This window comes from Ruditapes philippinarum, unplaced genomic scaffold (genome assembly GCF_026571515.1).
Source record: "Ruditapes philippinarum isolate M1 unplaced genomic scaffold, ASM2657151v2 ctg3534_1_1_1_1, whole genome shotgun sequence".
NCBI classification, from domain to species: domain Eukaryota; kingdom Metazoa; phylum Mollusca; class Bivalvia; order Venerida; family Veneridae; genus Ruditapes; species Ruditapes philippinarum.
Genome location: NW_026852240.1, coordinates 106,042 through 178,130, shown reverse-complemented (window position 1 = coordinate 178,130; position 72,089 = coordinate 106,042). Strand labels below are relative to the sequence as shown.

Here is a 72,089-nt window from a genome sequence, read left to right as displayed (position 1 = left end):
AAGAGTGGGAACCCTGCTCATAATAAAGGTTTGTTTTCACAGGCTACATGTAGACATATACAATTTATATTTCAGTCTCCAAAGCCAGGAAGAAATCAAAAAAGAAGGTGAGACATAGTTCTAATATTGTAAATTTCTGTAACTCTGTATTCGAAATGTATATACAGTACAACCTGTGCAGTGCAACATCTTGTAGGCAGACAAATAGTTTGATTGTTGCTGAAAGATGTTGCTATATAGAGGTTAGATCATTATAGTGTCTTACTTTGGTACTTTGGGAATAATTGCCAGACTGTTGTTGTATATTAGTTATTGCTCTACTGAAGGCCAAACTGCACAGGTTACACTGTATAGTGTATACCAAGTGACCTTCCAGTTAGCTCAGTAGTGATAACATGAGATTTGTTATCCATGGCTGGCTGGTTCTCTGACCTCGGTTGATAAATTTTTACATGAATATCATTCTCAGACACAGAGTCTATTATGGTCATTAGTCTGTCACAGCTAATTCAGAAATTATGTGGGATAAGTTGTTGATCACTTGCGGAGAAATTATTTATTACTGGTTAGTTATCCAAGATAGCCAGTTAGGTTGGATTGACCAATGAGATATGTCCAGAAAATTTATTAAAATGGACTTTAAAACAGTGAAACAAACAAGTTTAATACTGGCATCAAGCATAGCATGCTGCTCCATAGATTGTGTGTATTTGTTTCTTTATAATCTAATATAAATCATTTCCCTATGTTTTTGAAAATGATTTGTAAACTTTGGGTAAATTCAAGATGTATATGTATTTCAATACACAAATTCTAAATTATGCAATATTTTTATGAGTCAGATACACTGTATATAGCTGCAAGTGAAAAATATGACACATAGTATTCAAAACAGCAAATGATGATTTGGTCTTATATGAAAAACAAAAATAATATTCCTTTTCTATATTGTATAGTTTTAATAATATTTTATCATATTTATCATTATTTTTCTTGCATAGTACAGTAATATTAAATGTGCAAATCTATGTGTATATGCCTGCATTTATCATGTACATTTTAAGACATGATTATTATTCTTGCTGAAATTTCTCTTCAATGTAATTTTAAATTCTGTACTTTTGCTTTGCACTCAAATGCACACAGTTTAATGATTGAAAATTCATATGAAATTTTGATAATTTCATTGTGAAACTTATGATCAGAATTTAATTTAATATGCTATTTTAGTTTAAACTGAAAAGTAGATAATTTAATTGTAAAAGAAAATCTTAAATTGTGGTTACATCTAAATGTTCTTTCCCCATCTTAACAAATTTGTAAGTTAAATATTCCAACTCTTCTTTTGAAAATGTCTGAAAATTTCCAGAAAAACTTCTGCTTGATTTTGGATGCTTGTAATAAATTTATTAAAACTTGCATTGTTTCGAAATGTATTTGCATGCTCTTTTCATAGGTCAATAAGTGATGAAATTGTACACAATGCATTGGGGTATGCAGAAGTTAAACTTACTCCTGGTCAAAATGGAACTGGGTGAGGAAAAGTGTGACAGTTGCTTGTAGCTTTTTTAGCTTACCTGACACAGAGTGCCAGAGTAAGCTTTTGTGATAGCCTTTTGTCCAGTTTCTGATTGTCAGTCCACTCTTAAGGGATTACTTAAATGACTATGTAGACAGAGGGTAATTAATCTGAAATCTTCTTTCATGTCCTTTATTCTGTTTCTCCTATGTGGCTTGAAAATTCTATAACTTGGTTAAAAGACCATGGGGAGCACAATAGGGTAGTGGTCGTGCTCCCTGCATGAACCTGTACAAAATATGTTCAAATGGTTACAGTACATTGCATATCAAGGTCACAGAAGCTAAAGATAGATTTTCATGATGAAAACTTTAAATATTGTCTCCTAGGAAATAGTTAGACTTAAAATTAGTCATTTGGTATGAGACATCATTTAGTAGACATTTCAAACAAAATTGTTCATATTGTCACCCTAAGGTCAAAATTGCTCTACTATTAAAGTTACATTTTCAAGGCTTATAAGCTAAAAAAAATTGAACCATTACAGGGCTGGCAAATCATTTGCCAGCATTGCCCAGGTTTTCCCACAGCCTGTACAGACAAGTGGAAGTTTTCAGGAATTAACTATGTAAATAGCGTAAGGACATGTTAAGTAAGTGAAAGTCAGATTTGCCGGCACTGATCAATATATATCCGAGATATTAAGCTTTATTCTTAAGTTTGAACAAGTGGTGCGCTGTTAATCATTTGATAATTTCAAATTCTAATCAAGTTTTACCTACAATTTGACCCAGTGACCTACTCCTACATGAAAGAAATTATGGTATTATCTAGCAGTGGTTCTCAGGTGAGCTATTTTAGGATCATCGGGGCTCTCTTGTGGCACTAGTACTAATGGCATTTCATGATTTGTTAACATATCCAAGAACTGTCTTTAATAAAGAGGGGAGACAACTCATGTGTCATTTTGGTATGGTAATCAACATGAATATCTCTCTCAAGTAACAAATCAGTCATCCTTAGTGATACCTTGTTGATTTAGTATGGTTCATGCCTTTCTCTGCTTAAACCATTTTTTACTTAAAAAGTCTTCACAAAGAAATTACTTGTTACAATAAAAGCAAAATAATAAAGAGTGCAAAAAGAACATAATTTACTTTATTAATCACTTTTTATTTCTATAAAAGTGACCTGAATTGTGACTGACTTTCTTTGTTAATATGATACCAATAAGACACAACCTACCACATGGCATTTTCTTTCAATAGGAAATTATAAATGCAAGCTAGTAAATCAAAAACCTTATCATATCCGTGTGTGCTACTGTATAATAGAAATAAGTATCTTTATACCCCCTTTAATTTCTCTTCAAACTTTTCAGTGGGGTTGGGAGGCGGGGTGGGGGTTGGGGGATTCCAATTCCATCCAGTCCTGATCATTTTTCTTCCGTAGCAATTTAACCTGTGCAGGTATTAATTAAAATATAAAAAATACACTTAAAGAGTCATAAGTAAGTTCAGTATTTCCAAGTGACAAAGTTTGGCCTCTGGCTTTATTTGCTGAACAAAATGTCTAGAATTCTTCTGAAAAAAAAAGAGTAGGTATTAACATGAGACATAAAATATATTTATGAAAGATTACTTTAAAGTTCAGAGGACCAAGTTTTATAACTCCATATTGCATTATTAGAAAATGTCCTCAAATTTACATTTACTTGAAAATCTCTGAAACTAGCTAACGGGTTACAATTTACTGTGAAACTTTAGATATAAATGTATATATAATTTCTGCCTTTCGTAATTGACTATTCCCTTTTTCACTAACTAAAATCGGTCAAATACACTATAAGTGGGAGTTTAATGATTAATATCCAGTCAAAATCTAGTTGAAAGTTATGTTATGGTAAATTTTAAGCATTTATTAGTTTGTATAGATGAAAAAAGGATAGAAAAAAACTTTCTTCTTTGTATTGTTAACCGGATCTCAAATATCAAATAAACATCCATTCAAAGTTTGATTCATTGCTTATCCCTTTGCCTGTACAAACATTGTGTTGGCGAAGTTCGAAATGTTTAGATGAATAGTTTTGGTGTTAAAACTATTTGTTATGAGATATTTTGAAAATTTTTATTGAATTTTGTTGAAAATTAAGGTCTTTTAAGTCAACTAAAAAATTTGTAGGATGATTATCTAAATAGTTAATAACTGACAAGTTTCTCCTATGTAATCATATAAAATTCTCCACTCGGTGTATTCTATTAAACCATACAAAATGTATTAACTTACCGGTATTAATGAAAAACTTGGTTTCAATTCTAAAAAGATGTATTACTAACATTTAATACTTACTAAAATGGTTTTTTTATATAGCACTAAATTTTGTGGACTTGTAACGGGTTTTTTTTTTATAGATAATTTCTGGTTTTGGCAGAAAAAAAGTGCAAATTGTTACACACATATAGTTGCTGATTACCCTGTGTGTATTTTTATGCCAAGCCATTGTATAGCTGTATTATAAACAGGGGTGGCAAAATTAATTGTCCATATTGCCCAGGTTGTCCCACAGCCAGTACAGACATGTGGAAATTATCAAGAATTTACTAAGTATATAAATATTATTGGGACAAGTTTAATTAACAGAGGATATTGAATGAGTGTAAGTTCAATACTAAATTTATTGCATGAGTTGAATAAAATACATTATGAAAAGTGATATTTATACCCCCAAAAACAAAGTTTGGGGGGGTATATAGGAGTCACCCGGTGGTCGGTTGGTCGGTCGGTCGGTCCAGACGTCCGTTGCATTTTCCTTGTCCGGAGCATAACTTGAAAACTAATGGTTGGAATTCAATATAACTACATACAATGGTCAAGCACATTGAGAGGAAGTGCAGTGCACAAGAACCATAACCCTATCTTGACTAATTACAGAGTTATTGCCCTTTGTTACTTTTCCTTGTCCGTGGCATAACTTGAAAACTACTGGTTGGAATTCAAAACAACTTCATACAATTGTCAAACACAATAAGGGGAAGTGCAGTGCACAAGAACCATAACTCTATCTAAAGTAATTACAGAGTTATTGCCCTTTGTTGCTTCTCCATTGCTTTTTTTTTGTCCATTGCATTTTCCTTGTCCGGAGCATAACTTGAAGACTAATGGTTGGAATTCAATATAACTACATACAATGGTCAAGCACATTGAGAGGAAGTGCAGTGCGTAAGAAACATAACTCTATCTTGACTAATTACAGAGTTATTGCCCTTTGTTACTTTTCCTTGTCCGTGGCATAACTTGAAAACTACTGGTTGGAATTCAAAACAACTTCATACAATTGTCAAACACAATAAGGGGAAGTTCAGTGCACAAGAACCATAACTCTATCTAAAGTAATTACAGAGTTATTGCCCTTTGTTGCTTTTCCATTGCTTTTTTTTTTTGTCCGTTGCATTTTCCTTGTCCGGAGCATAACTTGAAGACTAATGGTTGGAATTCAATATAACTACATACAATGGTCAAGCACATTGAGAGGAAGTGCAGTGCATAAGAACCATAACTCTATCTAAAGTAATTACAGAGTTATTGCCCTTTATTACTTTTCCATTGCTTTCTTTTGTCCGGACCATAACTTGAAGACTAATTGTTGCAATTCATTATAACTTCATACAATGGTCCAGCACATTGAGAGGAAGTGCAGTGCACAAGAACCATAACTCCATTTTGACTTATTACAGAGTTACTGCCCTTTGTTTCTTTTCCTTGTCCAGAGCATGACTTTAAAACTACTGGTTGGAATTCAAAACAACTTCATACAATGGCCAAGCACAATAAGGGGAAGTACAGTGCACAAGAACCATAACTCCATCTTGACTAATTACAGAGTTATTGCCCTTTGTTACTTTTCCATTGCTTTCTTTTGTCCAGACCATAAACTTGAAGACTTATTGTTGGAATTCATTATAACTTCATACAATGGTCAAGCACATTGAGAGGAAGTGCAGTGCAATAAGAACCATAACTCCATCTTGACTAATTACAGAGTTACTGCCCTTTGTTACTTTTCCTTGTCCAGAGCATGACTTGAAAACTACTGGTTGGAATTCAAAACAACTTCATACAATGGTCAAGCACAATAAGGGGAAGTGCAGTGCACAAGAACCATAACTCCATCTTGACTAATTACAGAGTTATTGCCCTTTGTTACTTTTCCTTGTCCAGAGCATAACTTGAAAACTACTGTTTGGATTTCAGTACAACTTCATACAGTTGTCAAGGACATTAAAAGGAAGTGCAGTGCACAAGAGCCATAACTCCATTTTGACAAAAATACAGAGTTACTGCCCTTTGATACTTTTCCTTGTCCGGAGCATAACTTAAAACGTACTGGTTTGGAATTCAAAACAACTTCAATACAATGGTCAAGCACAATAAGAGGAAGTGCAGTGCACAAGAACTATAACTCTATCTTCAGTATTTATAGAGTTTATTGCCCTTTGTTCTTTTTCTTTGTCTTTCTGGACTTATTACAGAGTAATTCAATTAAACTTTCATCAATGCCAACCACAATTGAAAGGAAATGCAACATAAACATGAACCACAATTATCTTTAATTGCCCACAACCCATAACTCTAATGTTTCAATTCTATTACAAGGTATTCTGTTACTAATTATTTATTATATTTCTGTTTAAAAATAATTAAATGACTATTAATACTGTATTATCTTTTCAGGACTTTACAACCGGAACATATATATATATTGTAAAATATTACTTTGTAAACCCCTTATGTATTTTATTAATACCTGGGTGAATAAAGATATTTGAATTGAATTGAGTAACATCCTCATTTCCGAAGCAGACTTGTGGGGGTATTAATCACATTTAGTGATAGTTCTAGTTTTTTCCAGAATCTTACTTTATAAATATAATACAAACAAAGAAGTTTTATGCTTTTGGTAAAATGGACAAGTTAAGGCAAAAGTTTGATTTTACTGGCCCTGCCCTCTACATTGATGTTTCGAGCCTTGCCAAGGACTTTGGATTCTTTCATGTTAAGAAGTTATACAGTTAGCATGTGGATGGTTAGTGGTTCTACTCAGATGTATGCTTGTGCCTTAAATAGTGCAGAGTTGGACTTGAGGTTCCCTCCTCATTTAAAGCGAATGAAAGATGCTATATGACCCTGAGCACTGTCAGTGTGACTTATATACCTACCAAAAAATATATATATAAGTAAATAGCAAGATGATAAAAATAGGATAAACAGAGAAAAATAAAGTATTTACAAGGGGAACAGTGATAGTGAAATCTGTATATATCGATCTGGCAGCTGTTGAAAATTTAACAAATTTAGAAAGTAGGCAAGGTATGAAGAAATGATGGTATAAACAAAATTGATTAATATACCTACATTTATTCTGACACATGGCTTATATTACATTAAGTCCTTTAACCTTTTACACGCTAAATATAATTATTAAATGGACTTGTTCATTTTTCAATCTGGACATAACCATTTGTCATCTATAGCGAAAATTTTTCAAAATATATACTGACTTAATTTCAATAGCAAACAGTGCAGACAGAGATCAGTTGACATTCTTGGTCAATGCTGGTCACATGTGTAGAATTTTTAAAAGGTTATATGGCCATATATAAATGGTTGTTTGCAATATATGCAAAGAACCATTTATATATTAGGCCATATAACCTGTGAAAAATATTTATAACAAATAATATAAGAAAAATATGAGGAAGTATAATGTAATAAGCATTGTTTGTAAGGGAACTTTGATTTTGGATTAGTATAAGAATGATTTAGAGGGGTGGGGGACCGTGGTTGAATGGTGAAGGTCATTAACCTTAAACCACATGCCTCTCACCGCTGTAGGTTTGAGGGGACTCAGTGTTTTCAGATTCTTTGATGTGAGAAAGCTGTGTTTCTAACTCAGGTGCCCAGTTGTGCTTAAAATAATGCATAGACAAGCACCCCAGGGGTCTTTCTCAACCAAAACAGTTGAAAAGTTGCCATATGATCCATGGCTGTGTTAGTGCATCTTAAAACAAACAAACAAATATATATATATAAATAGATGCTTGTGAATTGTAGTAGCCCAGATCACATTCAAGCTTTTTATTGCTTTGTGCTACACTGGTACAGCCAAATTCATGCATGCAGAAGATGTAAATACCCTCACACCCTCATTATATAATGCAGCTGTTACTCTATTTGACAAAAAAAATTGAAATCTAAAAATCTTGTATAAAGTTAACAGTTTTTGTATGTTTTCAGAAATTCTACATACTTATTTACAGTGCTTGTAAGTTTTCAAATGTTATATTTAAATGTTCATTTACAGAGCTTGTATGTTTTCAGATGTATAAATGTTTATTAACAGTGTTTATGTTTTTCAAAGTTTTTTTTTATATGTTAAATGTTTATAGTGCTTGTATGTTTTCAGATGTTTAAATGTTCATTTACAGAGCTAATGTATGTTTTCAGATGTTTTAATGTTTATTAACAGTGTTTATATGATTTCAATGTTTCAAATTAAAAATTTATAGTGCTTGTGTGTTTTCAGATGTTTGAAATGTTTTTCTGATGGTTTATATATCACAGTGTTTGTATATGTTCAGATGGTTTAAATAAAAATCTTTTTGTGTTTTTTTTGTTTTTTTTTTCAGATTGTTTATTTACAGTGCTTGTATGTTTTCAAATGGTTTAAAAGCTTATTTACAGTGCTTGTATGTTTTCAAATGGTTTAATGTTTATTTACAGTGCTTGTATGTCACAAATTGCAGATGGTTTGAATGTTCATTAATAGTGCTTGTACGTTTTCAGATGGTTAAAATAAATACCTTTGTGCTTGTATGGTTTCAGATGGTTTAAATGTTTATTAATAGTTCTTTCTCTGCTTTTTTGATGTCATAGATTTTGAATGATTATTTCCAGAGCTTTTATAATTTATGATTGTTTTATGGATTCAGGGGCTCATACGAGAAGACAGACGGACCTGGGAACAAATCTCCAGTGGTAGGAAGAAGGGGCATGTTTTCTATAGTGCCTGAAGGTTCTGGTGGGGGCTCCACTGGTAGTGTGAGTATTTTCTTACTTAATTAACTATCAAACTTTTAAGTACTTTTAATTATCAGACTTATACGGTTTTAGCTATTGTGTGTTGCACATTGTCCGTTGTTATCTTCTGTCTTTTAAATATCATCTAGAGCCTGAACTGCATTATAAAGTAACTTGATGTTTTATCAACTGAAATGAACTTTAGGTGAACATTTAAACACTTTTCGGGTGTCAGATGTGCAATTAGGTCGTACGGAGCTAAAAATGGACTTAAAAATATTTTCTGGAAACAACAATGCCAAGAGGTTAGGTTATTATTGCTAATGGATAAATATTGTCTCCTCAAATGTATCAATAATTTGTTAAAAATTACTGGTGCAATAATATATCTGTATATATGTGATGCAGTGTTGGCAATAAAGCATGTATGTCTGTACAGAACACTTGATGTTTATTTTTCTTTTCTTTTTTTTTCAAAATATGAACTCATGTATTTTGACAATATCAAGTGTTGCAAACTTAGTAAATGTTCAAATTATACAAGTTGAAGATACATTTGTTAATACAGTATTCTTTTTTTTGCAATATTTTATTTTTGCAATACTGGTTGAGTGTAATGAATTTATTTTTTTATTTGTAAAAAAGGTTTTGACCATATTCTTACTATTCATGTTTCTTATTTCGTCTTTTTTGATACATACTGCAGATTTAATAGTATTATATTCATTATGATTCATTATTTTTTATTTATTTATAACTTTATAAATTTACAGGATGACCAGCATTCTGATATGGAAGAAGAATGGGCAGATATTTATTTCAATGATGACAAACAGAAAGCTAATGAGTAAGATTTTATTTCTTGTTGTCACACATATCTATCCAATTGGAACTGAACTAAATACCTATCCAATTGTTTTTATACCTCCAAAATTTATAGATTTACAAGTAAGCTTATGGGATGTTGGTTGTTCTACAAAGATTTCTAGCTTGTGCCTGAAATAAAGCACAGAGGGTCACCTATGGTCTTGAACTCCACCAGTTAAGCTTGAAAGTTGTCATATTACCTTAATAGTGTTGATGTGACTTGACTGAGGTTTTTTGACATGACAGGACTGGAAATATATGAGCCGTGTCGTGGCAAAACCAACATAATGGGTTGGCGACCAGCATGGATCCAGACCAGCCTGCGCATCCGCACAGTCTGATCAGGATCCATGCTGTTCACTATCAGTTTCTCTACTTATAATAGAGTTTGTAAGCGAACAGCATGGATCCTGATCAGACTGGTCTGGATCCATGCTGGTCGCAAACGCACTATGTTAGTTTTGTCGTGATAGGCTCATGTGTTTATGAGATTAATGTTTCATTTGATGTAGGTCTTGTACATGTACTAAAAAGTTGTATGCAAAATTTCAAATCATTCACTTACTCTGTTTTTCTAGAATGATTATTCCAAATGTAGAAAATGACCCAAAATTGAAAAGCATTGCAACCCTTTTCACTCAAATGAGGCTGAGAAAAGCGCAGAAGAACAATATTCAATTGGTTTCTAAGTTTATCTTTTAGTTATCTTTTGCATATCTTTCTGTTTCAATTGTTCCAGCTTAATTTTGTGAGAAACTCAAATATATTATTTTTAGGCTTTAGGACCTCAGTGCCAGGAATTCCTTTAAATCCAGTCAAAACAATAAAATAAATAAAATATATCTCATTATTGTTTCAGGATATTACAAAGTATTGGTGAGAGTGGGGTATATCTAGTACGACCAGAAAACAATGGCTTCGGAATGGTATGTTGTTAAAATTGTCTACTTTATAAAGATTGTTAGACTTTAACTTGGTTATATAGAAGAACTTGTCTGGGCCATGACATTTTTTATGCATTTTCTGAGGTTTCTCATCACCAATATAATTATAAGGATTTGTAAGCTATTTTAGTGTCACAATTCAGAACTGTTAACTATTAAGGGGTGATAGATTGTAAGCAGTCGCATAGCTTAGTCGGTAGAGCCATGGTACGGTATTTCAAGGGTCCCGGGCTCGAGCCCTGGTCAGGCTGCACATTTTTCCCACCCTGTTACATTAGTAAGATTGGTAAACTAAAGTAAAACCAATAGCTTAAATGAATCTTTTTCTCAGTTTTGTAGTCAAAACATAAGTAAGTACATACATTGAAGCACTTTATTTCAGTATTTGTATGCTATAAATATAATACAAGTAAATTTTGTAAGTAGTTTTTAGCTCGACTATTCGATAAGAATAAGTAGAGCTATTGGAGTCGTCCGAACGTCTGCGTAACCACTTATGTTAAAGTTTTTGTAATACCTCAAATATTTTTAAACTCCATTGACATATGGCTTTGAAACTTTGCACACTTGTTCACCATCATGACCCCAACCTGTAAACAGGAGGAGGTAACTGTATCAAGCATTTTGACAGAATTATGCCCCTTTTTCGACTTACAATTTACGTTTAAGTTTTTGTAATACCTCAAATATTTTCAAAGTCCATTGACATATGGCTTTGAAGCTTTGCATGCTTGTTCACCATCATGACCCCAATCTGTAGACAGGAGGATGTAACTGTATCAAGCATTTGGCAGAATAATGCCCCTTTTTTACTAAGAATTTACATTTAAGTTTGCATACCAACTCAGATATTTTCATATTCTATTGACATCTGGCTTTGAAACAAGTTGTAATTTTATACTCTTCTTTGAAAGCATAATAGGACTCTTCAAGGCCTATAACTGTAACATGGATTTAAAGAAAAAAATTGCCCTTTTGTTAACTTAGAAAATATTACATTATCAGGGCTTTTCTTACTATCAAGCACTAAGAAAAATTAGTCAAGCGTTGCTGGCTCCTACGACAGCTCTTGTTTTTTTTTATAGTCTTATGTAGGCAGAGTCACTCAGAAGTTTCATGAATAAAGATGGTGTTAAATATGTATAAATGTACTTAAAATTGAATTTATTTTACATTACAGGTTTTGGTTGTCTATGTAACTGATCATTGCAGGAAATATAGAATCATGGAAGAGGTAAATCAATCATAACTTAACCTGTTAGATGAGCCTTTGCCACCAGTTTAGAGCCAGGCCGGCCTGCAATTACCTGCAGACTGACCACACTCTTTACTAGGGGTGTCACAGTTGTTTTTCTTTTAATATTGTAAACCCTTGAACTTTAAATGGACTGCTCAAAATTCGAAGCAGGGCAAATCCATTACATAAATTCTGTAGGTTAAGACCTAAATCTTCAGTAATTGTTTTGCCATGTTCTGCCCTTGTTAAACAAAGATAAAATCTAGCCATGGATTCTGTAATGTGAGGAAGTTATCCAGCTAGCTCATCATTAAAAAAAAAACATCAGTGGTTTTACTCGGGTACCTGCTCATTAAATAGAATATGGCATGGAGGGGCACCTTAGGTCTTCCTGAACCAGTAAAACTGGAAATGCCCAATATGACCTGTATAGGTGTCATTCACTCACTGTGACTTAATAACTAAGTACAAAATTAACAGGCATTTTTTTCATTGTTCTGATTTATATTTCAGAATGGGGAATATTTCATTCATAGAGAGGACTTTAGAGACAAATCAGTGGAATGTCTTATAAAGCATTACTATCAGAACAGCTTACCAACTATGAGTCTTATGCTGAAAATGCCTTATAAACATCATCGTGTATATAAAAGTATGAATTCGTGATGAGGATAATTCAACATTATACATGTAACGTGTGCTTAAAAACATGAAAGTCCAGCTGACATAGAGGAATTAACAGTATATAATATATACTGTGTGTAAATACATGAGAATCCTGAGATTCATCCATCAACATGACACTCCATGTGTATAAAAACATGATTTCCTAACAGATAATCAACTTTATACTGCCGTGTAAAAAACATAAATATCTCATATTGATTAATCAACATGACACTCCATAAATCCTAATTCTAATAATAACACATAAACAAATAAATTAAGAGAAATTAACTGCGGCCACTCTAATAGGATACTTTTAGCCTTTTAGCGTTCTGCTTAGTCATCTGATAAGATCATATGTTCATCACATTAACCCTAGGTGGTCTAGTGCAGTAGAATCAACTTTATACTGTGTGTAAAAACATAAATATCTCATATTGATAAATCAACATGACACTCCATGTGTGTATAAAAACATGAATTCCTGACTTAAGCTTTGTATGAAAATATGAACACCTGATTGAAAAATCAACATTAAATTAAAAAGTGTATATATAAACATAAATTAAAATCGCCATTATGTACATTAAACTGTAAATAATAGCATAAATTCCTGACATGAATCTACATTTGATTGTAAAAAAAAATGCAAATTTCTGAAATGTACATAATGAATAATCAATATAAAACATCACAAAACATTTTAACCATTTTTTCAAACAGGAAACAGTGATAATATTGGAAATTGTTGGCAGACATTTTAACACTGCCTTCTGTGTGCATCTCCTGCATCTATCTTAATTTACATGTATAGAGGAGAGTACTTTAAGGAATTTCTCCTTTAATTTCAAACTATCTCTTAGAGAACTTTTCAGTATTGTTATCAAGTGCTCTGTTGCTTTTTGTTAGAGTCTGTCATTTGATTATTTTTTTAGCAGTTTTTGTTCACATGCATGTATGTAATATATTAAGTTATACGCTTCAGTCTTCAAAGTAGCATTTTCTACAGATTTTATCCATTTGGCGGTCATTTGCAAATTTATAAGAATTTATGATTGGATATTATTTTCTAGCACAATTAATTACCCCATTGATTTTTATTCACATACTGAAGTGTGCTGAACTTTTTTTACACTGTCATATAATTAGCCCTGAGGCATGTTGATTTAATCATTTTCAGAGAAATAAGTAAAACTGGTTCTGTGACAATTTCCCATCTCTTGTTGATATCATGAATGTCTGATAGTGTTATAACAAAGTTTATTGCATAACTTGAATTCTGTAAGAGTTTTAAACATAATAAGCCGGTATAAAAGGGAACAAATTCCTATTTAAAACTGTTGAATATACATTATCTTGTACATAAACTTGAATGTTTGATATTAATAATTCTTTTGAATAAAATTAGAATTCCTGAGGTGTTCAGATTTTAAATCACTAACCTGGAATTTATGACAGTGTGAAACCATTATTCTATACAGCATATAGTATTGAATGTTTTTTAAAGCAGATTTTCACTTACTTAAAAGTCGAAGTTTGCTGTACAACTGGTTTGTGAAAGTTTAATACCATGTAGGGTTTTTAGCTCACCTGTCACAAAGTGACAGGGTGAGCTTTTGTGATCGCTTTTCATCCGTCCGGTGTCCGTCCGTAAACTTTTACTTTAAATGACATCTCCTCATAAACAACTAAGCAAATTTCATCCAAACTTCCCAGGAATGTTCCTTTGGTGGTCACCTTTAAATTGTTCAAAGAATTTAATTCCATGCAGAACTCTGGTTGCCATGGCAACCGAAAGAAAAAACTTTACATATCTTCTTTTAAAGAAGCCAAAGAGCTAGAGCTAAGATATTTAGCATGAAACATCTTCTAATAAGTGTCTACCAAGTTTGTACAAGTAAAAGCCCTGGGGTCAAAATTGGCCCTGCCCAGGGGGTCATTGATTTTCCTTATATGTGTATAGCAAAAACTTTAAAATCTTCTTTGAAAAAAACCAAATAGCTAAAGTTTAGATATTAACCCATTACTTCATGAGCATTTTGTGAAAAATGGCTGTTTTCATTGAAAAGTCTCCCGTTACAAGTTCAAATTGCTATAATACTATAAAAACTGCTTCAACACTAATCAAACTTGGCACAAATGTTGACTGGACCATTGTCCCTGCAACAACATGCTCAGGCTTAAATTTTCTGTTACCATGGCAACGAGGGGACATCTCAAAATTGCCAAAAATCACTATTTTGCGTTGATTTTTTCCATCAAAATTGATTTCAAAGTGCTGCAACTTCTCAATGGATTGATATAGAGTCAAATGCTTTTCAGCGTTGGTTACACGTTACCTTATGATCAATCTGGGGTCATTTACAGTCTCTCACAAGTCCATAATTTTCTTGGCGATGAGGGGGACTCCACCCCCCTTCAAACGCCCCCAAACAGAAGGGGGCACATCCCCCTTCTGGCAACCCCCTGATGTATCTTTTGGTTGGGGGGCCGCGCCGAAAAAGAGGTCACTTTTTTTAACAACATTTCTCAACAAAAACAAGTGTTTGGGGCCTAAATAAGGCATTTTTTCATCATTTGAGACAACAAAAAAGGGGGGGGGGTGAAAAAGGCGTTAAAAGGCGTGTATATGAAGTAATGGGTTAAGCATGAAACATCTTTAAGTAAATATCTACAAAGTTTGTTCAAATAAAAGCCCAGGGGTCAAAACTGGCCCTGCCCGAGGGGTGTCATTGTTTTTAACTATATGTGTATAGTAAAAACTTAAAAGATCGTTAAGCATGAAACATCTTCTTATGGGTATTTACCAAGTTTGTTCAAATAAAAGCCCTTGGGTTAAAATTGGCCCTGCCGGTGGGGGGCGGGGAGGGGGGCAGGTCATTGTTTTTCATTATATGTGAAGTAAAACCATAACATCATGAAACATCTTCTAATGGGTGTCTTCCAAGTTTGTTCAAATAAAAGCGCTGGGGTTTAAACTTGCCCTGCTCCGGGGGCCCTATATACAAATGAGCGACCTCAGGGCCATCATGACCCTCTTGTTAACTTTTCATTCTATTTTCATGTGCAATATTAATCAATTTAATGTGTGTTATTTAATAGCAGAGATATTCCATCTTAAAACTGCTTCAAGAATGCACCATTTTATGATAATTAAAACATCATAATTTTACTGTTTAAAGATTTTATGAAAATATTTCATAAGATTTAGCTTTATTCCTGTTTGTTTTATTTAATGTACAGAACAACATAATGTGGTGTAAGCCTAATGCACTTACCATCTGTCACGCAGAGATGTCATTATTATTGTATATTCCTAGAAGTCGGTGTTTATTCTTATATTTCTACATAAAAATTGTTTTCAGTCGTTTACCGAGTATAGTAAATAGCCCCCATAAAACATTTTTTAATAAATCAAAAAGACTAGATTTTGCATAAATCAAAAAGACTAGCAAATTAATGTTGAATTGATTTAATTTCAACAATCGTTTATTCAAATGAATCTTTGTGAGCATTTACTTAACTGAACTTTTATCAAATACATTCACACAGCTCTTATTGTAGTAAAGTTTACTTCACTTCTTTAAAGAGGAAAAAAACTTACTTTCAAGGGCAGATAACTCAAAAAAAAGATGGTGACCCCTAATTTTTTGTATCAAGTTCTTTCTATTATGATTCTCTTTTAGTTTTCAAAGTTAAAAAAAAAATTCCTTCTTTACCTTTGTAAAAATAAATTGCATATCAGGCTTTCTGCAACAAGTAAAAGGAACAAAAGTGCTTGAAGGAATGTTTGGATAGTTTTATTAAGCTCTTGAGATCCAAATCCCATTATTACAAATTGACAAATTTATAACACAAAAGATGTTCTTTTTTGTGAAAATTTATTTTTTCTTCCCTCTATCGCCATACCGAACAAAGCTCAGAATGTACAGGGATTATTATACCCCCGCACAACAAAGTTGTAAGGGGGGTATACTGGAATCAGCTTGTCCGTCCGTCCGTCCGGCAGTCTGTCCGTCGGTTTTTTCTTGTCAGCCCAATAACTTAAGATTCCTTCGACCCTTAGTCTTCATATTTGGCATGGAGGTTAGTCATGATTAGTAGATGACCCCTATTGATTTTGAGGTCAAAGGTCAAGGTCACAGGGGCCTTGACTTCAAAAAGCTTGTCTGCCCAATAACTTAAGATTCCTTTGACCCACAGCCTTCATATTTGGCATGAAGGTTAGTCATGATTAGTAGATGACCCCTATTGATTTTGAGGTCATTAGGTCAAGGTCACAGGGGCTTTGACTTCAAAAAGCTTGTCCGCCAAATAACTTAAGATTCCTTTGACCCTTAGTCTTCATATTTGGCATGGAGGTTAGTCATGATTAGTAGATGACCCCTATTGATTTTGAGGTCACTAGGTCAAAGTCACAGGGGCCTTAACTTCAAAAAACTTGTCCGCCCAATAACTTAAGATTCCTTTGACCTACAGTCTTCATATTTGGCATGGAGGTAAGTCATGATTATTAGATGACCCCTATTGATTTTGAGGTCACCAGGTCAAAGGTCAAGGTCACAGGGGCCTTGACTTCAAAAAGCTTGTCCGCCCAATAACTTAACATTCCTTTGACCCATAGTCTTCATATTTGGCATTGAGTTAGTCATGATTAGTAGATGACCCCTATTGATTTTGAGGTCACCATGTCAAAGGTCAAGGTCACAGGGGTCTTGACTTCAAAAAGCTTGTCCGCCCAATAACTTAAGATTCCTTTGACACACAGTCTTCATATTTGGCATGGAGGTTAGTCATGATTAGTAGATGACCCCTATTGATTTTGAGGTCACCAGGTTAAAGGTCAAGGTCACAGGGGCCTTGACTTTAAAAAGCTTGTCCGCCAAATAACTTGAGATTCCTTTGACCCACAGTCTTCATATTTGGAATGGAGGTTAGTCATGATTAGTAGATGACCCCTATTGATTTTAGGTCACCATGTCAAAGGTCAAGGTCACAGGGACTTTGACTTCAAAAAGTCTGCTGCCCAATAACTAGATTCCTTTGACCCACAGTCTTCATATTTGGCATGGATGTTGGTCATGACTATAAGGTGACCCCTATTGATTTTGAGGTCACTGGGTCAAAGGTCAAGGTCACAGGGACCTTGACAAAAAAAGCTTTTCTTCTCAATTGCTAAAGTATGTCCTGTCCGCAATGTATTGATTTTGACATTTTCACATTTGAAGCATGTAGAATACATAATTTAGCAATGCACTGGCTTAGTAACCTCAGATTTGGCAGGGAGGTTGTCCTTGAGCTCTAAATGGCCACTGTTGATTCTGACAAAGTGTTATGCGGGGGTATTCACGCCATGATAGTGGCAGTTCTAGTTAATGCAAATTTGAATAATACAAGAAATATTCTTACATTGTGCCCAATATCTGTACAGAATATAAAACTTCATACCTCGTATTAAGAATGTTTAGAGTTCACATTCCATCTATAGCCTTGCATTTATTATAAAAAAATATGATTGGACTAAATTGACTACACTTCTGTTACCATATCACTTCTACAATGTATCTAAATGAGCCTACATTTATAAACTTTCACAGTATTTCCAGGCATTATGTGCCCAAAGTCGGCTTAAATTGCTACCAACTTGCCTATTACTAATAGGCAATCTGAAGAACAGCTATTTTCCCTGGCTCATTTCAATTTCTAACCTTTGAGCAACCTTTAAGAATGACCATGACCTTGGGTTTAAAAGACTCATTTTTCTAACACATAGGTGAATGTTGAAATATTAGAAACATCTTCAATACCTCAAATTTAGCAATTCTATAATTTTTATAAAGAAAAAGAGCAATTTTGACAGCCTTTTAAAGAGTATTGCCATGTAAAAATATTACTTTAGAGGGATGCTGCTTTAAGAATGTTCATATAGATAATTTAAAGTGATAAGGAAATTATTCCAACTGGTGTAAAAAGTACAAATAACATAATGAGATGATTATTTTAATTGACAGACATGAAAAAATGGTGATATACAACCACTTAAACAAGTACAGCGATATTGTATCAACATACATGTAATACCATGTACAAAATATTTTAATATAAAATGATTTAGGGTATTTGCCAACCCCAGACAATTGCCACCCAAACTTTCACCCGTCCTCCACTCCCCGTTTTTTTGATGGGGACATTTTCCCCCCTCATATGTTTTCAAAGATATTTTCCAAAGATATTAGTTGGCAAATGTCTGCCACTGCAAAAAAGGGGGCATGTGTTGTGGGGAAATTGTCTGGGAGGCAAATGTAGAATACCAATTTAAAATTAATGCCGCCAGAACATAAAATTATATGTAAAACAATTCACAGCATTATAAGAAAATATCAACGAAGAATGATATTCAGAATATATAATTATACTGTCACATATTCAACCAAGTTTTATTCAGATCTGTAGGAGCTTAATTATTCTGCTTTACCCATAACCTGCTTTATGACACACCCATGCGGATTTTGTGACTTCGTAAAAATGGTATAACACGACTGTGCATATATTTTGACGTGACGTCATTTACGTTATATACCGGTAAACATACTGTTAAGACGCGTTAAATGTTAACCTCATACTATAGGCAAGTCAATGAAAAATGGTTCTTTTTCACTTCAAATAGTCTTTGTTTTGGAATGTGATCAATTGAATATTAAGTTTGTGTAAGTACACTACTGAATTTATTGAACTTGTTGAATATACATTCCGAGCTCAAACAGGGTGCAGAAAGGAACAGCCAACTATGAAAGTCGGCAGCGGAAAAATTCTCCGCTTAAAAATTAGAATGAGTGAACTCCCTTCCGTTGTCATTTTAGAATAGAAATAACATCCGCCTGAAAGGACTGTTTATTGGCTACGGCCTTCGTGGTCAATTCCTACGCATCAAAACTCCAAACTGGTGTTAAACAGCTCTCAGGCAGGTGTTTTTTCTTAAATATAATGCTTGCTAAGGCTAGCATAATATAATTTTATTCAACTCATTTAATAAATTCAGTATTAAACTTACACTCACTCAATATCCTCTATGAATTAGTGTAGTGGATTTGCCCAACTTTGAATTTGGAACAGTCCATTCAAAGTTTAAGGGATTTCAATTTATTACCAAAATATTCATACATGTGAACTCTCCCACTTTTAGCGGGAAACTCCCACCTTCTGCAGTCATATTTTAAAAGATTTTTCTAAAAATAAGGGTTTTTTTTTCACAAATTAAAGAAATCTTCCTATTTTTGATGACAGAACTTCCTTCTTTGTTTATTGCAAATTATAAAATCTCCCTCTTTTTGAAGAAAAATCTCCCACTTGATCATCAAAAAAAGTGCACATGTATGAATATTTAGCTACCCACAGTATAAACCTTGGTCAGACTTTATGGATGAACAGGCTGGCTGGGTTCTGTACTGATGGCAAAGGTTTTCCACTTTTCGTCCCAACAGGTTATGGGTTACTTATAACACAAATTTTAAAACATGAAGAAGGATGTTATACATGGTATTAACAAGTTTCATAGAACGAGACAACAAAGTTTATTATTACAATTTCTAGAAGTATAAGTAAGTTATTAAGTAAGTGTTTCTATATTTTATCACATATCTGTGCCGCTTTTCCGACAGTAATAGTATTGCATTATTATAATATCATTTGCTTGTAAAACATTATAGTTAAAAGATGCACTAAAATGTTTGTATTACACAGTGTAAGCACAACAATGCATGAGCGATTCTTTTTTACTAAAAACAATAGTAATTTTGGATATGTGATAAACAGAATATCATTTCGTTTAGCTTTACTAAGTTTATTGAACTTGAATAAAATAATATTTTTGCTCGCCAGAGGCCCACATTATATAATTTTATTCAACCTGTTTAATAAAGTCAGTATCGAACCATCACTCCTTCAATAATATCCTCTCTATAAATATATATATCTGTTTCTTAGGAAAACTTTACTGACTTAACTATAAAAACAGCATTGTTTTGTTGATTTTTTAAAAAACATATCAATTCAATCCCTGAGAATAATTTAAAAAAGCCTGTATCCTTATTTGCTTTCCAAACAAAGGAGTAACTGAAATAAGAATGTTCACATTTGAAAGCAACTGAACAAGGTCACTCAGTCTTGGTAATGGGTTGTGATAAACTATTAGAATGTGTCCTTTTTGTATAAAGCTACATGTATATATCCTCAGTTTAGAGCAGTAACAGGTTAACTCCTATTAAAATTTGATAGGAGTTAAGTTAATCTAAGTCTAAGTTATCTACTGCTCGAATATAATGCAAGTATTGTTTGAATTTTTAAACAAAAATACGTTTTCCAAAATTCCTGCACAAAAGTAATTTACTTAATATTTCCCTAAGAGGGAATGTTGCATTCCCCAAATTGTTGCTAAATGGCTAAGACCATACTTGTAATAGCAGAGTAACATTTTGTTCCGCAACATTTTATTCTGTTTACATAAAATATTCATGCATGATAAATTACAGAGACATTTTTTTGCTACAGCTCTTTCGATTATCAACCAAAAGATCATGAAAACAATATAAATTTACAGTTAATAAATTTTATAAAAATATATATCATTAGATATATATGTAGCTTTATACCCTTTAAAGATGTACTACCTGATTTAATCATTTTCTCACACCTCATTAGCCAGCAATCAATTTTTTTATTAAAAGTTATCATTTTAAAGGTACATTACTATACCTGTGAACTCTCCTACTTTTGGCAGAAGACTCCCACTTTCTGCGACCAGATTTTCAAAGATTTTTCTTAGAATAAGGGGTATTTTCACAAATTAAAGAAATCTCCCCCTTTTTGATGTCAGAACTTTCTTTGTTTATTGCAAATTCTAAAATTCTCCCTCTTTTTGAAGAAAAATCTCCCATTTGATCATCAAAAAAAAAAATTCACATGTATGCATTACGCCTCAGAAACAAAAAATATTTCTTTTTACTTCTTCATAAAAAGGCAAGCATGAATTATATAATATTTAAATAGCAGTTTTAGAGAATTCAATGTTAGATGCTTGTTACCTGAAGAAATAGCAATAGATATGAAATAATTTGAGGTAAAAGTAGCAAAATATAAACAAAGTAGTAATTTGACTTACATACAAAATGCTTATTCACTATTACTGTACTTGCAATAATATTTCCAAAAAGCAACATATGAAAACAGATGGTTCTGGTAATTGGCCAATGAGTAATTTTTTGGATACTATAGAGTACACCAAAATTAAAAAGCTTTTGAGAAATAAAATAAAACAATACTTTTAATGAAGCAAATTTGTGACCATGATGATTTTTAAACATACATGTACATTATCATGTATGACGCCACACAATTATATGTTGAAACTTTTTATATGTAGCTTTATTATGACATTTATATAAAAAGAATCTGTCATTTTGTTAATACATAATTGTATTTACAAACATTTCAAAACTTCTATTTTATAAAGCTAACCTCAGACAACCACTGAGCTCAATATGGTGAGCATCAGATTCAATGGTACGAGACAATGGAAGAAAAAACATTTAATATTTAATACTCCTTACATATTTCATAAAATCAAAGTTATAAACACAGAATCTGATAATAATACTGTTTAACTTCTCATTACAAATCTTTGATATCTTTCAAATGCAATTATTAGATATGAGGAAATACAAGGGAGGAAGACCTCAGGTGCACTTCCGTGCATTACTTCAGGCACAAACAGGCACCTGAGTAGCTAGCTGGATAGCTTGCTCACATGAAAGAATCCAAAGTCCCTATCAAGATTCGATTGTACAGCAACGAGGGGCAAGTGGTTTAAAGTCAACGACCTTACCCACTCGGCCACAGACACCCCTAATCGGTAGTGAAAAAGTTGTATACAAAAGAATCATGAATAGATAACAACATAGAATAGTTCATTTTTCATTGAAACGATAATCTAATACAGAACTAAAATATTCTACCCTAATTTCTGTTACTACGAATGAATTTGTAAATCCTTATGCTTCTATTAAAAAAATAAAAGTACATTCGTATTAGTTTTTGATAGTTCTATTTAACTTTAAATACCAATTGTAATATGCAAGATTAAGAGTTGAACACTGTCTGGTGTTATTGACCGGAATATCCAGCTCTCTGTATCTGTATCCCACACGGTCAATAGAGCATTATATTTGCCTTTAAGTGCTACCCCACTAGCCAGATATTATGGTTTGTACTGGCAGCCAGTGAAAGATTCTTATATAACTTTTTGTCAGCAATCTACTTAGAAATTACCGTAGTCTATGAAAAAAAAAAAAAATTCTATATCTATAAATCTGAAATTTCTATATTGATTCAAATAACTCTATATGAATTGAGTTCTCTCTATAATGATTTAGTTTATTATTGATTCATATAGCTCTATAATGATTCAGATAACCACTTCTTCATTAAGTTCATTCAGTTAAATTTATAATGATTTAGATAACACTTCAATTAACTCTACAATTATTCAGTTAACTCTTAATTGCTTAAGTTAACTCTATACTGATTAAGTTAACTTTATTGATTCAGGTCTCTATATTGATTCAATTTACTCTTTATTGATTCAGTTAACTCTATTTATTCAATTAACACTTTAATGATTCAATTAATTATATACCTATTCAGTTTACTCTTTATTGATTCAGTTAACTCTATTTATTCAATTAACACTTTAATGATTCAATTAATTATATAGCTATTCAGTTTACTCTTTATTGATTCAGTTAACTCTATTCAATTATCACTTTAATGATTCAGTTAATTAAATATTGATTCAGTTTACTCTTTATTGATTCAGTTAACTCTATTTATTCAATTAACACTTTAATGATTCAATTAATTATATACCTATTCAGTTTACTCTGTATTGATTCAGACAACTCTATAATGATTCAGATAATCACATCTTCATTCAGTTAACTCTATTTTGATTCAGTTAACTCTATTGATTCAGTTAAAGTGACATTCTGCTCATTTTTTCATAGTCAAGTTGAGCTGAATTGATTTGATATTTTAAAAGATTAACTGTTAAAAATGGTGTTTGACCAACAGTTGATATTGGAAAACGTTCAGGATAGAATGATAAATCTGCCTAAAATATAAAAAGACTGCCCCACTCTTTTTATAAAATGAGCGCTAGAGGTAAATTCTAAAAGATATTTACGGAAATTTTATTTGGATCTGTCCATCAATTATTATTATTTATTATTATCATTATTTATTGTTTATGGGAAGTAAATTATTAAATTAAAAGGAATAATATAGCAAAATGAAAACTTATTTTGATATTCATCTGTTCGCTCCCTACATACCCTTGGATGGGCATAATGTCACTTTAACTCTATTGATTCAGATAACTCTATTCATTCAATGAACTATTCATTTAGGTGACTCTTAATTGATTCAATCTACTCTATTGATTCAGTTAATTCTATAATGATTCAGTTAACTCTCATTTACATTTACACACAGGAAAATAATGCATACCTATCACAGTCTTACCCTTTATCTACTGAATTTGACAAATGGACTTGTCAAGCTCCCATTTCTGGAAGTATCCATTATCAATTTTGGGGATATCAAGATGGAAAGTTGGTCCATTGACAGTATAGAGCCTGGTTAGACAGCACAGGGGTCCAGGCTGGCCTGGATCTATACTGGTGACCGAAGCTCAGATCACTTTTGGATTCAGTACATAAAGGGTTTAGTTTTTCTTTCAAAGGAAAAAATATTTATGTTTATTTCCTGTCTGTTGTAAGAAGTTGTAAAAACAAAAATATAGTATACCACACTAACACACATTACAAACCAGTGCTTTAACTTGTAAATTAAGACCAAAACTGCAAAACTACATCCTTTGTCCAACATGAAAATGATGATAAAAGTACCAGGAATGTCTATATAAAGATCACATTTTCAAGAACGCCTGATTAGTCATTGCGTGACCTAAATCAGATATGACTTGTCAAAGATAGATTGATAAAACATTTGCTACAAAATTCACGAGATTCACCAAAATAACTATTGCTTGACCGTCATTATAATACATCAATGTCTTCTCTGTCCACAGACACACTTCTTTCAAACCCCTCCCTTGTAATATCCACCTCAGGCTCTGGCAGGAATGGAATAAACTTTAGCCACTTGGATCTTCTCATCTCTTTTGGCATTGGTGGAATATATAGTTCTGAAGTTTCGATATAGTCTGACTTGTCATTATAATCGGGCTTGCTCCATGCAAGAATTCCTCTCTCCTCTTTGGTCCCTATTATAAAAACATACAAGTTTTTCATTATCTTGGAAAGTTAAACATACAGATGATTGAAATTTCATTCAATCAAGAAAAAGATACATATAATCTTTAATCACGAACTTTAATTAAAACCTGTAATGCAATGCAAGAATTATCACCAATTTCTATGCATAAAATTATTGAGATGCAAATTTAGCAATATCATGTAAGTCAACTCATAATATCACTTTGGTTATACATATTCTTATAAGCCCGACACCTATTTTACTAGTGTAATTTCAAATTTTGCCAAATCTTTGGGACTATTGTTACACTAGCCAACTACAGTTCCTGAATTAACCAGTACTGTTTGAATAATCTAAATAATCATTCTCCAAGTTGATATATTAAATTATTTTGTACATGTATTCTATTTTAAAGGAACTATTTATGCATCCAAAAGGGAGATTTTGACCAAAAAAAGTTATCGTAGATTCTGCTAGGGATTTCAAATTAATTTAACAAAAAATACTAGGTAGTGTTGTATAAAAATGCATAGCCAAGAGTCACAACCCTGAAAGGCAAATTTTACTTCCGCTCAAATATTTTTGATAATTTTATCGTTTTTAAATCTTATAAAGAACTTTTATTGATTTTAATTATTATAAATCAAGAATGGAACTTGCAAGAACTGTAATCACCATGATGTTATGTGTACTACACTTGTGTAGAGCGGTAAGCGAGGACAATTTGTGCGGTGTGTATGTTACCCCACCCACTCATAACTGTTACAGGATCGGAACAGCTGGTCAAGTTACTTTCTACCAGAACTTTATTAGCACATATTTAGAATCAGATAAGAAACATTTACAACCACACAGCTATAGTGCGAGTAGCAAAGATGTTCTACCTGTTTGTCTCTTACTTTGCGGAGATATTCACCCATGTCCTGGGCCAACAGAGACAAACTCTGAATCTTTTCAACACTTTCGTAAAAGAGGTCTTCACTTCATACACTTAAACATTAGAAGTATTCTTCCTAAAATTGATGAATTAAGGGATATAGCAATGAAAACTAGGGCTGCGGTGATTGGTATTACTGAAACCTGGCTGGATGAGTTCGTTTTTGAGTCTGAAATAAACATTCCTGGCTACTCTGTTGTTAGACGTGACAGAAATAGAGAGGGAGGAGGTGTCTGCATTTTTATACGTAATAACTTGATTTTTAATAACAGAAATGATTTACTCACTGATGAAATGGAAGCCCTTTGGATTGAGATTTTACTACCACACTCGAAACCTATTTTATGTGGCGTTATATACAGACCGCCAAAACAATTAACATTCTACACTTTATTTGAGTCTGTGATGTCATCTTTTTCGGAGTTTTCGGAATTTGAAACTATCATCCTTGGGGATTTTAATACTGATGTTTTAAACCGTTCAAGTACTTGTGTTTTAGTGAAATCATTAAATACTATTTTAAGTTTTATGAATTACACCCAGTTAATCTCAGAACCAACAAGATGCACTGTTACATCAGCAACAGCAATTGATTTGATATTAGTATCCGACAACAGCAGGATCTCACAAAGTGGTGTAGTACCTATTGGAATTAGTGACCATTATTTAACCTTTTGTACAAGGAAATTAAGGAGCCTTGACAAAGATTCTACTGATCATAATACAGTAAATTTACGTTCAATGAAAAATTACAGCAAAGTTATTTTCCAGGAAAAATTATCAACTCTTGACTGGATGTCTATTCTATATTGTGATGATGTTATCAAAGCATGGTCTATTTTTAAAAAAATATTTTTGAGTGTTATTGATGAAATTGCTCCAGTGAAGCAAACACGCATGAAAACTCGAACAGAACCTTGGATGAGCAGTGATTTACTTGATTTGATTCAACAGAGAGATAAACTTTGTGAAAAATTAAAAAAATCCCGTAGTGAAGAAGATTTCATACTTTATAAACTAATTAGAAATCAAGTGCAATATCAAATAAAAATGTGTAAAACTGATTTTATCAAACAAAATATTGAAGACCACAGGACTGACTCGAAAAAGTTATGGAAAACATTAAAAGGTTTAGGTGTACCATCAAAAAAAGACTCTTCGTCTTCAAATATAGGTTTAAACATCAATAATAGTTTATGTTTTGATAAATTTTGTGTTGCTGAAAAATTTAATGAATTTTTTACGACTGTTGCTCAAAAGTTAGTTGAAAAACTTCCTACTAGTATGAATAATTTTGGAAGAAACTTTATATTATATTTTTATAGTAAAAAGGGTGTTGTACGTAACAGTTTTTCTTTATCTGTTGTTACTAAGGGAACTGTAATTAAGTACTTAAATAAACTAGGGGCCAATAAAGCTACAGGCTTGGATGGTATACCTGCGCGATTTATAAAGGATAGTGTTCACAACATTGCTGAACCCCTTACTCATATACTTAATTTGTCCATTATTACTGGTATTGTTCCGGATGATCTCAAGTCTGCCCGTGTTGTTCCATTGTATAAAAAAAATAATAAGACTGAACCTGGTAATTATCGACCAGTGTCTATTTTAAGTGTAGTGTCCAAGGTCCTTGAGAGAATTATTTATGACCAAGTAGAGAGTTACTTATCAGAGAAAAACCTACTTTATACCCATCAGTCTGGTTTTAGACATAGATATTCTACTGACACTTGCCTTTTACACCTTACAGATTTCATTAAATTTGAAATGGATAAAGGTAATTATGTTGGTATGGTCCTTTTAGATTTACAAAAGGCGTTCGACACTGTCGATCATGATATTTTACTCATGAAACTTGATGCTATGGGGTTTTCTAGTGATGTTATTCACTGGTTTAGGTCTTACTTATCTAGCCGTACACAAATGGTCAATGTCTCCGGTGTACTTTCATCTAGCGCCAATGTAACTTGTGGGGTACCCCAAGGTTCGATACTTGGCCCTCTCCTATTCTTGATTTATGTTAATGATATGGAGGCTGTGGTTCGTAATAAATTGCTTCTATATGCTGATGACTCAGGTATTTTAGTATCAGGTAAAAATATCCAGTATATTACCTCTCAGCTTACTGATGATCTCAGCAGTGTGAGTAAGTGGCTCACTGATAATAAACTTTCCTTACATCTTGGAAAGACAGAGTCTATTTTATTTGCGTCTAAACCAAGACTTAGGTCATGTGATCAACTAAATATTGTATGTAATGGTACTACAATAACATCCACCAAATCTGTTAAATACTTAGGTGCTGACCTAGATCAATGTCTATCTGGTGAGTCTATAGCCAACCAGGTAATTAAGAAGGCCAATGCAAAACTTAAGTTTTTATATAGAAAAAGTTCATTTTTAAATAGGTATACGAAACAACTTTTAGTTTCTTCATTAATACAATGTCATTTCGATTATGCGTGTGCCTCCTGGTATTTAGGGTTGAGTCAAAATCTAAAAAATAGACTTCAGGCCACACAGAATAAGTTGGTGAGATTTATACTTAATCTCAGTCCCCGTACTCATATAGGGAGGGCTCATTTTGAGGAAGTTGGTTGGTTACCAGTACATCTGAGGGTACATTTCCTTATTCTTGGTCATGTACATAAGATACATAACAATAGTGCACCTAGTTATTTAAATGAGCATTTTCAAATTGCAAATGAGGTACATTCTTACTCCACTCGATTTAGAGATAGTAACAGTTATTCTATTCCAAGAGTTAAGGGTTTCGGTAAGAAAACATTTGTATTTAATGGTTGTCAGGAATGGAACAGGTTACCAACACATCTTAGGTTCATAGCAAGTCGTGATAATTTTAAAAAATCTCTTAAGGAACATTTTATGCAATCAATATCAGTTTAGTCATTTTAATCTAGTCATCTTACCTAGTTTTTATTTATATATTTTTTTATGTTTAGTGCATATTTTAGTAGTACCTATTCATTGTCAAACATATCTGTCATAATAATTATGATTATAATACATGTGTGATAATTTTTGTGATGGAAATACTTATGTGCAATAACTGATATAAGAAATTGTGATTGAATAATTTATGTGCAATACTTAAAAATTAGTAAATATTTTGCCTTTCTGGTGTCATATGATCAATTCTAAGGACCACAATGGAAATAAGTCGGCTTATGCCTTCTTTTTGTGTCATCCTTGGTATTGAATATATGGCATCAACACATGCACTTTCATGTTTACATGTATCTCTTGATGTTGACATTGAATTTGTAGTTGTTTTATGACATGTCTTTTTTACCAGAATAAAACTATCTATCTATAACCCTAGAAAAGATATAAGTCACAAGACCTGATTTAAACAGTGGATACCTTATCCATTTTACTGCTCACCCAATTACTTATCATTATTATAATATCATATGACACAACATCCGCGGTTACGTTGACAGGTACTCTCCTAACTTTACTACATATGAGGACAAGACTTATAAGGAAAATCTATTTTTAGCCTCAGTGACCTTTGCCCTAATCCATGGAAGGTAAGAAAACACTAAATATTCCAAATCCATGGAAGGTAAAATACCACAAAATATCTAAGTTAAAGTCAATAAATAAATAAATGAAGATGCTTTGAGAAATGGTAAGTGTACGGTAACTGTACCAGTCTGCAGAGTTCAATTGGTTAGAGCGCAAAATCTTGATATTGTGGGTTTGATTCCCTGGCTTGCCAACTAAAATGACTATTAAGTCTTTCGGATGAGACTTCTGAATCAAGGTCCCATGTAGTAATGCATAAACACTTGGCAAACTAAAGAACGAGGAGAAGCTTCTAGAATTGGGGCATCTGTCTGCATCTGTATCTTGCACTATCACTCTTAGTGTGACAGAAGAAAAATAATCAACAGCAACAGAATTTACTAGTATGCTCTATTGAAAATTTTGGGAAGCAAAAAATACTGTTAACAAAAAAGAACATACCAGGAACAGTGTTGTCCAAGATAAATGCACACAATGCGCCGGCAAAATTTGCATTGCCAAAAAACATCTTTAAAAAGTTTTTCAATGCCAGATTTTCTGAAAAAGAGAGCATATTCATTTTACTAAACCCTTGCCACACGAAATTTCTAAAAATGGCAAGCCCATCTTTTGATCAGGACATAACTATACACTATTTTTTAATGAAAATTTCAAAATAAATACTGACAGTGCAGACCATGATAAGATGGGCTTTTTAACAATTCTTTTGTAACAAATTGGTACTAAAGTGGTTGCCTAATAGTTCTCCCTATTGCTCTTTTAGCCATAAAGAGAATTTTTTCAGCCATATAGGAAGAGAAGAAATATACTGTTACTTATTGCTTATATATATAGTGCCAATCGAAGGTCTGGAGACAGTCCCCAAAAATATAATAAAATATATTCTAAACCACAAAACTGGTAAATAGCCCAATTCTGTCACATTTCATATTATATAATCAGTTCAATGAAACGCTTTTCTTTATCTTTCGAAGTTTAGTCTTCTTCAGAAAAAATTTATGTTTATAAAATAACAAATGAAGCAACGTCTGTTTAAATTTGTTTTTTTGGGTTTATTTTTTTTGCATTTTAAATTATTAACTACGATAAGGTAAACATATGGTTTATGGGTGATGTTGAAAAGAAGAGGGCACTGTATAAATTAGTACAATTATAGTAAAAAAACCTTACCTGTCTCTATTATTTCTGGATTATTTTCAATGAAATATGGTACCATGATACCAACAAGTAGTGCTAATCCAAGAATTGCTAAATTTCTTGTGCTTTTCAATGAGATTTCAGTTAAATTGGACAGAATAACACCTGAAATTATAGGAAACAAACAAAACATTTGGAAAGTGTTGAATATTGATATATGTGATTGTGTTAGCTTTCTTTTTGCATGTTCGCCTAAAGTCAACATACTATTACTGACTGATTTACTGTCAAAAAAGTTTTCCTTGTAGCATATTCTAGTGTAAATTTCAAGTATTTTTTTATCAGTTTATGGGCAATAACTCCTGAAATATAAGCCATGTCCAAAATAGAATGAAAAAAAACATAAATATACAGCTTTAGTGATTAATATATTCAACAAAGTTTACTGAACTTTTTCAATGTCAAAAACATTTTTCTGAATTTTCAATCAGTTCAGGAGCAACAACTCTGAAAATACTTAGCATTGAAAATTACACATGCCACATTTAACTATCATGGTAGTTTACATGCATGATGCTTTCCAAATCTTCAGAGAAAAATTTCAATTTAACTCAGGGACATTAAAGAACACACTGACAGACAAGCTGATTCCAGTATATATACTACAAATGACATCTTTAAATATAATAATGCTTCAAAAGTGCACAGACATATCTATAAATGTCATGTAAGAAGTGCACATTTCTACCTTTCAACAAAAACACTAAACAAGACCTGTAGCAGAGCATGCAGAGTTATGGGCCTTGAACAGTGACCTCCTATAGTCCTCTGAACAACAGTGTGTAGTTTCAACCGACTTAATAGTAGTTTTGGAGATACCAACTTGCATGCAAAAAATTAACCAAAGTGTGATGCAGATGCTGGGGTGAGTACAAAATTCTCCCTTTTCTTCAAATAGTTGAGAGAAAAAAAAACACAACTTATATACAAACTGAAAATATTACATCAGTAAATTTATTTATCAGTTCAAAAAAGCAAAATCTAAAATGCAAAAACAAATAAAATGTTTCAAAAAATGGAATGTGTTGCTTTTTAATGAGCATAATCTATCAAAATATCAATCAAAAAACTTAGAATATATATAGAAATGGAAACAAAAGAAAGGTGTGAATATATATGACTGAGGAAAATGTCTTGTGGAAAATTTACGGGAAATTTTACCTATAAATACTGCAGTAATAGACATGAGAGCGCCACCTAGCACCGGTTCTGGTATCATGATGAAAACAGCCGATAATTTACCCAACACACCAATCAACATGTATATAACTCCAACCGCTACAAATACCCAACGACTAGCCACCTAAAACAAGAACAATCATAAATAAAGATATCACTAAACATGATTCATATCCCCATCAGCTATCCATGACTATTTGAAAAATTAGTGGTCTGAAGCCAATTTTAAACTGGACCTATATTTTATGATATTTCATCTGTGTAAGAATAATAATTGCAATTAACTGCCTTGTTAAAAGAGTGTATAATAATTTTGTTAACCATTATTTTTATAAATCAGCATAGATTTCTTATTGATAATTGATTTTAATAAAAGTACAGTATGTAAGATCTATTTCAAGTTATGCCAAGTTATTTTTCAAGGCAAGTATTTGACTAAAAAGTCACACTTCTAGGTAGTAGCTTCATTTGATTGCATTAAATATGATGTAGTACATGACCATTTAGTCTCAAACCCTTAAATTAAGCTGACCAAATTTTGATCATGAGTCTGCAGGTTTGATTTCATTTAAACAAAATAAATGTATCCAAGACAGGTTAAGTACCAACCAAAAGAAGAGGGTATTTAAAATAAGTAAAGAAATTTACTAGATATTTTGGATGTTGGTCAATAAGAAGTTAATACATGGCAGAGGAGGGCTGGAAAGTAAAAATGGCCCCTTAAATGTGTAATTACATCAAGGGTTTCAGTTGGATAACAAACTTATTACGCTTTGTAAAGATTCTTATAATGATAAGTAAAGATTCTTATAATGATAAGTAAAGATTGAATATGAACTCAATTATCCTTTATTATAAAACTGGTTAGAAAATAAATTATTGGCCAAAAACCTTGCCAAATATGGACTTAAAGGATTTAAGAAATTATAAAACAAACCTTAGTGAGTCCCATGGCCCCAATATTTCCGGCATAGGTTGTGGTAGCATGCCCACATCCAATTGTACCAGCCAGGAACGTACAAAGTCCCTCTACAGTGAGCCCGCGGTTCACAGCATGACGTGGGGGTGGAGGTACATGGCAAGCACGTGCACATGCAAAATAATCACCTACTGAATCCAGGATAGAAAGAATGGTTGCTAGGAGACAGCCAACCAAAGCTGTGGAACTGAATCCCATCGCACCAAATTGCCCTGAAATAATAAACTCTTTAGAAAATATTGCCCTTCAATTACACAGGTAGATCAAACTGCCCTTAACAACAACAAGAGTTGTCTGTGGAGTATTGTGCGCTCTACTTTTCTCAGTGCTGCAAAGTATGTTCAAAAAGCAAAGTAGGAAAGTGGGCATAACTCTGAAAATCTGCTGGACAGAATTACCTGCCCTTGAGAGTAAACAAATTTTAAAAGGTAAAGTGAATATCTGTGACCATGAGCTCATTAGTCAATCATTTTTGTTTTTTCATAATACCAGGTATGCCATGTCTAAATTAGATATTAAATTGTTCCTTAAATAATGACATAGCTACACATGTGTAATGCATTCTCAAAATTAAGTAAGTAGTTCCCACGAAATAGCTTGCATGAACTATTCTATTTTTAATAGCACTACTCTTTTTAGATTGTAGCAATACTCTTTTTTTTTCTCAACAGCAATATAATTTCAGTTTTGCTCTTCTTTTCCTTTATCGCATTTCCGCACCTTGGTTATTCTCTTTCTTTCGGACAGTAACAAAAGAATGCAAATCATATCAAAAGTTAAAGGAGCTCCACTGAGGTTAAAAAGCCTGTAGCAAAACTTTGAAATTTTTTACATAGATCAACTAAAGCATTTACAATAGAAAAATCTGCACAGTATTAAAAGAAGTATACTCAGAATTTAACTGAAAATCCATTTTGTGCGATTCTTAGTAAAGCCTTTTAACACATTTCTATTTTTGGTCATTTTGCACAATAAAAATTATCATCTGAAAAAAAACAGGATGATGGAATGATCTGATAATTTGCACACAAGTTATAAGTTCAGACCAACATTAAATGGTATACAAATCAAAAAAATATATTTTCAGACACAGCATATCAAAAAAAAAACTTCAGTGGAGTCCCTTTAAAGAATAAAGAAGCACTGATTTAAACAAACCTGGATATGGGAAGTAAAACCATTCTGCTTTATCCAAGACATCTATTCTAGAATCTGTACGCGTATGGTACCGTGGATTGTTAGGATCGTTTGGTACTAAATCATAGGCAGTAATTATTCCACATGCTATCGTCCCAACTATCATGCCGATGAGAATCTAAAATCACATCATTATAAAAAACATGAATCTCTAAATTCATCATGTGATCAATCATTTTTAAACTATTAATCTCTGAGATCATAATGTGATCAAACATTATCAAAACATTAATCTCTAACATGACCATGTGATAAATCATAATTAAAACACTAATCTCTAAAATAATCTGGTGGTCAATCATAATTAAAACACAAATTCTGAAAATCATCACTTCACCAATCACTTTACTGGTGGAGGAAGACCTCAGGTACCCTTCGGTACATTATTTCAGGCACAAACGGGCACCTGAGTAGAACTACCAACATTCCGTAAGCTAGCTGAATAGCTTTCTCACATGCAGAATCCAACAATGCTGCACAGCTTGAACCTTCTGTGGTCAGAGGCAAGTGGTTTGAAGTCAACGACCTTAACCACTGGTCCATGGATGCCCCGGCTTACCAAATTCAATTTTCAACTCGATATCCCAAAAATTGATAATGAACAGTTCCAAAATGGAAACTGGAGAAGTCAATTTAAGAAGCTTGATAAAGGCTAAACATAGGACTGGTGTACATTTTAAACACTAGCACTTCTTACTACATTTTTTTCCTTTCATGGCAGTAAAACAAAAGAGAAATTATTAACTTGTATCTCACATACTTACAGCAAACACTTGATGAAACGGGTACCATATTATGCGAAATCCCTTTTTCCTTGAGCACGCGGGAATAGGTGTCTTCTTACGACCCAAGTATAGAGACAGAAATAGTGTAACGCTGGCTGTTCTGAAGATAGACAAGGCATACGCGTAAGCTAACTTCAGGAAAAAAATAACTTCATTCATAACAGCGAAACTATGTCATTGAAAGAAAACAGTTTCATTGTTAAAATTTAATGTGCCTAATTGCCATTATTTTAAGAACACAACTGATCTGGCACTTTTACCCACATGCTAGATGAAATTAAATGAATCCAGCATGAATAAAATTAACGGAAACACAAGTCAGAGGAGATTTTTGTTGGTTGTTTTTGTTCTTGTCTTAAAAAGCACAAATTGTGACAGTCACTGTAAAAAGAACATGTACTTACATAACTGCAACTATCCAATGTATTATTACAAACTTTGCAGTTGCTTTAATCATGTACAACCCGATTAGCAGAACAGCCGGAATGATTGTCATTGGACCGATAAATCTCAGTAGCACGCCAACGATTCCTGTCGCTCCGACAAATGTGTGAATAGCACCGGCAATCATAAGGGATCCCTGTAACTGTAAGGAAAATCTGAATTAATAGAAAAGGCGACGGGGTGAACAACATTGCCCGAACACTGGGTTGAACTGCATCATTCGTGATCAATCTTAAATATAAGGAACACTTACCTATACATGCGTAATTTTAAGGAACACCTACCAGTACATAACTTTAATAAGAGCCATCCGATTAGCTCAATAGGTAGAGTGTTTGACTAAGAATTGGGCAACCCAGATCAGATTCCAAGACAGTGCAGGTCACTTTCGATGTGATTGATCATGAAATATTTTAATTCACACTGCTTGTACCTCTGCTCTTGTATGTACAGAAGTTATCAGGCAACTAGCACTGCTTGTCTGTTGAAAGGTGGCTGAACTGTGATCTGGTAAGTTCAATGTGGCTTACTGCCATGATTCAAAGTGAAACTTAACAACATCACTACCAAATAACTTTTAAACTATTGCAGTAATACATTTTGTTTGGGGAAAATTCCTTTAAATTGTGTAAATTCAGTAAATTCCAGACCAAAGTTATATAGATAAATTAAAATTATCGTGGAAATGCCAACACTATAACAGAATCCGTTTTAATATTTTGCCTAAACGTGTAGAAAGTGTTGTTCGAAGATAAGTTTCAATGAGTAAAATTTAATTGAATTAAAAAATTACATAAATATATTTTGATGTAAAAGTTTCCCAATAATTATAATCTTTGCCATTAATATAATTATTAATGTATATTAATTCAATTAAAGTTATTGAATTCTTGTTCTTTTTCATTTAAATCATTCAGAGAGTGTGCTATTAAACATTTTTCATTATTTCATAATTTTTCATTATTTTCATAAAATTCAGATCTAAAAAATAAATAAATAACTTAATTAAATTACTTTCTTTCACTGTACATATGACTTTATTTTTACAGAATGGTTTTCTTACCGATGTTACAGCATTAAGAATGATGTCACGGCCTTCATCTGATGTCACATTTGCTGTCACATTCAAAGCAGCAGTTGCCTCCCCTTAAACAAACAAAAAAACAAAAACATGTTAACCTTTAACCTGCTGTATTTCTGAAATGGACTTGTCCAGCTTCCATTTTAGGAACAGTCCATTATCAATTTTAAGTGATATCAAGATAGAAATAAAAGTAAGTCAGCTGACAATACAGAGCCTAGTCAGACAGCATGTTGGCCTATCTGTAAGTTGGCCTATCTGTAATTTGGCCCATCTGTAATTTTTTCCTTGTTGTATCCTTGACACCTTGCTAGAATATGTAATCATTTTTTTGTCACGGTTCAGAACTGTTAACTATTTAGGGGAGAGGATGTGTAAGTGGCCAGATAGCACAGTCGGTAGAGCCACTGTATGGTATTTAGAGTGTCCCGGTTTCACGTCCCGGTCAGGCTGAACATTTTTCTCACCCTGTGAAAATTAAAAAGGGGGATGAATAGTCGAGCAAAAAATGCTCAAGAAAAAAAGTTAAGAACAGAATTGAATTCAGACATTTTTTGATTGAGCGACTGGGCTGAACTATCTGTCTAACTAAGTAGACAGTGCATGATAACATCCTGCTTAGAGTATTTAGGGCCCTTTTTTTTTAGCTATCCAAATATCAGCTAAAGCTGCACGAGTGTAGACCCAAATAAGCATTGCAGTAATAAATGCACATCTGTGCCTAATTGCTGGTTCATTTCTAAAATTTAGCAAAATTGAATATGTTTATAACCATATTATTTTGGTAAGTTAACAGCTGTTATTATGAACTCGGCAAATGCTAGTTTTCCAATTTAATCCCAGGGTCCAAACAAACTTTTACCATTTGAGCTTCACAAGGCACTACTGTTCACAAGGGTCTGATCAACACCAATTGCTTTGCATTAGTTTATTTACCAAGTTTTTACAATAAAAGTTTGTTTGTACCCATGCATTAGATCGGAAAACCTCACATTTACTTAATTCCAGAGTACATGTATCTCTGTTAAGCAAAATTGCCTGACCCTTCTTCTAAATAGACCCATATAACTACCACCCTAAACCTCACACCCTACCACACTATCTAACTTAAAGTAATGAATAATGTATCAATACCAGATGCAACATCTGTTAGAACTACTGTATAAGTGGATATTTCAGCATGTAGAAAATATAGCGAATTTCAAATTCCAGACATTTCACATGTGGAAATATTAGCAAATCACCGATCTCGAAGTAGCGTTAAAGCTGAAAACAGGTTGGAGGGTTTTAATATTCTGTGCCCGAAGAAATTTTAGCCATTTTCGTCAAGTCACGAAATTAGCCAATATTTCTGAGGTGCTAATTTAACCACTTATACAGTATTAATATTTTAAACATGTTACATTTACACTGAAGACAATAACATTTAACATCTTGATGATCTGATCACACTGATTATAGCAATGATAATAATGTCAACTAATACAGCATAAATTTTCTTTTGATCTAGACACATTACAATTCTGATGTCAACAGCTTGAAAGAATGCCAATAATGGGTGTCCGAACAATATATATTTGTATGTACTTTTGTTTTCATTGCTATTGAGGGATATTCCCCATTTCATTCTCTCTCCCATACTTCCTTGGAATTGCAAGGACATTTGGATTACCAAATCACCTACTTGTGAAGAACAAAATACAACTTGAACAAAGCAGAAAGGTATAAGAGTTCGTTAAAATTATGTTTTTGAAAAACTGTGTGGCATTGTTTTAGGGCTTATAAAACAAGCAAATGTCATAAACCAGAACAAGAACTTTCATTAAGTTTAATAGTTTTTTCACCTTTCGATACATATGCCTGAAATCTTGCATTTTTGTTAAAGAATGTCTGTAAATCTTAAAGGGACTCCACTGAGGTTTTTTGACATGATGGGGCTGAAAATATTTTTTCCAGATAAATGTACCATTTGATGTAGGTTTAGACCACTAATCTTTGTGCAAAATTTCATATCATTCGCGCACTTCATGTGTCCAGAATAATTATTCAAATTGTAAAAAAATTGACCTAAGATGAAAAGCGTTTCAACGCTTTTCACTCAAATCGGGCTGAAAAATCATAAAAATACGATTTTCAATTTATTTCAAAGTTAATTTCTTAACTATCTTTGCATATATTTCTGTTTAAAGTGCACCAGCTCATTTATGTAAGAAGTTCAAATGTTATGTTTTTAGGATTTTCAACCTCAGTGGAGTCCCTTTAATATCAAATAGGCGAATTGGACAAAAAGTATCAGTTTCTCTGATTGATTAGAATTAAAATTAGGGAGGGGTTGATTTCAAATGACAATTATCAGAAGCATGTGTGAGCTGACTACCTGTGTCACATTGAGAGCCCATTAGCTTGTCAATGTTAGGATGTAAGATGGTATTCCATTTTTTTAAGTTAGTATTCTAGTACATGTAGGGCTTTAACGATTTTTGGCAGATTTTGATATAGATGTATATGTTGATGAAGATGATCCCATAGATGATCAATAAGGTTCAAAGCAGGCTTTTTAGAAGGTCCATTGCTCTCTGTCATGGTGATGGTGGAATACATGTCAACACCAAAACACTGTACTGGTAGTGCCCATGTTAACCATTCCCTGCTAAATGATTCTACACTGTCTGGAGAGAAATCCTGTCAATATGAGTACAGAGGGGTAACAGCATTCGCTCAGAAGTGATCTTGTAGAGTGGAAGGACTGGTAAAGTCAACAACCTTAAGACTTATGTTTTAAGTTCAAAAAGGTTTATTTTGATTTTGAAATGCTCTGAAATAATCTGGTGCATTTACAAGTGATTTTATACACTTATAACTATAAATAGTAACCAAACCTCTAACCATGATATCGACTGATTATGAGTGTCACATGACCAACTATACGTTTGATGGAAAGACATTAGCATAACTGGCCCACTGAACATTTAAAATTTAAATATAAGTATATTTCTTTATTATGATAATTTTTTTTCCATATTTATTCAGTTTTAAAGGGACACTGCTGAGTATTTTTGACTTGACAGGAGTGGAAGCAAGATTAATGTTCCATTTGATGTAGGTATATGCCAATAACTTGTGTGTGAAATTTCAGATCATTCACTCACTCTGTGTTTTATAGAATAATTATTCTAATTTTGAAAATGAAGAGTTACAATGCTTTTCACTTAAATCAGGCTAAAAATAACACAAAACTACAATTTTCAATTAATTTCTGAGTATATTTCTTAATTAGCTCTTGCATATTTTTTCTATGTGCTCGAGCTGATCTATACTAAGACTATGTAACAAATTCAAATCTTATGTTTTAAGCTTTTGGACCTCAGTGAAGTTTCTTTTAGTGCCTAAGTTGATTTTTGTAAAAAGAAATTAAAGTTTATGTTTTTAGGCTTTTGAATCAGAGAGTTGAGCTCCATAAATATATTTAAATATTCCAGTTTGATATGATATTTGATACCATGTGATTGCAACAAGTACATTTCTAGTGTGACCATAAAAAAAGCTTTTTTTTTTTTTTGCTTTTCCTCTTTTTTTTAAAGAAGCTATCCTTTTATAAAATGCAACATTTTTGTTTCCAATGTTTAATGCATATACATACATGTATATATAACGTACACGGAAGACAATCATGTTAGTTGGTAATTTATGGTTGCTCATACAAAATTTATGTTTGTACACTTCAGTCTGATTTATGATAGAAGATGAAGATTTATTGCCAACAAGCTGCTTTAAAATGTAATCCCATTGCTTTTTATAGCTTTATACAACCAAATATCTAAAAATAGACAGTGCTTTATTTTACCATGGTCATATATTTAGATATTATGTTACTGGTGTAGTTAAAATGCACAAACTACGGGCTCAAGAGAAAGCACTTCTAGTATGTCTCTGAAAGGCACACCTCCAGAAAACACAGATATTGTTTTAAGGAAGGAAAATTTGCCAACATATGAATTAAAATGACTCCACTGAGGTTTAAAAGCCTAAAAACATAACATTTGAATTTCTTACATCAATATGCTGGGGCACTTGAGCTGGGGCACTTTAAACAGAACTGTATGCAAAGAAAGTTAAGAAATATACTTTGAAATAAATTGAAAATCGTATTTTTATGCTTTTCTTTGCCCGAATTTAGTGAAAAATGTTAACGCTTTTCATTTTGGGTCATTTTTTTACAATTTGAATAATTATTCTGGAAAAATGAAGTGTGCGAATAATCTGAAATTAAGCACAAAGATTAGTGGTCTTAACCTAATACAAAATGTAAATTAATCTGTAAAAAATATTTTCAGTCATTTTCATGTCAAAAAACCTCAGTGGAGTCCCTTTAAGTGATTTTTAAACCTAGCCAAAGACACTTATTATCTACAGATTTCACCAAAAACTACGCAGGCATTTCACTTACTTTATTGCTAACAGGGGAGACTTTAGGAAATTGAAGTAGAATTTTGGTGATTAAAATAGTATTTTGGTGATTAAAGTAAAGATTTTGTGATTAAAGTAAAGTTTTGGTGATTAAAGTAGAATTTCGGTGATTAAAATAGAATTTCGGTGATTAAAGTAGTTTATTCTGTCACATGTTGCAAACATTCAAACTTTCCCATATATATTCAATATCTATGCATTTTCTAAACTACATAGATTATACATTTCTGTATATTTTAAGTTTGATTGCATAAAAAAATTGTTTCACTCATCTATAGAGGCATGTTCCTTTAAAGCTAACACTCAGGTAGACTGAAAATGACTGATTACAATGCTTTTAACTTCATGTACAACAGAAAGCTTTCATCATTCATTTATAAATAATATTACTACAATATAATTAACTATACCTGAGGCAGGAACAGTGGTACAGAAAGTTGAATCCACAGTGCCTAGCAACAGAAGTGGGGACAGGTACTCTATAGCTGCCCCCTGGAACAACGGTAACCTGAAATTCAACAGAAATGTGTATTTTATTTCAAAATTTATAATTACATATTGTTTTGAGAATTTTTTATTAAAGATTGAGCATGAAATTGAAAGAAAATTTGATAAACTTTTGATTATAACTTAAAAGACAAAACAATATTAATATAGACATGTTTTGAATTTTTATGATGCTATGCGTTTATGAGCAATAGATATTAGAGTGTGGCTTAACCAACATAAACTATAACAAGCCCATAAAGTCTAATATATATGACTAGTATTGTATAATAACCGGGTGTTGGATAGTAATTTTGTTCTTGCAAGTCATCAGGGGTCTTATTCTATGCCAATTTTACAATTTTTGACAAGGCAAATGAGCCAACTACCTGTGCTTATTTGGGGTAAGTCTACCGTCCTTGATTTATTGTAGATTAAACCTCCTCGATTAGCACTATCTAACCTTAAGTTTTAAAAGAAACAAAACAAGAGGGGGTTTTATTTGAACAAACTTGGTAGAACTAGAAGATGTTTCATGCTCTATATCTAAGCCCTAGTTATTTAGATTTTTTTTTTTAAATTCAATTTATCCTTACATACATATAAGGAAAATCAATGACCCCAAGGGCGGGGCCAATTTTGACCCCAGGGCTTTTACTTTCACAAACTTAGTAGACAGTCACTAGAAGATGTTTCATGCCAAATATCTAATCTGAAGCTCTTTGAGGTTTTTAAAAGATGATTTTTAAAGTTTGTTTTTTCTTTCGGCTGTCATGGCAACCAGAGTTTTACATGGAATTAAATTTGTTGAACATTTTTAAAAGTAACCAACAAAGGAACATTCCTGTGAAGTTTATATGAAATTGGCTGAGTGGTATATGAGGAGATTAAAGCATTTAAAGCACAGGTATAATCTTACAATGTATATTTAGCTCCATGTTTAAAGGGATATTCAGGCAAAATAATGACAAAATATTAAACAGATCTATGTACTCAAATCAGGCTAAGTTGACGTTTCTTGAAGTTTCAGCATAAATTCTGTTTGAATTTTATATATTTTGGGTTTGAAACGTAAAAATATCTATATAATTATGTTGAACAAAATTTAGACGCCAATAAAATCACCAAATAGTTTTAAAACAAGTCAGGTGACTTGAACCAAGCCTTTAAGTTACAATAACAGATATTTTGGATATTGTATGATTGAAACAAGTCTATGTCATTCATTTGAAATGTTCTTTAACGTTTCCAGAGTTCACTTTGACAAATATTGCGAAATCATAGCGATCTAACCTGACCCACGCGGGTCAAGTTAGGAAACCACCATTTTATTCTTTATATGGAAAAAAGTTTTGTTCCATTGACTGTCTAATATATTTATTTTAAGGGCATGTGCAGAATAATGAATGAAAATTTCAAAACTAAGAAATGAAAATTTTGCCTGTGTCTCCAAGTTTACGGACGGACGCCTGTCGAATTGTGATCACAAGAGACTCTTACGGTGCAAAACCAAAGTAAGAACTCACCTGACCCCTATAGTGACCATGAGCAAAGTTGTAAGTCCCGTCATAAACAACGTAGAACTCAATAGCCTCGCTTTGAACTCGCTGTCGTTTGAAGCACATACCACTTCCGCAACCAAAAGTGACACGACTAACTGATGAGCTATTGAGATTATTGCTTGCTATAAAATAGGAAAAAATAATCTGTATGAAAATGATGAATATTATATGTTATTGTTACCTACTTAAGTGAAAACTAGAACTGTGTCCAAAGGACACGGATGCCCCCACTGACATATATAATTATGGTATATAGTGAAAAAAATCAACAAAGGGCCATAATTCTGTTAAATTTGGTCGCAGCAAAAATTCCTTCCTTTACTTCCATCTACACATTAAGGTTGTTCCTCCCTGGAAGTTAAGCAAAATCTGCCATCCGGTTTAAGAGGAGTTGCGTTCACAAGATTTCGGGACGTACGGACAGACGTACGGACGGACAAGTGCAACGCTATATGCCCCTCACTTTGTGGGGGCATAAAAATCACCGATTAAGCTGTACATCAAAATGAATGGGGGTTATATTCGTTAAGCAATCGATCTTAAATACATCCATACACGTTAGTAATTACTGTCATAATAATGATTCACCCAATTTCAACAAGAACGGTTTTGAAATATAATATATATGTAAAAGAGACTGTACATATTATGTGTAATAGCTATTTTACCTTAAAGAATACTCCGTCAGCTTAAAAGTCTTTAGTTAAAGTTGCGGCTGACAAGTTTTATATTGTACAAATCACACAACGCACGAAAATTCGGAATGGACATATACACGAGTGTTAAAAAGAAAACACGCCAGTTCAAGGAAATTTTAAGACAGGTTAAAGCCTTTTACAGCAAAATTGTCCTCCACTGCTTAAACATTCAGACATATATACTTTTAGTGCTCATGCATTAAGTCCATCACTCAAGCATATATGTAACATGTACTTCTATTATTGACCTCCTGCGCTCAAACAAAAGTCTTCATTTATTGGCAATGCTAAATCCCCACCAACGCCCAGCAATATGCCTTGTATTAATTCCCCTTAAGATATACGTATTATACTTATAATTACTACCAATCCGCCACTCCACAATAACCCTGCAACGGCAAGTGCCTATCGTTAATGTCTGTAATCTACGGCACAGAACTATAATTCTTTTCCCCAACAATATAGTCCAGAACTGTAATTATAATAATGTATTTTCCCCCACCCTTCCCTCCTCCCAATCCGCCTTTGCTACGGCATATGCATCCCCTTTACTACGGCATATGCCTATCATTATTGCGCCTATGCTCCGGGTAAATACTCTTTATTATTGCCCCTTTCTCATTTGTTAAGATAAGTTAAAGACGTACCTGAAACCCAAAAAGAAGTATGAGATGGACAGGTGGTCTGTCACTGATTTTATACACGAGCGGATGGTCTACTTCATCATCAGAATCTTCCACTGTCCTTATTTGTTCCAAACACGGAACAGCTGCGCCTGCACATTGGCTGTTCCCGTTTTCAAGCGGCCCTTTGTGGCGCCCCATTCCCTGAATAGGCGCGAATTCCAGTTCTTCCTGAAAATCACAATCAACATTCCGTCTCTTATATCTGGACATATTTACATCTACAGGCTATGAGAAGAAAACTGACGCTTTCAGAATGATGAACCAACCAGATAAGTCATTTATAGTGTTAATATGCCTTATCAAAATAGGTTAAATTTAATACCATGTATCAAAAACAGAATAATGATAGCAGCAGTCAATTTTAAAGCATTGAACTATCATTTTAAACTGCCACCTGTTGTATTTCAAGTGGTACTCGAATCCTGCGTAAACAAACTATTGTATCAGCTATAGTGGACACGGTTACCCGGTTTGAGAACGGAAGGTTATCTAGCGCGAGGGTTATCTAACATGAGTGATTCACAAAAACAAAACCTTAGCCAACCACACGAAACCATAGTTTGAAGGTCATCCAAGGCCATAGGCACCTTGCTTCAGCCGTTATATTGAAGTTTTGCAACCAAGTGCCTTTGACCCCGACGCAACGACACGTTTTTGGACTTAACTTAAGGCAAATCCTCTAAAAAATTAAAGCATGAAAAAATGAAACATTTCAACAGATATGGGCAAAGTTTACAAAGGATGGTCAAAATTTCCGCCGAATATAAATCCTGAGATTTCGAGTTCAACACTGACAGGGCTGATACAACAACTCAAAAGTCAAGCAAAGTTCCCGTGAGTCGCAAGTTTTATGAATAAAAAAAGAGCGCTTCTTACGAAACAGGAAGTCCATCGTAAATTTATAAACAAAAAAAGATCAAAATATTATCAAAAAACGCTTGTGACAAGATTTCAGTGACGACATTTTGTAATTCAGTACTGATTAAGCCTTTGAATAAGAAGTGTCTTTAAAAAGATACTCGGCCGAAGTCAAACTTGCTAACCGCAAACAGATGCGTTTATTGAAGGTCGCCGCCGAAGCCCATATGGGCGACCGTACACTCAAGTCGGGCCATCCTAGAGCGTCCCGCCGAGATTTTCTTCGTCGATTTTTTTCCCAGCTTTATTGGTGGAGGAAACCCCCAGTTTACTTTCCGGATTACAGGATGACAGCAGTAATCCACTTTGAACTTCACAAGCGCACAGTCAAGCAACCGCATCGTTCCTAGAAGTTAACCAGTACCAGTTGCCTTCACGTTCGCAAGAAACCGATCACTTTAGTACATCATGTACAGTGCAAATTACCCTAGAAAGGAGTTCATGGTCAAACGCAGTGAAAATGACCTGTACTGTCCGTGAATCGAACCCGGATCGCCCCATACACAGTCCAACGCTGTACCTATAGAGCTAATCGGACGGTGAGTACACTTATCTAGTCGGACAAGCCTCATACATACAAAGTTAAATTTCAAATTAGCGTCACCTTATTTTTATTATTTTAAGTAGTTTTGTTGTTGATCGGATATGTACAAAAGCGTGTAATGGGACGCTCTTTTGAATATCTAGAGCGATGTCTAATACAGTGACAAAGAAATCTCAATAGCGAGATACGCTATGTCACTTGAATTCATTTAAACTTTACAAAAACTTTTCAAATCTGTAAACAGGTTATCAATTTTAAGAAACAGAAGTATATCGTCTTCAATCTCCCTATTTACATAGATAAAATTACGATGAAAATTTAACTTACCCTTACAAATCTGATATCCATGTAAACATATTTTGATTTATTCGGGGCACGTATACATCTTAAAATTTTAATCAGAATAATGCAATACATCAATTAATTTGTTTCTAATCTAGGTCGTATTTCTTGCTTTGCTTTTGTGTTAGTTGTTATGTCCTTTATTTAAGTTTTGCTCCTATATTAGGGTTTAACTCGTATATTAAGGTTTAGCTCCTATATTGCCATTTAACTTTAACTCCTATATTAGGGTCTAACTCGTATATTATGTTTTACTCCTATATTAGGGTTTAACTCCTATACTAGGTTTTACTCCTATACTAGGGTTTTACTCCTATATAATTTTTCGACTCCTATATTTCAGTTTAACTCCTATATTTCAGTTTAACTCCTATATTATGTTTTACTCCTATATTAGGGTTTTACTCCTATATTAGGTTTTACTCCTATACTAGGGTTTTACTCCTATATCATTTTTCGACTCCTATATTTCAGTTTAACTCCTATATTACGGTTTTACTCCTATATTAGGGTTTAACTCTTATATTATTGTTTGACTCCTATATTTCAGTTTAACTCCTATATTTCAGTTTAACTCCTATATTATGTTTTACTCCTATATTAGGGTTTTACTCCTATATTAGGTTTTACTCCTATACTAGGGTTTTACTCCTATATCATTTTTCGACTCCTATATTTCAGTTTAACTCCTATATTACGGTTTTACTCCTATATTAGGGTTTAACTCTTATATTATTGTTTGACTCCTATATTTCAGTTTAACTCCTATATTAGGGTTTAACTCCTATATTAGGTTTGACTTCTATATTAGGTTTAACTCCTATATCAGGTTTTACTCCTATATTAGGGTTTAACTCTTATATTATTGTTCGACTCCTATATTTCATTTTAACTCCTATATTTCAGTTTAACTCCTATATTATGTTTTACTCCTATATTAGGGTTTAACTCCTATATAAGGTTTTACTCCTACAATAGGGTCTAACTAATATATATTTCGGTTTAAATACGTATAAGGGTTTAACTCCTATATAAGTGTTCAGCTGGTATTTTATGGTTAAGAGATTTAGTCCTCTTTCTGATACACGTATGGGTTTTAGCTCCTGGTTGTACGGTTTTGCTGCTATCCTTCCAGGACTAAGCTATCGTTTTTGGGTTTAGTTTCCGTTGTTTTTTTTCTTGTTGTTGTTGTTTTGTTTTCACTGATGTTCCTCTTTTAACGCGTTCATGTTATTTCTATTAATTGAAAATGGCGTTTATTCTCTGAAAGTAACAATTAGATTCCAAATTTATAAGCATCTGAGATAGAATGCTCTAAAAAATAAACTTTACACCAATAGAAATAAATGAATAAATGTCCATCAATAGGAATAAATGACACATCCACGGGTCTTGAATTCATTTCGCCATAACCGCCAAATAAAAGTGGGCTCGGCGGAATGGGTAATACTTACCAAAAGAAAACCAATAGAAAAAAAAGAAAATACGCTGAATAATGCAATGTTGCAAATGGTACAAAACATTCTTTTAAGAGAAACTAATGACATAATGAATCAAACGCAACATAGATTACGAAAAAGCAAACCTATAAAGCAGAAATAAATTTTATCACCGCTATTAAACTTGCCCTTAATTTATGATTTAAATGAATTGTTGCGTTACATAATGAAACCAGCATGCCAACATAGAAATATTACTTTGTACTTACAACACGTTTTGAAATACTCCGAAGCTCTGCCATGTTTTTTTCTTCCTGACAAGATTTGATTTACACAGAAAACTTCAACACCTTATGTCTTAAGTGTTTCGGTTACTACTGAGATCATAGGTACGCTTACCGCTTACATGCTTATTGAGATAAATAAGTTTACCTTATTTAAATATTTCCAAGGGCACTGTCAAAAAAACTGTGTTATTCAGTAAGACACCCACACACGCTCTCCCTCTTTTTCTATATATATATATACATCAATTTAGTTTTCGTTATTCTTTTATGTTGGCAGATTAACACAATTACACGCTTGTGTCAAATATAATTAAGAACGCATGTCAACCCTATTTTAAAACATCATCCTGTATGTTTAAATTTATAACCAAAACACACATCATATCGCAGGCTAAGTTATAACATGTAGAAAACAGCATTTTTTTTTATCAAATTAAATACGACTGTTAGAAAGAGACAAATGCAACATTCAAATTGTACTCATTTCACATCGTTTCTATCCATAACTTAATGAATGGTAAGACATCGAAAAATTCTTATAATGAATTATCTTTACATGACAGATGGTCGCTTAAATGACAACTGAATGTTCTGAAATAATTAATTTTGAAGAAAACACACCAAAGTCCCATCAAACAGAAATGTCGGGGTATTCAGTAAGTGGTCAGTGAAGTGTCCAGGTTGTCCAACTTTAAGTTAGTCCAGTTTTATCAAGTCCGACTTCAGCTAGCGGTCAGTGAGTGTCCATATAATGTACAGTTTGACCTCGACATTCACAGTTGCTGTTGTTAACGATGGTCAGTAAGTACATTGTCAGAGGTATTCTCGTTGACACGTAACGAGGATGTGCATTTAACTGTTTGAGTTTGAGGCTAGACTATTGAAGTACAGATGCACATGTCCTGAAATATTGCCCCCATTACGTCTGTATACACCAACAAGTATTACCCAGAAAATGAAGTTAATGAAGTATAAATTTCGGTTACTATTAAAACTAGTCAAATCTTTATTTTATTTTACGGGTACAATATAATTGTCACTCGTTCTCCTGTTTATATGTATATTTTTCTGTGTTCCGGTTGTTATATGTTCTCAATTTTGTATTTTATGTCACATGTTCTTATGAACCATGACAGTATTGAATAAATCTTGAAATCTTGAAAAATCTAGGAATCACAGTTCAGACGAGTATTCGGAAAATATTGTTTTATGAAAAATACTCCTTTCTGAACAATAGAGTCCGTGTTTCTTCTTGGTTACACTTTTTTTATCCAAGTGTTGCCTTAACCTTTGAGCTGTTGTCTGACCATCAACGAACGAAAACTAAAATTTTCTTTTTAAATTAAGTGTGACCTTGACCTTTAACCAACAAATCTTGGTTTTCCATGCGACAACGCCTCAATGTGCAACACATTTATGCATACTTCTTTCGAAATCCTTTAATGAATAACAATGTTATGCAAACCATAACCATCTTTTCACAATCATAACCATGACTTTTGACCTTAACCTTTGACATAATTCTTGCGCGCGACACGCAATCTTAATGCGCAATATATTTATCTAAATTTATTTTAAAATCCAACCATGAATTACAGACCTACTGCACTATTATCACAAAAATTCCTTTAAAGATAAGAGTGAACTTGACTTTAAGCTAAACTTTGGGTCTTACTTGCCATGTCATGACTCATGTCATTGACGGGTACCTGAATCATGCGTGCGACGCGTCATCTTGTCCAACAAATTCATGCCAAGTCATTTTAAAACTCAAGGAATGGCGAAATTGTTGATCGGAAACGGCCATCGATCCACTTGAATGAAGGTTTTGGACAATGTGCCACGTTCGTATGCGATTTTTTTTTCAAAATCCATCAATAAATGACTAAGTTATTGGCCGGACACGACCATCTATCTTTTCATAAAATCCATGATCCATGAATTGCAGTCATGAATCGGACAAAAACAATTATAGGACGTTGTCACTTGTTGACGTCATGGGTTTATTAATTTGACCTTTGGACAATTCTACAGCCCCCCCAGAGCAACATTTTTTGTCATTTCAGTAGTAATTTTAGACCATAAGAAGTGCATACACTTATTTCAGACGCGGAATGACATGGTTTTTACTTTTATTAATTATGAATGAAAAGCAGATATGATGTCATGATCTTAAATTGATGGCATAGCGTTTATATCTGCACCTGAAATAGTACAAATATAAACAAAGTTGTTCTACACTTGGGCTGTATCACCTAGTCTTTTTACCCAAGATGACCCATATTCGAACTTGACATAGAAATCATTTAAATCAATCTTGCTGACGAATTCCCAGAATATATTTTACATTAATAGTGTTAACAAGGTTTTACCATATTTGGACTATTGACGCCAGGTGTCAAAACAAAAACCTTTTCTGACCAATTTCTAGGATATTTGGGCTTAAAATATTGCCTCTACCTGTTATATCGGTTTTTCCTTAATTATGGCTGTGTTACCTAGAAATCATAGAAGGCAACCTTTCTGACAAAGTTCCAGTATATTTGAAATGAAAATATTACCTCGAGAGTGTTGACAAGGCTTTTCAAATTTGGACTCTGTGACCTAGTTTTTTTACCCCAGATGACCCGTACCAAATCTTGAGCTAGAGTCATCTAAACGGGTCACAATAGCTTACAATGAGCACGTTGTACTCATGTGAGCGCAATGAAACAAGAGGTTATGCTGGCCCTGAATCGCTCACCAGAAACAACTGTTTTTCAGTATTAGAAATATTTTATCAAATGAGCTTGCCGAAAGGCGAAATCCAGCTCAACTTCAACTTACTCTTCTATTTATATACGTATAGTTTCACGACAATGATTGTTTTTCTTCACAACAATTCTATTGTTACTGTATATTTGTCAAGTATAACATTCTGATTTCCTTTTCATACCGGAGCATTTTTGATAAAATACTTAAGAATGCTGCAGACAAAGTTTCGTTACCATCCGTCAATTAGTTCAGTAGAAGATGTTTAAATGTTTTCTATTTTAAGCTCTAGAGGCCCCTAAAAGGAGCCAAACAAACAAATATGAGCACAAGTGATAAAAGACTAGCTACGAATGCTACAGAAAAAGTTTGGTGATCATCCATCAATTAGTACAGTAGAGGATGATGTTTCTATTTTCAGCTTTAGCGGCCAATCTTATTAATATGAGCAACTCAAGTTATTGAGCGGAAACTGAATTTCTATTTTTAGTAACAGTGACCTTGACCTTGATCACAGACACCTGGGTAGCAATCCCAAACTGCCTCTTGATATAAGCTATCCATACACCAAGTTTAGTGTCAATATGCCAAATCAAACTATTGTTATTAAGCGGATTTTAGTACACTGACTTTGACCTTGATCACAGACACCTGGATAGCAATCCCAAGCTGCCTCTTGATATAAGCTACCAACACACCAAATTACGCGTCAATAGGCCAAAGCAAACTCAAGTTTTTGAGCAGAAACTGAATTTCTATTTTTAGTAACAGTGACCTTGACCTTGAGGTAGCAATTCCTAGCTGCCTCTTGATATAAGCTATCCATACACCAAATTTGGTGCCAATAGGCCAAAGCAAACTTAAGTTATTGAGTTGAAACTGAATTACTATTTTAGTAACAGTGACTTTGACCTTGATCACAGACACCTGGGTAGCAATCCTAAGCTGCCTCTTGATATAAGCTACCTACACACCAAGTTTGGTGTGAATAGGCCAAAGCAAACTGAAGTTATTGAGCGGAAACCAAAAGTTGAAGCCCGCCCGCCTGCCTGCCCGCCGACTTCGGCATAACAATAACCCGGTTTTCGTTACAAACCTGGTTAAAAATTGGGGCCACCGTTCTCATTTTTCGTTTAAAATGTTTCTGTTATCATATTCTAACAACATGCCAAAATTAAAGAAATTCTATTGAACAGTTTTAATTTTGCCTTTACATGCTATATGTCTATATGAAAACTCCCGAAAACGTCTTTAACTCATCAATTTTATAATCACGATTATTACTATCTTAGTGGCAAATGCAAAATCATTTTTATTCGTGGGGAACTAACTTTCGTGGATTTTTGTGGATATGTCAATCCACGAATTTAAGATCCAACAAAATTTCATTTCGTCTGTTGTAAGATTAATTTGCATCCAATTATTACCACGATTTAAGAACCCACGAAAATGTTCTTAGTATCAAACCACGCGAAATTACAAGAATTCACGGAAGACGGCACTGTGATACCTTCAGGGTAGATCTGTTCTGTTTGACAAGACCAGACCTGCGCAGCAAAATCATACGTCATGGCTGATTTTCTGTATTTCTAAAAAGAGATCTGTTACAAACAACAAGAGCGATCAGTAATCACATGTGTCGCCTCATGATGGCCAATTTCATGTTGGGACAAATTTTGTGACAGACGAACAGACAGACGGACAGTGCACAACTAGACTTGGTACTGATCATTCCTGTAAAGTTTGGATGAAATTGCACCAGTAGTTTATGAGGAGTAGTCCGGACAAGCTTTTGCGTATCTGGCAACACACAGAAAAAAAACACCTTTTTATCAAAGGGCCATAACTCGGCCAAAAATCATTCAACCAGAAAACCCGTGCAATATGCGCAAGGACTTGAGCAACATATCAATCCTGTAAAGTTTCATTGAAATTGCATTAGTGGTATAAGAGAAGTAGTCCGGACAAACTTTAAAAATAAAAATTATTAAAGGGCCATAACTCTGACAAAAATCATTGAACCGGAAAATGCTGACAATATGCACAACTACACTTGGTACTGATCATTCCTGTAAAGTTTGGATGAAATTGCACCAGTAGTTTATGAGGAGTAGTCCGGACAAGCTTTTGTGTATCTGGCAACACACAGAAAAAAACACCTTTTTATCAAAGGGCCATAACTCGGACAAAAATCATTCAACCGGAAAACCCGTGCAATATGCGCAAGGACTTGAGCTACAGATCAATCCTGTAAAGTTTCATTGAAATTGCATTAGTGGTATAAGAGAAGTAGTCCGGACAAACTTTAAAATTAAAATTTATTAAAGGGCCATAACTCTGACAAAAATCATTGAACCGGAAAATGCTGACAATATGCACAACTACACTTGGTACTGATCATTCCTGTAAAGTTTGGATGAAATTGCACCAGTAGTTTATGAGGAGTAGTCCGGACAAGCTTTTGTGTATCTGGCAACACACAGAAAAAAAACACCTTTTTATCAAAGGGCCATAACTCGGACAAAAATCATTCAACCGGAAAACCCGTGCAATATGCGCAAGGACTTGAGCTACAGATCAATCCTGTAAAGTTTCATTGAAATTGCATTAGTGGTATAAGAGAAGTAGTCCGGACAAACTTTAAAATTAAAATTTATTAAAGGGCCATAACTCTGACAAAAATCATTGAACGGAAAATGCTGACAATATGCACAACTTACACTTGGTACTGATCATTCCTGTAAAGTTTGGATGAAATTGCACCCAGTAGTTTATGAGGAGTAGTCCGGACAAGCTTTTGTGTATCTGGCAACACACAGAAAAAAAACACCTTTTTATCAAAGGGCCATAACTCGGACAAAAATCATTCAACCGGAAAACCCGTGCAATATGCACAAGGACTTGAGCTACAGATCAATCCTGTAAAGTTTCATTGAAATTGCATTAGTGGTATAAGAGAAGTAGTCCGGACAAACTTTAAAATTAAAATTTATTAAAGGGCCATAACTCTGACAAAAATCATTGAACCGGAAAATGCTGACAATATGCACAACTACACTTGGTACTGATCATTCCTGTAAAGTTTGGATGAAATGCACCAGTAGTTTATGAGGAGTAGTCCGGACAAGTTTTGTGACGGACGGACGGACAGACGGACGTTCTCACAGGACTACTCTATTGTTCTCTCTATTGTTCTTTTTAGCCACACAAAAGAAAATAGCCACATAAAAGCATTACGGAATGAATGACATCTAAGAGAAAGAACAGTTACCTATTGTCCCTCTAGCCACATAATTACTCTCCTGTGAGTGCGGACAGACAGACAGACGGACAGACAGACGCCGGAGAAGTGATCCCTATATGTCGCCACTACTCCGTAGAGGCGACACAATAAAGGGTGCCGTTCCGTCTATCTGGATAAACACCGCGCGGCCCTACAAAAAGGACGTAAACGCCATTTAATTAATCGATTATAGCGTCTATTACGTAAACGTCATGGGATATTTCGCCAACTTTAAATATACATGTCTCAAAAGTCGAGGAGTGAAAGTTTATATATACATTAGTCACGCGAGGCTGGAATAATGTAAACTATTTATTGCTTATTTTTATTGACATTTTAACTTCAAATCTTTTTTATGTAACAGTGCAGCTATGTCAACAAGTAGCGATGCGCATCCTTATTTTAGATCTAGTTCGATTGTGCAGGATTATTGACACACTTTCGATCCGTTCCCGAGACTACTTAGTACTGAGCAATGAGACTCAACGAAATAATGGCTTGGCCCCGACGTGGTTCGAACCGGTGCGGTCAAAAAATGCTAGACAAGTGGTGACCGGACGATACAGTTCGCGATACGGAAGAACGACACACGAATTGGTAAAGAAAAAAACACATGTACATTCAGAAATGTTAAAACTGCTATCTGTTGGTCATTAATAATTAAGTATGCATATAATTTACAGTCAATCACAATATCAGCTGTATTCCCTTTTTCAGCTACTGTTAAAGGCGCAATATGCCTCAAAAATTATATTTTCCCTTCTTTAGAAAGAGCAAACATAGGTTTAGTGCTTATCACCACCGAATAAAAGTGGGAAAATGTAAACAAAGTAGTATTTTGAGTTCCATATAAAAAAACTAAATTACAATAACTACTAATTACCAAAAGGCATCGAAAACAAAATATGGTTCAGATAATTTGCCAATAAGTAACCTTTTTGGAAACTATAACAAAGACACTAGAAAAAATTAAACTTTTGAGAAATAAAAGTAAAACCCTTTCTTGGGCATAATGGGCCTTTAATTGATTTTGAAACTATACATGTTAAAGTAAAAACAAAACATACAAAGAGGTACTTCTGTTTATAATAGTGGCATATGTTACAGCATACAACGTGAACATTTAAAACAAAATCAATCAATCAATTAAACAATTAACATGCCCAATACGCATACATATAAGCCACCGAATGAAAAAGAATTAAGCACGTGGGCATGACATTTTTATTTAAACTAGAACTACCACTGTCATGGCGTGAATACCCCCGCATACCACTTTGTCAGAATCAACAGTGGCCATTTAGAGCTCAAGGACAACCTCCCTGCCAAATCTGAGGTTACTAAGCCAGTGCATTGCTAAGTTATGTATTCTACATGCTTCAAATATGAAAATGTCAAAATCAATACACTGCGGACAGGCAATCTTAAGCAATTGAGGGGAAAAGCTTTTTTTGTCAAGGTCCCTGTGACCTTTACCTTTGACCCGATGACCTCAAAATCAATAGGGGTCACCTTATGGTCATGATCAACCTCCATGCCAAATATGAAGACTGTGGGTCAAAGGAATCTTAAGTTAATGGGCGGACAAACTTTTTGAAGTCAAAGTCCATGTGACCTTGACCTTTGACCCAGTGACCTTAAAATCAATAGGGGTCACCTACTAATCATGACTAACCTCCATGCCAAATATGAAGACTGCGGGTCGAAGGAATCTTAAGTTATTGGGCGGACAAGCTTTTTAAGTCAAGGCCCCTGTGACCTTGACCTTTGACCAAGTGGCCTAAATATCAATAGGGACCATCTACTAATCATGACTTGCCTCCATGCCACATATGAAGACTATGGGTCAAAGGTTTCTTAAGTTATTGGGCGGACAAACTTTTTGAAATCAAAGTCCCTGTGACCTTGACCTTTGACCCAGTGACCTCAAAATCAAAAGGGGTCATCCACTAATCATGAATTACCTTCATGTCAAATATGAAGACTGTGGGTCAAAGGAAACTTAAGTTATTGGGCGGACAAGCTTTTGATAGTCAAGGCCTCTGTGACCTTGACCTTTGACCCGGTGACCTCAAAATCAATACGGGTCATCTACTAATCATGACTAACCTCCATGCCAAATACGAAGACTGTGGGTCAAAGGAATCTTAAGTTATTGGGCTGACAAGCTTTTTGAAGACAATGCCTCTGTGACCTTGACCTTTGACCCGGTGACCTCAAAAGCAATAGGGGTCATCTACTAATCATGACTAACCTCCATGCCAAATACGAAGACTGTGGGTCAAAGGAATCTTAAGTCATTGGACAGACAAGCTTTTTGAAGTCAAGGCCCCTGTGACCTTTGACCCGGTGACCTCAAAAGCAATAGGGGTCATCTACTAATCATGACTAGCCTCCATGCCAAATATGAAGACTGTGGGTCAAAGGAATCTTAAGTTATTGGGCGGACAAGCTTTTTGAAGTCAAGGCCTCTGTGACCTTGACCTTTGACCTGGTGACCTCAAAATCTATAGGGGTCATCTACTTATCATGACTAGCCTCCATGCCAAATATGAAGACTGTGGGTCAAAGGAATCTTAAGTTAATGGGCGGACAAGAAAAAGCCGACGGACAGCCGGACGGCCGGACGGACAAGCTGATTCCAGTATACCCCCCCCCCCTTACAACTTTGTTGTGCGGGGGTGTAAAAACGGTTAAGTAGAATAGATAAAAGATCAAATGCTATATGGCTTATCATCGGCTTAACACAATGAGCTGGCTTATCATCGGCTTAACACAATGAGCATATAAATGTATCATGTTAAAGAGTGAGTCTGAAATTTACAAATACAACTTATTTTGTCTAGTCTGAAATACTGTTACGATAAATTCTGCAGCTTAAGATACGCACTCAAAAATTTTTAAATATGAGTTTTTGACATATACTAGTAAGTTAAAATTCAATTATTGTAATTGGAAATTCCTTTAATACTCACATTTACTAATTACCATATGCTCACAGTTAATCAATTAAATAACATTAATGTACATGTACATTTTATAACAAATTATTACAAAGAAAAAGGTGTGTGTTAGGGATGAGAGTTACAACTTACTTGAGAAAGTGGCAAAAAAAGACAATAAAATGTCTCAACTAAGACCAACTAAGCTTAGCTTTTGTAGAGGTCTAACTTTTACAACAGCATATTCTAAATATTAATTCAGTGTCCCGAAGAATAGAGATTTTAAGGGTTTTTTTCTTTTTAATGTATGTTACAAAAGTACATATGTAACCCTAGAGCAAAACGATCCTATGGCCTAATAAACATCATTTAAACTATTTAGAACTATTTGAGTCCGAGTAAGTAAAAAAAATAGACAGTGAGCTAACCATTATATACAGAAATATTGCAAAAAGATTTTAATAACTGTTTATAAAACAAACTTATTGCGTCATCGCAGAAGAGTTGTTATATTTAAACAAAGTTTTCGCCGCGTTAAAATTTACGACAACTGTAACCAGTGCAATAGACAAAAAAAGGATAATCACAATTTTATTTACCTTATCAGAATCCATTTGTCGTCCTATTGATTTTTTTAAAAATTATTTTTACATATATTAGTAACAAGCTAACACTTTCGCGAATAAAACGTCTTTCTGCAGACTGTGAAAAGTACGTAATGAAAATTTCAATGAAAACGAGTCACTATAAATACAGCAATCTAGTATTTCATAGTGAAAGAAGTAATGTGAGGAATTTTATGTGATAAATGGAAATTCGTTGGCGTTACTTTTTTCCAATAATTAATAGTTAACAACCCATGATATATTTTCAATTGAACGAGTTGTACTGATTGTTCAACTAAGAATGTACTGATTTTTAAACCCAAAAAAGTGACACCAAATATATATATCATATAAAAAATTGTATGGTGTTCCGTACGGGCCATTACCCTATATGAATACATCGTTTATAAACCTTGGAAACGGTAAATAGTCAAACTAGAAATCCTGAATGAAAAACATAAATATTACGACAGCTCGTCATTTTAAAATATTTATTTCTATTGTACTTGGCGATGGGTCCTAAGAGGCCACCGTGACATAGAAACTGAATAGTATTTAATCAAATCGAGAAATGTCCTATTAAGCATTTCATACACTCAGTCAAGTGAAACTATTTTGTAGGAGGAAAAGGCCAAATGATTTTCTATTTTTATCTACGTTTGACCTTAGCAGTCATGGCATGGTATAGGGACGGACACCATACACCAAAACCAGAATGCCACGGTTCATTTAGGATAATTCTATGGATTTGCGCTGAGATCCATAAATAAATATGGAAATCGTCTTAATATGACTGTATATAATCCCTAATACAACTTTGTAAATCCTCAATATGACTATATACATATTTTGACGGGTATTTAAGACTTAAGCTTCTGTAAATTCCAAAGGGAAAAGTCCTAAGTGACCTAGTCCTGTGCAGTCATGTCTAGACAGACGGACAAAGAACAATATCTTAACGTTTTTACAACTGAAATAACATCATTTTATTCAACGACTTTCACTTAATACGTTTAAGCTTTTGGGATTTTGTTAAAATTTTAATTTACACCGGCACTGTGAATGTCATACGGGGACTTTCTAAGGCCTCAGGTGCCCCCTTCGCACGAGCGAGCACCTGTGTAAGACCACCGATCTTCCATTACAAGCTCACTGGATCGAAAAACAAGCAACTTTCACATTTTAGCGAAATATATCCGTTAATAATGTAAAATATCAAGAAAAAAACTTTCATTTTATATATTTTCATAATATCAAAAATACAATTTTTATTTCATGAGAAAAATGTACCAAATTAACTAGTGATTATTGATTTTTTTTATCCATTTTTTAATTTAATCCTTTCGAGCAATTATACGATATATATACCTCTGGTGTTGAATTTCTGTGTATATAATGGTCGAGCTTTAAAAAGCATTTTTTTTAATTTATTTTCGTAACATTTTTTTTCCTCATTATATAGCTCTATTGCCTTTATTTAAACATTGTTTCCTCTCAATACATTGCCAACTGTCTTTATTCGGTTGTCATATGATCCTAATGTTATCTTTTTACATTGTTACACAAAATGTATGCATTGTATTTGAACAAGTGTGGAAAGGAAAACAATATACAGTGAACTCCATTTATAACAATATCGCTTACAACTATATATCGCTTATAACAATATATATCGCTTATAACACTTTACCGCTTATAACGATATATCGCTTATAACGATATACCGCTTGTAACGATATACCGCTTATTATGATATACCGCTTATAACGATACCGCATTAAACGATATTGATTTTATAATGATAAACCGCTTATAACGATATACCGGTTATAACGATATACCGCCTATAGTGTAATGCATGTTCCAACTCATCAATATATGAGAATAGAAAATTTCTTGTACAAAATACATCATAATAAAATATATAAACATTCAAAAATATCAAATATAAGTCTGATTGACACATTCCATAATCAAATAAACGTGTATTAGTCAAATGTGAGCAAAGTTCTGGGTTTCTTTGGGCTTTTTTTTTGTTTTTTGCTATAATTATATAAAAATGTTAACAAAACAAAATGTAAACATTATTTCTATTTCTACATTATTATGAAATTTTGCACTCAACAATCCATTAATCTACATTATATTACAACTCCGATTGCTGCATTGACGTAGCTGCCTTTTCTCTTTTTGACCATTCAATATATAAATAATTATGTCAAAATTTATATTTAATGCAATATTTTGACAAACCTATTATTTCTTTAATGCCCGTGGTTTAAAATGGTTACATTTCAGGCGTTGGCAACATCACATTTGTCCCAACATTATGCTCATTTTACTTTGTCAGATTGACCTGCATTGACTATATATTTCAAAAGATTGACAGTGAAAATGGTAATTGACCGACAGTTGACATTGGAAAATGTTATGGATAAAAGAGAAGAGAACTAATACAACTGTTAAATAAAATATAAAAATACTGCCTAACTCTTTTTTTATAAATTGAAAATTATGTGAAAATTCTGATGCATATTTAAAGAAATTTCCTTAGGATACGTGTGAACTGTTTATCATTCATGCGAAGTAAATTATCAAAGTTTAATGCATAATGGCAAAATGTTAACTTATTTTGACTTTCTCCTGTTCACTCACTTTATCCCTTTTGATGGGTTTAATTTCATTTTAAGAACGACAGTTACTATGATTTCCTGTTTGATATAAAGTAACCTCTATTTTATTTAATGTTATTTAGTAATAATGATATTTTATTGACGAGGCTTTCCATAAAAATATACGAAATGATTGAGGAGGAGTTGGCGTTAAACGGATTGCCTATTTTTAGCTCTCGTGGCAATACAGGAATCATTTTAGCCACCATACCAAGAGGACCATCAAAGGATCAATTTTGTATAGCTTCAATACTACTGACCAAGCCATTAAGGTGGAGACGTTGTTTAAGTAGAAATGCTAACGGCGACCGACGGACACACACTGACCAAAATATGTCACCTTGAGACCACAAATAGTCAGAAAATATCTACCCTCGGGAGGGAAATTACAAGTATAAACCAGTCCATTACCAACAAAAAGGTAGACTGTTTCACGTGTTCTGAGATAAGAAGCAATAAACTGGAAGTTGAAGGTAGAAAAATGTGTACTTTCTATATTCTTGAAATCAAGATTCTAAAGTCATACTGATCATAACATTTCTTTTCTTGTACCAATTTAATAACTTTGGGGCCAATTTGACCAATGGCTCCTGCCAGCCCGTGCCCTGCTTAATATGCTGGTAACCGAGCGTTTTCAGCCTTTGCCATAAGTATATAGAGCCATGCCAGCGTGCAAGAATTTTTGCCCATATGGTCTGTTTCCGGTGGCGAGGGTAAACAAACCCAAACACACATCGTGCAAGACAAAACCTATACAATTGGAGCCTCGATTTTTGTATTTTTGTTTTGAATTTCATTTAAATTTGAATGCAAAGCCTGACAAAGCCATTGCACATGTTCAGCAGGTTATTGGTCAACCATATGTTTTTTGTTTTTGTCTGTAACTATAAACCGAAATTGTCCTGACATTTAGATTGTGTTAAATAACAATATTCATATGTATTGTATATGGAAATTGGAAAGAAAAATAACATAATTATTTACACACAATCCAGTACTTGATAAATATGACCTACTATCATAGAAATCATGTATAAAACACGTATAAAACACGCATGTTTATACAACATCTTGGCAATGGAAAAAAAACCGTGAACATGTATGTAATTGCCACATGTTTGAAATGCAATAAGGCTATTCTGTTTTATCATTTAGTTAAACGTCTGCGTGCGCTTTGGTATGAGCTCCGTTAAGAGCAGAACAAAGTTCTTCAAGTCACAGAAGCGTCGTCAGCAGGAGTACGTTTAATTAAAAAGACATTTTTTTTAATTTGAAATGGTAAACTTAATTATATGTATGGCAGAAATCTATTACAAGGAATTTACTCGTATACTGTTTTCAAAACTAAGTGCCACAAAGCGAATTGCTTGTTATGAATACTAATAGTGTGAAGATTTTATATCAATATTTTAAAGGCCCAATATGCCTCAGAAAGTCCTCTTATTTTTATTTCTCAAACGCTTTTTTAATTTCGGTGTACTTTAATAGTATCCAAAATGTTACTCGCTGGCCAATTTCCCGAACCATTTTTGTTTCATCTGTTGCTTTTTGGCAATAAGTACAATTATAGTGAATAATTATTCTGTATGGAAGTCAAAATACTATTTGTTGACATTTTGCTGCACATGTACTACATGTATTATGACAAATCATTTCACATATATTGCTGCTTTCTCTAGATAACAGGCATCAAACATTCTGTAAAACCATCATTAAAACATTATAAAATTCATGTTTTGCCCCTTTTAAGAAGGAAAAACAATTTCTGAAGCATAATGTGACTTTAAAAAAGGTTCAAACCAAAAGTAAACTTCTTTTCTGTCGACTGTAACCCAACGAATATTCGCGACCAATATGTTTGTATGTACATGTTCATTAATATTGACCGTGTTTAACTTTTCTTAGTTAGATATACATACAGGAAACGAATTAAATGTAACATTATTCCCTTTATGGCTTTGTTAAATATAATAGTTTTTGTATGAATTGAAACATGCTGACCTCTGTAGGTGCCTTTAGGTGCATTTTGCAGTTTACTCGTAAATTGAAAAGAAAGCCGAAAAGAAAATATACATGTATATACAACACTTGCATGCATATAAAAATCTAAAGCATACATGTACGAGTGATATTATAATGTAACTATAAGTATTAATATTTATGTAGTGTCAATATGTCTTTGGAAAAAATGTGTTAAAATTCTATAATTAAAGCATTTGAAAGGTTAAATCATGATTTTGCTACTGTATACTTCAAAAGAAGTCACACATTTGTTAATAATGTCAATAATGTTCAAAAAATAGTGATTTTTTTTCTTTTTGCCAATTGTTTTTTGTTTTGTGTGTGTGTGTGTGTGTTTTCTTGCATATAGTAGCTAGGTATTGCAGCAAATTTTATGTCCCCACGATTCATGTAATGATGGGCATTAAATGAGCCGCGTCATGACAAAACCAACATAGTGGGTTTGCGACCAGCATGGATCCAGACCAGCCTGCACTTCCGCGCAGACTGATCAGGACCCATGCTGTTCGCTATCTGACAGTTTCTCTACTTGTTATATCACGGCTATTGAGAGGAGATGTGTATTCAATTGGCAGAGCATGCAGCGGAACGGCGCCCGACTGAACATTTTTCGCACCCGGTGACATTTGGTGCCTAACGTGCCGTGGGGCCCTGAATGCATATTGCTCAGAGTTTAATGCATATTGCTCTGAAACTCTGAGAAAATCGGGGACGAATTTCAATCTAATGTATAGGGTATGTCAAGGCTCAGAACTGTTCCAGGAAATGCGTGAGCGGATGGATAGCTCAGTCTGTAAAGCCGCAGAACAGTATTCCGAGGGTCCATGGTTCGAGTCCCGGTCAGGCTGCACATTTCCTCCCCTATATAGTGAACATTCTGACCCCGACCATTTTTTAAATGCATCCTGCAAGCGTTGCATAAAAACATTTTTTAAAACTTTAAAAAATTTCCCAAAACAGTACGCCATGACGTCCCAAATTTTTGGGGGAAGAAATCGAAAATCATGTTTGTTTATGTTTGAACACCACTATTTTTTGTTGTTAAAAACCAAAAAATCACTTAACGGAAAGTTTTTCGATGATGTCTCTTAATCCCCCGAAAAAATAAAACTAAATGACTGAAATTTACGTTTTTTTTGGCGAAGCTTTCTTAGCGACTTTTTTTTAAAATTTCCAGTATACAATAAAACGCGCATTACACGTGTGAGTTTATGTTTTATGCTTAAAACATTTTCCCCGTGGATTAGACGTTATTTTAAACAAATTTTAAAGACGACTTAAAAAAGATTCGGGCCAAAACATAACCTTTTTAAATGTAAAATTTGAATAAAAAAAATTTTAAAATTTATTTATACACAGTGGGGTCAGCTGCCAAAAAAGGGTTATCCCTTATATGCGTGGACTTTTTTCTGTTGACTTTTTAAAAAAATTAATAATAATTACACCGGTTCAGAATAGTAGGAAAAGAACAAAACTAATAACGCTATATAAAATATGTACATACCCTAAAAATGCATAATTTAAATCCAGAACAAAAATGAAAGTTTATATAACATAAAACTCGTTTAGATATTGTATTGCCTTTTCTCCCTTCCGCAGATCGATGAACGAATGAATGAATGAACGAACGAAACGACCTTAACCGCTATGTTCTGTGTTATAGTACACTACACGAAAAAATAATCGTGCCATGCTGTAAAAAATTAAACGCTATAAATTAGAAAATAGAGAATGGGTAGATATACAGTGGCATAAATAGGTTCAGTACAGAATTTATAGACCGAGTACTTTTGCGAGACTCTGATCAGTCTAAATACAGTAGGCAAAAAGATTTTCTTTAATTCTTTTATTCGTTTAAATATCAATGGTAGGATACTACGTCATCGCGCACCTGCTAAATGCTCCCACTTGGACCATTTTTTCGTCGACTCGAAGGTAAAATACAATTTTATTATAAGAAAACGTAAGAGTATTAAAGAATCATGTAGCGCACCAAAGAATGGCTATAGTACTTGAGATAATTGTAAAAAAAAGTTTATAGATTTATTGCCTGGTTTAGGCCTGAAAACGGGATAAGTGTTTTTCTCTGAATGCTCCCACTCGGACTTCTCCCGAAACATATATGAAATAAGGTTGAAAACCTTCTTTAAAATTATTTTTAACGTATCGGAACATAAACCGAGTCATGTATACCCATTATTCTTTTATTAGTTTCAAATATTTTCTATTCAAAAGTCAGTCTTTTAAAGGTTTTTTTTTTATGAAAATGGAAAATGCTCCCACTCGGACTCGATTTCAGAGATGCTCCCACTCGGACCCAAATTTATACATTTTGAAAGCACATTGCTTTGTTAGCTTTTATGGATTATTCTCACAATTTTAACACCATTTTGTCAATAACTTCTGTGTTTGGCAACATTAACTTTTTCATTCTTTTTACAGAGATCACTTCTTTGATTCTGTAGAATGACGTCGTTGGGCAGGAACAAGGTGCCATGGCAAAGTTTCAACTGACAGGATCACTATACAAAAAGGTGCACTTGGCTTGTGTTGCATCCGAAGGAATAATTCAAAATTATTGCCAAGAACAAACTAGGACTATAAGACTTTAAATGGGCAGTTTGGATCTCAAGAATAAAGTTTTGTTTAGATGTTAAAAAATTGTGGTGTTTTACAAAGAAGTCATTTTTCATTGTTTAGTAACATACCGGATTAAGATTCTGCTGGACTCGTGCACATTTTAGAGGCCAGCATTTATTCAATAATTGCTGACTTTAATATCTTGTTAATAATTTAAAACCCATTGGTTTGCGTGTTTTGTTAAACTTGTGATTTAGGTTTTTTAAAACAGCATAATGGTACGTTTTATGAACATAAAGAAGTCAATATCTATCGGTTGATTTGAATAGTTTATTAAAGAACAACATGTAAATCATTTTTGTCATGAACTGGTTAAAAAGTCAATGTACTGCCATACTACGGCGTCACAATTATTAACAACTTTGACAATTTTAAGTATGAAAGTTATCATGTGTTCGTATTTTTACCTAAATAAAAAGATAAAAAAATAAGAAAACAAAGTTCATAGTTATTTCTTTATCACAGTCTTTACCATATTTTGGTAATCAAAGATCATGAAAGTTATATTTCAGGCTGTTACCAATTGAAATTGTCTATAAATTAAATGTATTTATATTTTATGGTACTTAAACAATTTTCAAACATAAAGGAATATGTAAAATACGTACTGCAAATGCTTGTCCAAAATATATGTAATCATTAAAATATACATGTATGCATAATGCATTCATTTCCTTTTGAAAGATTCAACTTACACTTAATGGAAAATATATTTCTAATTACCTCCCTTTATGAAATGTAAATTCGGTATTATATTTACAAATAATGCTTTTCGGGAAATACAATATTGATAAATCTTCATTTAAGCATTATATTTATGAATAAAATCATAGAAAAATGATTTCAGCATATTTGAATGACGTTAAAATGATAACAATAATACAAGAAGGAATCACAGACAGCAAAATCCCCCGCCATAAGGAGGAAGTACATTTCAAAGGGGGAAGTAACCCTTACATACGTGTAAAAAATCCAAGTAATGATACTCGTGAAAATTAATGAAAAGTTATAGCCTAGACATAATAAATCATGACAAAAATAACACTCCCATGAAAAAAACAAAGTAAAACAACAAAGAAGCATTAAGTGAACACTTCTGGTCCTTATGCTCTGCTATTCACTTCTATTAAACATGTTCAATATAAAGTTTTCAGTTTATATCTCAAATACCTTTAGAGGTATGGTCCTTGCAAACTAATGATAGTGAATACAAAGAGCAATAACTCCAAAACTGGCGAGTTGTCATTCTTGTTTGCGGTATTTTACTTTATTGAAATCTATCCTCCAGTGGTAAAATTTTCAGATGAATTGATCCTTTATGACACATTGTCCAAAAATTAACGCAAAAAACTGAACAAAAGACAATTACTTCAAAGAACTATTATTCTTGTGTTTTCTAGAGTATTCCTCCTCAATGAGATATATCCACAGTTGGTATCTAAAATATTTGCTCCAGCTTGACCGTGCCAAGATGTCCTGCCATGTGCTTCCTTACGTCGCAATGTGGTTTATACCTTTTCCCATACTGGTCACAAATACAAATACTTTTCTGCAAAACAAAAAACGTTATTATATTTTTAAAATGTATAAACAATTTGTTTCTTATTTAAGCGACTCTTCTAAATGAGGAATTGTTTCAACACAACTTTTTTTTCCCTTATACTAATCCTCTAAGAAGACATATTTACGAGACTGTTTAGTAATTTAAATATTAGCATCGTATTTTAAAAATGCCGTTTCATTGAATTCTTACTGATTATATGAATATATGAATGTGAATATAAAGATATTTTGAAAAAAATAATAATATCTTGAGACAGCAATGTGCTTTCAAAATTTGTATATATTTAGGTCCGAGTGGGAGCATCTCTGAAGTTGAGTCCGAGTGGGAGCATTTTCCATTTTTATAAAAAGAATTAAGAAAAACTGACTTTTTGAATAGAAACATTTGAAACTAATATAAAATAATGGATATACATGACTCGGTTTATGTTCCGGTACGTTAAAAAAAATTTTAAAGAAGGTTTTCAACCTTATTTCATATATGTTTCGGGAGAAGTCCGAGTGGGAGCATTCAGAGAAAAACACTTATCCCGTTTTCAGGCCTAAACCAGGCAATAAATCTATAAACTTTTTTTACAATTATCTCAAGTACTATAGCCATTCTTTGGTACGCTACATGATTTTTTATACTCTTACGTTTTCTTATAATAAAATTGTATTTTACCTTCGAGTCGACGAAAAAAAATGGTCCAAGTGGGAGCATTTAGCAGGTGCGCGATGACGTAGTATCCCCATTAATTATATAACAGGAATTTTTTAGGCGAAAATTTGGGATCTCTTACGTCCCGAATTACCTTCTTCATTTTATAAAATCACTATTCACGCATTCTAACTGTAAAGGGCCTAAATTTGTCTAGGGGTGAGGTATGTCGCAAATATTAATATTTTATAGTGTTTTTAAAATATCGGTATTTTGGAAGAAAAAATAAGTACAGATTTAATTGCATTTTTAATGTCCATTTAAAAAAATAGTTTATTGTAAAACCCAATTTGAATTTAATTTGGAAAAATTGCATGATAAAATCCCCGATAAAACGGTTTTTAGGTGCAGATTTGGGGAAAAAGCCCCCGATACCCCCAATGTTCTACCCTGGGAAAAAATTCCCCAATCCGAACCGGGAAAATTTTTATTCTAAATTTTTTGTACATCGTGCTAGAAAAAAATTTTTTTGTAATAATAATTTATTAAGAAAAAACAAATACCCGGCTTTCGTCACAGACGGAAATATCTAGCTTTAGGATAACCGTTTAACGGAAACGTTACCGGCGTAAACTGTGTACCGTCAGACGGCGAAAGATTCTTAGTCACCGTCATAGAGGCTTATCACGTTAATTTAGTCTATGAAGATTTATCAAACGTTAAAATAGTGCTCGTCATTAAGGCTTATCAAATGTGATTCTAATACCAGTTATTGAGGTTTATCAGAAACATATAGTATTTTAACGTCTCTGGGTTTATAAAACGTTAAATATCATAGTCCTTAAGAAGCACCCGTCATGGAGGTTTATCAAACGTTATGATAGTCCTAAGGAAACATCCGTCATGGACGTTTATTAATAGTTATTATAGTTCCCGCCATGGAGGTTTATCAATAGTTATTGTAGGGAAAGTCATGGGGGTTTATCAATAGTTATTATAATTCCCGTTATGCAGGTTTATCAATAGTTATTATTGTTCCCGTCATGGAGGTTTATCAATAATTATTACTGTTCCTGTCATGGAGGTTTATCAATAGTTATTATAGTTTCCGTCATAGATGTTTATCAATAGTTATTTTAGTTCCCAGTTTCCGTTATGGAGGTTTATCTATAGTTATTATAGTTCCCGTCATGGAGGGTTATCAATGGTTATTATAGTTCCCGTCATGGAGGTTATCAATAGTTATTATAGTTCCCGTTATGGTGGTTATCAATAGTTATCATAGTTTCTGTTTTGGAGGTTTATCAATAGTTATCATAGTTTCTGTTAAGGAGGTTTATCAATAGTTCTTATAGTTCCCGTCATGGAGGGTTATCAATAGTTATTGTAGGGAAGTCATGGGGGTTTATCAAAAGTTATTATAGTTCCCGTTATGGGGTTTATCACTATTATTATAGTTCCCGTCATGGAGGGTTATCAATAGTTATTATAGTTCCCGTTATAGAGGTATATCAAAAGTTATTATAGTTCCCGTCATGGAGATTTATCAATAGTTATTATCAATAGTTATTATAGTTCCCGTTATAGAGGCTTAGCAATAGTTATTATAGTTCCCGTTATGTAAGCTTAGCATTAGTTATTATAGTTCCCGTTATGGAGTTTTATCAATAGTTATCATAGTTCCCGTCATGGAGGTTTATCAATAGTTATTATAGTTCCCGTTATTGAGGTTTATCAATAGTTACTATAGTTCCCGTTATGGAGGTTTATCAATAGTTATTATAGTTCCCGTTATTGAGGTTTATCAATAGTTATTATAGTTCCCGTTATGGAGTTTTATCAATAGTTATCATAGTTCCCGTCATGGAGGTTTATCAATAGTTATTATAGTTCCCGTTATTGAGGTTTATCAATAGTTATTATAGTTCCCGTTATGAGGCTTAGCAATATTTAGTATAGTTCCTGTTATGGAGTTTTATCAATAGTTATCATAGTTCCCGTCATTGAGGTTTATCAAAAGTTTTTATAGTTCCCGACATGGAGGGTTATCAATAGTTGTTAAAGTTTTCGTTGTTCCCGTCATGGAGGTTTATCAATAGTTAATAGTGTTCCCGTCATGGAGGTTTATCAATAGTTATTATTGTTCCCGTCATGGAGGTTTATCAATTAGTTACTGAAGTTACCGTCAAGTAGGTATAACAATATTTATTAAAGTTTCCTCGAACGTTATCATAGTCTAGGACATTTTTATTCTACCACCAGTCTGTGATTTCCATCAAGAATACCTAAAGAGTATATATGCTTTATAGTTTGACACATTATAGTATCTCCAAGTGTGCTTCGCAGCTGTTCGTTCTTTCCCGCCAAACTTCGGATAAGGAAATTGAAATTCGACGGACTCTGCGTGTGTGTAGATACGTTTGTAGCTAAGTGTACAACTTTACAACATGGAAAATAATAAAAAACAGAAAGTCCATATGTTTATTGTATGCCTTGGTTTAATAAAAACTGAAACTGAATATAAGAATTAACCTAATATTCATTTGCTAAACCAGGACAGTGTGTAATATATGTGTACATACATGGTTTTGAAAAGTACAGTAATAAGAGAAATAAAAGATAAAGATCTGAAAAGATGATAGTTTATACCGTAAACAGTTGAGAGTAGAATAACAGCCGGTTGCTACTTTTGACAGGATTTGCACTTGAGTTATTTTTTCGCCTGTTATTTCATTTCTACACGAAAAATACTAATAAGTGCGATATCTTAAATTAACATTTGCGATATTTTAATTAACACATTTTTAAAGGACTAATTTATAAACGCCACCGTTAAATATGCTGTTCTATGGTAAATATTGACAAATAAAACTCAATATCCAAAGAGCTATGAAAATTTCAATCCGATAATTTCGGAAAAAAGTGTGTCCGTGAAACGCTCTAAAACAGATAACAAAAATTATTAAGGTCATGCACGAATCACCAGATTTCAGCACTACATGCACGAATCACCAGGTTTCAGCACTACATGCACGAATCACCAGGGGTTTCAGCACCACATGCACTAATCACAAGGTTTCAGCACTACATGCACGAATCACCACGTTTCACACTACATGCACGAATAATCAGGTTTCAACACTATCTGCACAAATCACCAGGTTTCAGCACTACATGCACGAATAATCAGGTTTCATCACTACATGCACGAATCACCAGGTTTCAGCACTACATGCACGAATCACCAGGTTTCAGCACTACATGCACGAATCACCAGGTTTTAGCACTACATGCACGAATCACCAGGGGTTTCAGCACTACATGAACTAATCACCAGGGGTTTCAGCACCACATGCACGAATCACCAGGTTTCAGCACTACATGCACGAATCATCAGGTTTCACACTACATGCACGAATAATCAGGTTTCAGCACTACATGCACGAATCACCAGGTTTCAGCACTACATGCACGAATCATCAGGTTTCACACTACATGCACGAAAAATCAGGTTTCAGCACTACGTGCGCAAATCACCAGATTTCAGCACTACGTGCGCAAATCAATAGGTTTCAGCACTACATGCACGAATCACCAGGGGTTTAAGCACCACATGCACTAATCACCAGGTTTTAGCACTACATGCACAAATCACCACGTTTCACACTACATGCACGAATAATCAGGTTTCATCACTACATGCACGAATCACCAGGTTTCAGCACTACGTGCACGAATCACCAGGTTTTCAGCACTACGTGCAACAAATCACCAGGTTTCAGCACTAACAGGCACAAATCAGCAAGTTTCAGCACTACGTGCACGAATCACCAGGTTTCAGCACTACATGCACGAATCACAAGGTTTCAGCACTACATGCACGAATCACCAGGTGTCAGCACTACATGCACGAATCACCAGGTTTTAGCACTACATGCACGAATCACCAGGGGTTTCAGCACTACATGCACGAATCACCAGGGGTTTCAGCACCACATGCACGAATCACCAGGTTTCAGGTTTCAGCACTACATGCACGAATCATCATGTTTCACACTACATGCACGAATAATCAGGTTTCAGCACTACATGCACGAATCACCAGGTTTCAGCACTACATGCACGAATCATCAGGTTTAACACTACATGCACGAATAATCAGGTTTCAGCACTACGTGCGCAAATCACCAGATTTCAGCACTACATGCTTTCAGCACTTCGTGCGCAAATCACTAGGTTTCAGCACTACATGCACGAATCACCAGGTGTCAGCATTACATACACGAATCACCAGGTTTCAGCACTACGTGCACGAATCATCAGGTTTCACACTACATGCACGAATAATCAGGTTTCAGCACTACATGCACGAATCACCAGGTTTCAGCACTAAATGCACGAATCACCAGGTTTCAGCACTACGTGCGCAAATCACCAGGTTTCAGCACTACATGCACGAATCACCAGGGGTTTCAGCACCACATGCACGAATCACCAGGTTTCAGCACTACATGCACAAAATCATCAGGTTTCACACTACATGCACGAATAATCAGGTTTCAGCACTACATGCACGAATCACCAGGTTTCAGCACTACATGCACGAATCATCAGGTTTCACACTACATGCACGAATAATCCGGTTCAGCACTACGTGCGCAAATCACTAGGTTTCAGCACTACATGCACGAATCACCAGGGGTTTCAGCACCACATGCACTTATCACCAGGTTTCAGCACTACATGCACGAATCACCACGTTTCACACTACATGCACGAATAATCAGGTTTCAACACTATCTGCACAAATCACCAGGTTTCAGCACTACATGCACGAATAATCAGGTTTCATCACTACATGCACGAATCACAAGGTTTCAGCACTACGTGCACGAATCACCAGGTTTCAGCACTACGTGCACGAATCACCAGGTTTTCAGCACAAACAGGCACGAATCAGCAAGTTTCAGCACTACGTGCACGAATCACCAGGTTTCAGCACTACATGCACGAATCACCAGGTTTCAGCACTACATGCACGAATCACCAGGTTTCAGCACTACATGCACGAATCACCAGGGGTTTCCAGCACCACATGCACGAATCACCAGGTTTCAGCACTACATGCACGAATCATCAGGTTTCACACTACATGCACGAATAATCAGGTTTCAGCACTACATGCACGAATCACCAGGTTTCAGCACTACATGCACGAATCATCAGGTTTCACACTACATGCACGAATAATCAGGTTTCAGCACTACGTGCGCAAATCACCAGATTTCAGCACTACATGCTTTCAGCACTACGTGCGCAAATCACTAGGTTTCAGCACTACATGCACGAATCACCAGGTGTCAGCATTACATACACGAATCACCAGGTTTCAGCACTACGTGCACGAATCATCAGGTTTCACACTACATGCACAAATAATCAGGTTTCAGCACTACATGCACGAATCACCAGGTTTCAGCACTAAATGCACGAATCAGCAGGTTTCAGCACTACGTGCGCAAATCACCAGGTTTCAGCACTACATGCT

At 33.8% G+C, this 72,089-nt stretch overlaps 2 protein-coding genes across 6 annotated transcripts in view; one reads left to right on the top strand and one right to left on the bottom strand.

Moving 5' to 3' along the window:
* Positions 1-13,448, top strand: part of LOC132753740 (SH3 domain-binding protein 2-like) — a gene marked incomplete at its 5' end in the record, with an annotated part of 31,144 nt that extends 17,696 nt beyond the window's left edge. The window contains 7 exon segments of the mRNA XM_060744255.1: positions 76-107; positions 1,457-1,534; positions 8,509-8,617; positions 9,370-9,443; positions 10,323-10,389; positions 11,588-11,641; positions 12,158-13,448. Of these exon segments, the coding sequence (XP_060600238.1) occupies positions 76-107; positions 1,457-1,534; positions 8,509-8,617; positions 9,370-9,443; positions 10,323-10,389; positions 11,588-11,641; positions 12,158-12,310 (567 nt within the window).
* Positions 13,449-23,585: 10,137 nt separating this feature from the next.
* On the bottom strand, positions 23,586-63,318 carry LOC132753712 (solute carrier family 23 member 2-like). 5 transcript variants are annotated; one of them, XM_060744226.1, is made up of 13 exons: positions 63,203-63,318; positions 43,855-44,061; positions 42,474-42,631; positions 40,872-40,969; positions 35,977-36,059; positions 34,874-35,055; positions 34,449-34,569; positions 33,646-33,802; positions 32,446-32,699; positions 31,491-31,632; positions 30,303-30,434; positions 29,574-29,669; positions 23,586-24,647 (listed from the first exon to the last, which is right to left on the bottom strand). In XM_060744226.1, exons 2-13 carry the CDS (start codon positions 44,029-44,031, stop codon positions 24,421-24,423), a joined length of 1,827 nt encoding a protein of 608 aa, XP_060600209.1. In that variant the 5' UTR covers positions 44,032-44,061; positions 63,203-63,318; the 3' UTR covers positions 23,586-24,420. The 5 variants fall into 5 exon arrangements, with proteins under 5 accessions (XP_060600209.1, XP_060600202.1, XP_060600194.1 ...); XM_060744219.1 differs by lacking the exon at positions 63,203-63,318 and adding an exon at positions 56,999-57,147; XM_060744211.1 differs by lacking the exon at positions 63,203-63,318 and adding an exon at positions 47,406-47,541.
* Positions 63,319-72,089: the final 8,771 nt, after the last annotated feature.

Coding starts and splice junctions, on each gene's coding strand:
- LOC132753712 (XM_060744211.1), bottom strand. CDS start 47,438: ATGGCAGAGCTTCGGAGTATTTCAAAACGTGTT. Junction 44,062..47,405: donor GGAGTATTTCAAAACGTGTT/GTAAGTACAAAG, acceptor TGTGATTTTCAG/GAAGAACTGGAATTCGCGCC. Junction 34,570..34,873: donor CATTGGATAGTTGCAGTTAT/GTAAGTACATGT, acceptor GTCTATCTTCAG/AACAGCCAGCGTTACACTAT.